At 40.4% G+C, this 72,089-nt stretch overlaps 3 protein-coding genes across 5 annotated transcripts in view; all 3 read left to right on the forward strand.

Annotated features, from left to right (window-relative positions):
* The first annotated feature begins 16,699 nt into the window (after positions 1–16,699).
* On the forward strand, positions 16,700–21,874 carry LOC307033515 (C-type mannose receptor 2-like). The gene is made up of 5 exons (XM_079672028.1): positions 16,700–16,738; positions 17,750–17,790; positions 17,990–18,358; positions 18,763–19,104; positions 19,465–21,874. The coding sequence occupies exons 2-5, from the start codon at positions 17,757–17,759 to the stop codon at positions 19,806–19,808; spliced, it is 1,089 nt and encodes a 362-aa protein (XP_079528154.1). The 5' UTR covers positions 16,700–16,738; positions 17,750–17,756; the 3' UTR covers positions 19,809–21,874.
* Positions 21,875–51,704: 29,830 nt separating this feature from the next.
* Positions 51,705–59,948, forward strand: LOC307033346 (C-type mannose receptor 2-like). The gene is made up of 6 exons (XM_079671776.1): positions 51,705–52,389; positions 55,725–55,823; positions 57,428–57,468; positions 57,681–58,049; positions 58,416–58,736; positions 59,148–59,948. Exons 3-6 carry the CDS (start codon positions 57,435–57,437, stop codon positions 59,489–59,491), a joined length of 1,068 nt encoding a protein of 355 aa, XP_079527902.1. The 5' UTR covers positions 51,705–52,389; positions 55,725–55,823; positions 57,428–57,434; the 3' UTR covers positions 59,492–59,948.
* Positions 59,949–65,793: 5,845 nt separating this feature from the next.
* LOC307033844 (uncharacterized protein) overlaps positions 65,794–72,089 on the forward strand; it is a 6,610-nt gene continuing 314 nt past the window's right edge. Inside the window, exons 1-7 of one of the 3 annotated variants that reach the window (XM_079672480.1) lie at positions 65,794–65,899; positions 67,240–67,291; positions 67,579–67,766; positions 69,130–69,285; positions 69,854–69,949; positions 70,608–70,655; positions 70,738–72,089. The exon at positions 70,738–72,089 is cut by the window's right edge and continues 314 nt beyond it. In XM_079672480.1, coding sequence (XP_079528606.1) covers positions 67,665–67,766; positions 69,130–69,285; positions 69,854–69,949; positions 70,608–70,655; positions 70,738–70,755 — 420 coding nt within the window. In that variant the 5' untranslated portion in view covers positions 65,794–65,899; positions 67,240–67,291; positions 67,579–67,664 and the 3' untranslated portion in view covers positions 70,756–72,089. Of the gene's footprint in view, positions 65,900–66,544; positions 67,292–67,578; positions 67,767–69,129; positions 69,286–69,853; positions 69,950–70,607 lie in introns of those variants that run through there. The other 2 variants (XM_079672478.1, XM_079672479.1) reach the window with 2 other exon arrangements.

Here is a 72,089-nt window from a genome sequence, read left to right on the forward strand (position 1 = left end):
TCCATGTAACGATGATGATTACTGTCCCCTTGCTCCACGGTCAAGTCGAACAGCATATCAACTGGCAACCGTGGAGAGCGTCCGTACAACAGGTTGAAGGGTGAGAAACCTGTTACATCACTACGAGTACAGTTGTAGGAGTAAATCAGTTTATTTAGTGAGTCTTTCCAGTTAGTCTTTTGTCTCTCTGTGAGGGTCTTTAACATCTGGAGTAATGTTCGGTTAAACCGCTCGACCTGTCCGTTTCCTTGTGGGTGGTAGGGAGTGGTTCTCGACCCAGCAACTCCACAGTACTTTTTCAATTGTGTGAACAATTGGTTTTCAAATTCACCACCCTGATCATGGTGTATTCTTGTCGGAAAGCCGAATCTCAGCACATAGTCGTTAAAGATTTTTTCTGCAACTGTTTTTCCTGATTTGGAAGTCGTGGCGTAGGCCTGGGCAAAACGTGTAAAGTGGTCAACAATTACAAGAATATATTCATAACCACCCTTACATTTGTCAAGGTGCAAGAAATCAATTGAGACAAGCTCAAACGGTTGAGTGGTGACAATGTTCGTCAGTGGCGCTCTTGTCTGACGGCTTGGTTTCTTGTGCTTGAGGCACACACATCTCCTCATGACATAATCTTCGATTTCTCGTTGCATGTAGGGCCAGTAAAACCGGTCCCGTACCAAAGATGTAGTCCTGTCTGCACCTTGATGGCCCATTTCATCATGGAGCTCCTTTAATACTGTACTTTTGTGCTTTTCTGGAAGCACAAGCTGTGTTCTGTTTGAAGTTTTCCTGTACAACACTCCACTCTCATTCATCTCCAACTTGTCCCACTCTCTTAGCAGACATAAGATTTGTGAACTGAGTTGTTTGAGTTCTGAGCCTGATGGCTTCTTTTCTGCCAGCTTGTACTGAATCACTGCTCCAACATTGGGATCATTTCTTTGGTCATGTTTGATCTGTCCTATTGTCAATGGAATGATGGATGCGTCTACAGTTAATGCTGCACAACTTAATGAGACACCCATGGACCATGACACACTGGATTCATCCTGGTTCTCCACTGCTTGTGTAGCTGCTCCAATCACATCATATGACATTTCCTCTGTACACTCATCCATGAATACTTCCACGTCCAAAGGCATTCTGGACAGACTGTCAGCATCAATGTTTTCCTTACCAGGACGGTATTTAATTATGAAATGGAAGTCTGCCAGTTCTGCTACCCATCGACAACCTGTTGCATTCAGTTTGGCAGTGGACAGTACATATGTAAGTGGGTTATTGTCACTGTAGACGGTGAAGAATGGTGCATAGTATAGGTAATCACGGAATTTTCCTGTGATTGCCCATTTGAGGGCAAGAAACTCTAATTTGCCTGAGTGTAGATTGTAATTTTTCTCTGCTGTTGTTAAAGTACGTGAACCATAAGCAATCACACGAAGCTTTCCATTTTGCTTTTGGTACAATACTGCCCCCAATCCCTGGTTGGAAGCATCGGTATGGAGGACAAATGGCTGTGAAAACTCTGGGAAACCTAGAACAGGAGGCTGCGAGAGACAGTCTATCAACTGTTCCAATATTAACTGATGCATGTCAGTCCATTTGATGGGTGTGTTGGATGAAACTCCTCTACTGTTTCTTTTTGTTTTCGTTTTTTTCAGCATTTCAGTTTCTGTAGGTGCTTTAAGCAGGTCATACAAGGGACAGGCAATACGTGAAAAATCTTTGATATACTGCCTGTAATAACTTAATAGTCCCATTATTGCTCTTAACTCACCGATAGTTCCTGGGTGTTTGTTTTTCAGGGCCGTTACTGCAGCAGTATCGGCAGGGTCCACTCTATTTCCCTCAGCAGACACAATTCTTCCAAGGTAACGTACTTGTGTTTTAAACAGGTCACACTTTCTGGGCTTTAGTTTTATCCCATGCTCCCTCAGCCGTTGCAGCACCCTTCTGACAGCATTGATATGATCCTCAAATGTCCTGCTAAACACAAGAACATCATCAAGATATGGCACACATATTTCATCCCTTAAGCCCTCCAAGCACTCTTCCATGCAGCGCTGGAATGCTGCAGGGGCATTCATGAGTCCAAACGGGATTCGTACCCACTCATAAAGGCCCCAGGGGGTCACAAAGGCTGTTAGGTGTCTACTGTCTTTGGCCATGAAACCCTGGTGGTATGCCTTACCCTGGTCCAGCAGTGAAAAGAGTGTGTTTCCTCCCAGGTTATCCATAATGTCCTGTACTCTGGGGATGGGATGGCGATCTGAGTGGGTTTTCCTGTTGAGCTCCCTGTAGTCAATACATAAACGTAGAGTTCCGTCCTTTTTTCTTACGCAGACGATTGGAGAGGAGTAGGAAGACATGGACTTTTCAACCCACCCTTGTGCTATCAAGTCCAGTAAGTAATCTTTCATCTCCTTGTATAAGGGTTTTGGAACAGAGCGGTAGGCTCTTGACACTGGCTCAGCATCTTGTAGTGAAATCTTCATTTGCAAGTTTTCCACACAGCCTATGTCGTCATCAGACTTGGAAAATGAGTCTGATTCTTCTCTTAGCATCTGACTGACTATTTGTCTCTGGTGTTCATCAAGGTGAGTCAAATCCACAGGAGGATCCCACTGCTCATGCACAGGGGGGCTTTCACTGGAGATCTGGGCGTTGACATGGTGGATTGATGCAGCAGGTTTTTGGTCTGTTTTAAATATGTTTGCAGGATATACTGATCTGACTGACTGTACAGTTCCAATAATAGTTCTTGCTGCCATCGTAATGTCATGATTTGTTGTGTTTTGCACACTAACAATAATTCTTGGGACTGTATCTGCCTTCACGGACACAAGAGTATCACAAAACTCTAATCCTTCAGGCCATTGTGGGTTCTCATTTGGCTCAAAAACCAGAGTTTTATCCTCTTTGAAAAATGGAGCCTGTACTCGACACTCGAGTTGAATGGAGTTACGTTTAGGCACACTAACTCTCTCATTTGCTGTTCTTACGTTATAGTCACATGTCTGTCCTACACTCACAGCATTAATAAAGGCTTTTGCTTTGTTTTTTCGAAGATGAGGAAAGGCCATTTTTACTGCCTGTACAAGCTTCTCTTTATCCCCATGTCTTTTCTGGCCTGGCTGACTGGCTATCACAAGGTGCTCAATGACATTAAAGCCAATAATGGGACACTGCTGTTGGTTACCTTTTAGCACTAGCATGGGTATTAGCAACTCGGTATCACTTGCAGTAAGTTTAAAGGACACTTCAAGCCAACCAACATATGGCATTTCTGTACCATTGGCCGCTTCAATTTGTAAAGAGTCTATAGGGTCAATTAGCTCTGCTACATCTCTTAGCGGTACATCAGTTAGATGGCTTTCTTTCCATACCTCATCTATAGCACAAATTTGTGAGCCTGTATCCCAGAGGGCCTGAGTTTTCTGTTCGTGTAGGAAACACCTGATGAGGCACTTTTTCCCTACTAACTCTCTCACAGTAGCTGTTTTTTCTTTTGCAATATTTTGTTTGTGCTTGGATTTGTCATGTGACTGTGTCGCTTTCTTAATACCTGAACATGTGTATGTCTTACAATGCCTTTTGTGTGCAGGCCAATGGTTCTCCTGACATTCTTTAGAACAATACAGTGTAATTTTGCAAGTTGAACAGTATTGTAGTTCCCTACTCTTTTTCTCTTCATTGCAATTTGCACAAGATTGGGACTTATCTGTGTGGCCGGTTGCTGCATGTCCCATGGGAGCAACCCCTCTTAGTTTAAAGGGCTCCGCCTAGTGGGTCCCTCTACCCTCTGTGCCTTACAACCTGCTCTGAAATGTTCACTGCTTCCACACCTAAAGCAATGCTGACAGTACTCTTCGCCTGCATGAGTACAGGAAACACACCTAGGTCGGGGGCGTGGTGCTGGGTAGTATCGCTGCGGTGCATACCCTTGTTGAAACTGAGCCGTTTCTCTTACTCGTGCCGGGTGGAATGCCGGTCGGTACTCCTGCACTGCTGCTGGTGGCTGCTGGTGGTACACGCTGTTGGCATTGAATTCAGCCCTATAGGGAGAGGGTTGTTGGGGTGAAAACACAGGATAAGGGGCGGAAATATTAGCTGGTTCTCTGCTTGGTGAGGGATGCTGTGGGGGTGCAGATGTGGCCGTTTGGATCGTTTCTCTGATTTGGGAGACCTCAGCTCTCAGGGCTTGCAACAGCACCATGTCAGAGCGCATTCCTTTGATTTCTGACAGCAGATCAGTGGGCAGAGTAACTGTGTTTTGCTGGCTGGTGCTTTTCATTTCCACCGGAACTTCAGTGGACTTGACTGTATTCACATTTGTTACTCGTGATGGGGCAGCAAGTTTCTTTTTATCCTGTCTCTCTTTTTCATTGGTGTACGCAATGTTCACTTTCTCCAGCAGCAGCTCATCCGAAGTACTTATCTGCATGAGGAGAGGCTGCAGGTCACTTTTAATATTGTCATTCTGTAGACCAGTCAGGACAGTATGCATGAAGAGACTCTGGACTAGTGCTGGGTCATATTTTAGGTTTGACTCGGCTTCTTGAGAAGCAAACAGGATTTTCTGTCTCATGTCCATAGTTCTAATCAGGAAGTTTTGAGGCGTTTCTTTACTACTCTGAACCTCAGAGGTGAGTTGTTTGTATAACTCTGTGGCACCTTTCTCCTGGTAATGAGACCGGAGAATTCGGCGAAGGGCAGGCAGTGTAAGGTTTTCCTTCCCTTCAAGGTAACTCCGTAACTGCAGGCCTGGTGTGATGGCACGGATTACAGCATCAATGATCTCTGACTCTGGGTAGCCCTTACTAAAGCCATTTTCAATTTGTCTGGCCAGACTAGAAAATGTGAGCCTATCTTTTTGTCCTGGCTCGCCTATTTGGCCTGCGATCTTAAGATCTTTGCGCCACATAGAACTACTGGGGAGTACTTGGGCCAGATTTCTTTCTGGGGGGCTGAACCCGGCAGGGTGGTTCATGCTTGTGTTCATTAGGTCATGCATTGCATTTTCTTTTTCTTGTAATGACAACCTTAGTGCCTCTACCTCCTTCTGGAGATCTTCCCTTTTGACACTGTCATGTACATTTGTTGTAATTTTGGCTTTGTCTATGATATCCTGCACATTAAGAAGTTCGGACATGCCTTCATCCTCTAGCTCGGCCATTTCTTCACGTTCATTATGCTCTGTGACATGAGAAATTAATTGACTGCGAGATTTACCAGTCACATGCACATTATCCGGTCCTGAAATCTCCAGTTCATTGCACACTTTAATCAGTTGTTCTACAGTCAGTGTATACAATGCACCTGTAATGTCCAGCTGCAGCTTCTCCAATTCAGCCTCCATTGTATCAGAGAAGTGGGCAGAAATAGCAAATGAGGGTTTATCTTACTTAATTAGGTTTTTTTGCTGCTCCCTAGTGGTGACTTTTCACACTTCAGGATGCAGGTTACCAACGTTGTCTGAAAACGACCTCGACTGCCTTTCCAAGCTCCTTTCTCCGATGACTGGGTTGTTTAAGGGGATGATTGATCAGAGGATTCCACTAACAACTCAGGGATGGTCCTCAAATCAAATCTCCCAGCAGCGCCTCCAAATGTTATGCCCCTAATATGGGGAAAATATAAGACAAAGGAAACAGAGACGATGTTAGCTTGCTTCAAGTCTTATGTATTATGCACCCGCGGCAAGCAACACGCGCCCTCTGCTGGACAGACCCGGAAGGTCATCAACCATGACTTATATCTATTACAATTGGACCAATGCATTGACAGACACACACAGACACACACAGACAGACAGACAGATAGAGCGCTGTTTGTACACAGCGGAGAATTTTGACTCGTTGCGTTGTCTCAAAAATAACACAGATAATACAGATAATACATATGAAAAGTATAATTTCGCTCAGAGTCCAGAGACAGTTGTCGTTTGGTCCGGATCCGGACCGGAGTCCGGACTTTGAGGATGCCTGACCTAATGTTTATAAAATGATCAAAAAATGAATGTGATATGAGAATTCCTAAAGACACATTTAGCGTTTTTTGTCCTTCTTTACATCACAATGTCTTTAAGTATTAATAAGTTTGTGTTAGTTGAGTCTTAATGCATGTCAAAGTCATAAGCAAGTTGTAAAAGATGATTTTGATGTTTAAATTACTGTTTTTTATGCGTCTAAGGCAGGGGTGGGGAACCTCCGGCCTCCGGGCCGTGTACGGCCCGCGAGACCATTTGGTACGGCCCTCGAGGTAATTTATAAACACACGCAAAAAAGAAAAAAATTCAAGAAATCTAGACCGCAAAATAATTAAACAAGCTTGTTTTTCCTGGCCAAGATCAGGGTCCTTGAACACAACCCGATCCTAACGTGTCATCACGTGGTATATGTCTCGTCTCACAGGAGTGTAGTTCTAACGGAGAGCACCAGAACGCGGCTCCGGGCCGGGACTTCACAAATTGCAATACCCATAAGGAGCTGTACATATGCCGCAGTTTTTGCGTGGCTGTGTCTTTAGTTGAAAGCCCAGTGGCGATCTGTTCATCTGTCATACTGATCATACAGTCAATAACTTAGTTGTTATTAGCATCTGGTTAGCTAGCTATGCTAACGAATATAAGAAGCTTTTTCTCCAACCAGTGAGGTAAAGGCACATCTTTATATGATCATTATAGTTATAGAAAAATAAGAGAATAAAGTAAACAGGTATACAATACTAATATGACAGTAAAACAAAGTTGTTATAAATAAACAAGAATACAGTTTAAAAGGGAAGTGATTTGTAAAATATCCATAAAGAAAAAAATCTGCTTACAGTTGTGTTTCATCTGGGTGCTGACAGATGTATCCATAGATCTCTTCATGTTGCTCTCAAAGTGCACCAGATTGATGCTTTTAACTTCAACATTTAAAAAAAATCTTCCTGGTGGTGCCCCCAAACCCCCCGAGATGAGGTTAGATCCGCCCTCCCCCCCCCCCACACTTAAATCATGTCCACATGGATATGAAACTAAATACATTTGCACACATCTTGTGTCCATATCTTTCTGTTTTGGTGGTCATGCCACGGTGCATGAATGCGCGGGTCATGGTCAAATATCTGGATTAAGAGGTTGCTTTTTTTTTGCACAGCATGAAAGAAACGCGAAATGAATGGGCTGTGATTTGAGTTTTTTAAGCAGACGTTGAGTTCAATCATTTGTACGGCCCTCGAAGGATGTTGTAAAAATTGAAATGGCCCTTGAGAGGAAAAAGGTTCCCCACCCCTGGTCTAAGGTGAGTGCATTTCCACTTTAAATAATATTATAGAACATTTTTGAAGACATTTTGAAGCTAAAATGTTGCTTTATTTGCCTTAAAGCCATGGAGAAGTGTCCTTAGTTGATCTGAGGACACTTTTAAAACGTCTCTTTGTTGATTTTATTTCAGTTTTGCTTATTGTGAAGCACTTTGTCACTCTTGTGATGCATAAAGTAATCTTTCCTTAACTTCTTATAACATTTGTGACATGCTTGCAATATTGTGCATATATATTTTTTACAGTTTTAATGTAGTTTAAACCAATTTTCATCTCATCAAGCACCAGAATGACGACACAGGCACTGTAAAGCAGCAGGATGGTAATTATCTACATATTTCACACATGCAAAGCATTACCATCCTTGTGGGGACTTACATCTGTTTACACAGTCATGTGTGGGGACTTGCCCCCCTTATGGGGACATAACGGAGGTCCCCATGAGGGGAATCATTCATTTTAGGGTGAAGACTTGGTTAGGTAAGAAAATAAAGGTCACAGGGGAGGGGCACAGGCACATGTTTCTTATCTGGTTTAATACATAGGATAAAACCAATGCTGTTATTTTTATAATAGAAAAGGGGTTGAAATTAATCCTAAGGGGTAGGAGAGTTTGAGGTTAGGTTTTGGGAAGGAAAAAAGGTTAGGATTAGGTAAGCGGCCGGGGAGTGGTTATGGTGAGGGAATGCTCCGGTTTTGGGACAAAATTAACATGGGATCACTCCGATCATTGTGCGTACTTCGTCTCACTGGAATATTAACGGTCAGATTGAATACAACATCGACCCAATTTCTCTGGTCAATGACGGGAGAGTTTTGAAAGTGACACTGTTCCACACATTTAAAAACACTTAAACAGTTAAACAATGTTTACCCAGGATTCAGGCACCTTCCCTGGCTTGTAAAATGTGCTGATGCACCCTGGAGGTATCAGACTATTTAAAACATGTATACCCGGGATTCAATCACTTTTCCTGGCTTTTAAAGTGCTGTGAAGCAGCCTGTTCTCTGGGTGCAGTCTGGGTGCAAGAGCCATGTGCTGCGACAAGCTCTCTGGGTGCGCTCTGTGGGTCTCGCAGCCCGCTCCTCTCCGGCTGCGCTCTGCCTCTATTCACACCGCTTTCCCCCAGGTTTCAGAGACTTATTGGTGGGTAGAAAAGCCATGTGCATCACCCTGGATCTCTGCATGTGTGCCTGTGAGTCTGAGACCCTAACAGCAGTGACTCTGCTGTTTTTACCTTCTTGTACATTTTGTGAGTCAAATGTTAACGAAATGGACAGATTTCCGTCCACATCAGCGGCTGTCGAATTAAAAAAGTTTAATGCACTTTTAATACTCATGTGATCCCAGAATTCGAGCTCCTTCCCTGGGTAATAAAGTGAGATGAAGCAGACTGTCCTCTGGGTGCACTCTCTGGGTCTCGCAGCCTGCTTCTCCGGGGTGCTGGAGAGTCATTTTCAGGCTCCTCTCCACAGTTGTCCGCCTAAAAATGATTTTTTTTTTCATTATTTTTGCATTTAAATTATTCATTGTATCATAATATGGTTCCCTAACACAATGCACATAGTCTGGAGATCACTGGGGTCCTGCATATGCTTTAATCAGGCGTTTTAACACTTTTTCCCAGGAAAATGATTTTTATTCACTATTATGGGACTATATAAAACAAATTCCGGGTAATTCGGAGCACAATTGTACCTTTTACTATTTAAATGTATTTGTATTATATATTTTTGGGCTATAAAAGTGACATTTCTGAGTGACTTTGTCAGTTTATGGAGCTTATCCCACAAATCCTGGAGGTTCCAGGCCGAATTTGGGAGCTCATAGGCGGCCTGCCATGCGCCCCCACCCGTGGAAAGAAGAAAAATATTAAAGAAAACGGACAATCATATCTTAAAATAATCAAAAATGAAGTTTAAAAAAATTATTGAAAAAACGACTAAGTGCCAACTTAGCTCAACCCTTCGGCGCTTCGGGCCGAAGCCCCGGACACTTTTCCACTCCCCCGTTGCAACTTACAACGCAGAGGGGAAACCAAGCCTCCCCTACTCCGTCAAAAAAAATGCATTCATCAATTTCAGACTACTGTCTGCACGAAATCGGAAACCCGGTTTTTGAGAGGACTCTGATTTCATGGAGGAATGTATCCGCTCCATGTGCACTCTGGCTCGGATTCATCTGTTGCCCGGAGACCCCCCAGCATGGTTCTTACTAAAATTTAAGTTTTTGAACTGGTCTCTGGAGGAATGTAAGGGGAGTTGGCAGGGGACTCTACCCGCATTAAGAGGCACTATTTTCGGATACTTTTTTTCATTTTCACCCCTTTTCTATGGATCTCCAAAAAGTTAAAATACTTTTTTCTGAGTCTGGAGGAAAGTGAGGGGAGTTGACAGGGGACTCTACCCGCATTATGAGGCCCTATTTTCGGATACTTTTTTTCATTTTCACCCCTTTTCTATGGATCTCCAAAAAGTTAACAGACTTTTTTCTGAGTCTGGAGGAAAGTGAGGGGAGTTGACAGGGGACTCTACCCGCATTAAGAGGCACTATTTTCGGATACATTTTCTCACTTTCACCCCTTTTCTATGGATGAATTGAAATACATTGCCTGGAGGATAGGACCGAGAGATGACAGACTCTCTGGCCGCCTCACAAGTCACTATTTTCGGACACTTTCTTTGCTTTACCCCGGTTCTATCACTCTTTCCTTCTTTAACCATAAAACGTGTTTCCTACTGGGGTACTGCCTGGTTCCGGGGCACCCCAAACCCCTCTCATGGTCGGGGCACCATGAATTGATGCATCGGATCCAATGTTGCCATCACCAGCCCCGCGTTGGTGCGGAGGTGGGACCATTTAACCCGGTAGTAACCCAAGTCCTCCCTTGGTCCGTGTACCATGCATTGAAGCATCGGAGCCATGGTTGCAATCACCGGTTACGCTAACACATATAAACGGAGAAACAGAAAATAATTTAAATACAATTCATTGTGTCTGTTTGAGTAAGGATGTTGTCCGAATGCCCGGTGTGCAGACTCTGCTATCTGGCTTTGAACAAGCACCTTAAGCACAAAAATGCAGTGCGGAACCTGGAGGAAAGAGGCATCATTCTTAAAATGGCCAGTGGCAGAATAAATGTTCGGACCAAACCCTGTCCCATCACAGGGTGTTCGTATGCTGGGAAGAGACTAGACCGTCATGTAACTCATGACCACCCTGAGTTCTCCCGAGATGAGGCACATCAGGTCATGGCAAGGCTGAAGCATAGTGTGGCCCTGCAGTTGCTCCATGACCTCCGAGAGACTAATCCCATCATTGGAATGGCTACATCATTGGATATAGACAATGAGGAGGAATACCCGGTGCACCCTCCACCCTTCTCCCCACATACCGAGTGTGACGAAGAGGACTGCAGGCAGGTGATGCTGGAAAATGTGGCATTGAGGGCTCAGAAGGATGCCCTCATTGATGAGGTGAAGACCCTGCACTCCAGGCTGAAAAAGGGGCTAAAACCCAGGAAGCAGAGTGTCACTGCTGCTGTGCTTGAGGAAGAGGAAGAATGTATACGATTTAAGGGCCTGGCAATCTCAAGTACCTCCGGCATGAACACAGTAGCCTCCGGCAGCAATACCCCTCTCAAGACCCCGGTCAAGGAAAAAAGATACATTCACAATCTAATGTGTACTCCTTTTAAAATGTTAAACGCATGTGATGTACAATAAATATCTCAGACCAATAAACTCTATCAAAATAATAATGTATATGCATATATATATGTATACATATATACATATGTATATGTATATGTATATATATTAGGGCTGTCAAGTTAATAACGCGCTAACGCAAAAAAAATAATGACGCCACTAATTATTTTAACGCGATTAACGCACGTATATATTTTTTCCTCGGCTGCCCCGTAGTTTCAGAGCGCATCGAGTTTAAAATACCATCTACAAGCTGATGCTGACAGCCCCGCTCCTGCCGTCCGCTTGCGGCAGACCACACTTCCACGCTCACCGGCAGGCACTGACTGGCCCTCGGGAGGACTGGGAGGGTGTGTTTATGTGTGGCGCGAGCGAGTATCTTGCAAAAGCAAGCTGCATTCGGTGACTTGATTTAAAAAAAAAAAAAACAGGGATATTTTTGGTTTTGCGGTCCATATCTCATTAAAACATCTAATGTTAGTAACTATTAAAGACAAAATGGGGACAATTATGTTCTAATGTAGTTTGACCGTTGTAACTGCTGTGCAGTCCAGACACACTGATACAATAGGGCCTCTAACTAATTACCTTAAATAAACTCACTAATTAATGAAACCAGTTCAGTACGCATTATTCTTATTCTTATCATTCTTTATGAGCGCAGTAACGGTAAGGTATCTAATTACTTATTTAGTATTCCATAACTTAATAACAGAGATGGTCAAACTAAAGTGGTAGAGAGATGGCAGAAATCTTACAATGAAGCGGGACAGTGAACTGTTCACACATGAGAGGGCGATCAAGAAAAGAGAGCGAGCGGCCCCGTTGAGGGAGTTTACAGATGAAAAGACACAGAAAGACAGAAGCACAATAACAAGTATATGTAGGTGTTCTTTTGTAAATAACCAACGGTATCAAGAGGAAGTGAAGTCCCCTGGTTTGTCCCTTTATACCCTAACTGCCATGATAAGACAACTCAAAATCAAGTTTCCAAAATCGGACACTGAGGTGGTTTTAACGCACCAGCAGATGACAGCGCGGACAAAGTGTGTTTCCCGCAGCGAGATGCTACAATAATAATTGTGGGCTCATCATGTTGATTTGGCCACAACAGAAACAAGAAAAACAAACTCTCGCTCTCTTCAGAGGGGCAGGTCAGCCCAAGAGGCCAAACGGGCCGTTGCCCGGGCAACATCAGCCCGTACCTGTGCACGTCCCTGGGTGAACTGCATAGGATAACTGATTTTGTAAAACGTGTAAACTGCCTTGCAGTGTTTTGCTATCTAAAGTGAGATGCATGATCCTGGCTCCCTAACAGATCAATCCATTCCAAACAGTGTAGACCTGATTCAAAGGTTATTTGTAACCTGATCTGAATGGAAAGAGCGTTAGTGTTATCATCTCCCTATTGATCAAAGGACGTGATGAAAAACAATACAATAGGGAGAGTTCACAACAAGCTTGGAAGAAACCCAGACAATCATGAAATGCCAAAAGGTTTCATTTTTAAACATAAGGTATTATCGTTTTTGTTGCAAACCTGACCGTGGCTTAATGATAGTACATAAACACTACTACAACAGAAACTGGTCAAATGTGACTCTTTGTTTGCTCTTGTTAAAGTAAATGTTTTAACCCATTTGTGGGTAAAGACGTGCAGACATTCAATGCTACTGTGTTTGTTGAAACAGATCACCTTGTATTGTTTTTATTTCCGTGCAGCAATAATACGACAGCTGTTTTTAAAATCCTAGTGGTTTGTGCCAACTGAATGTAAACGTAGCTACTAATACCACACCCTGTGTCCAGTCTCTAGTGATGATGGTGTATCTGGAGGAACATTTTGAAATATCCAATTCTCAAATAAAACTGGATGTTAACAAAATATTGATGCTTGTTTATTATCTCAATGTTTTTACCCTTCCTCTGAATGTCCTCTGTTTGTATATGTTGAGTTACATTTGGCATTAGATGAAAACTAGAGTTAAACAAAGAAACTACCTACATTATGTTCAGTGTGGTCTTCAAGGATTCTTAACATCCAAAAAAACACATCCATTCTGTCATTATTTAAGTCTTAAAATAAATAAACACATTGTTGGAGTTTTAAAGAATTCCTTTTTAATTGAGAAAAAATACTAAAAGGTAAATAAAACATTAAACATAATGACAAAATAACAACCTGAAAGATATGTATTCTATCAACACATTTCGTAATTATCTAATCTAGTGGCCTTATAAAAGTGTTGGCTAAAGTAACGCAGAATATATATATTTTTTAATTGTAAATAATTAGAAACATTTATGTGCACAAGTACATAAATATAAAAAAAGGTCCAAATGCGGGAATAAGTATAAACAGTGAATGTGTAAATAAATACAGGCAAAAATATGAAAAAATAAATGAATAGGGAAAGTAAATGAGATATACTGACAAACAAATAGCTACAGATCAAGAAATAAAAAATAGTACATAAATGTGTCATACTTAAATTAATATTCATTTCTATTGTATTTCACTGTTCCTATTATTAATATTATTAATATTATTATTTGTATTTCTTTCTTTTAAATCTATTTCCCGTGTCAGTTTTGGGACCCCACACATAACAAGCTGTCTTTGTTCAGGCGGAAGACACATGGCATGTAATGACATCTGCTGACCAGAGGAGGGCGCTCCATCCCAGCGCTGGGAGCAGAGGGAGGTGAGTTGCCGTACAATATGACGGATATGACGGATGACGGATGCGACGGAAATACACCCGAGCAGATATGGGCCGTTTCTCAATCGTGAGGAAACTGGCTTCCAAGCCAATATTTCAAGGATACTACGTCATCGAGTGCCGCCGAAGGACTGTTCCAATCTCCAGCATACTTAGAATTCCACCGAGGCCACGTCCTTGGTTTGGGGGTAATTTCGAGGCTGCACATGGGTAGACTTCGCGTCCTTCAAATCCCTCGATGTCCTGACAGGCTGGAGTTTGTGCAACCTGCATAAACTCCAGCTCACCATGATTACAAATGGTGAAATGCAATGTAAAATTACCGAAAAAATACCAGCTCACTAAATCACAACCACTACAAACTACTACCGCGGATTGGGCAGAGAACGAGTCCGAGAAAGTTGCTCCCCCATGTGACCTAATATGACGCGTTTGACGTATTACGTTAAAAAAAAAGCAGTTTTTAGTAGCAGAGCTCAAAACGGCTCCTTTTCCTCTGAATTCCTGTCCTTATGTCTTGTAAAACATATCAAATCCTGCATTAACATTTTTATTTGTAATTTTCAGGCAAGGTTAAGCATAAATGTAGTAAAAAAAAAAACCTGCAAGTTGACCCTTTAACATTTACCTCACTGTATAAAAAAGTAAATGTGTTGATAATAATAATAAACAGGAATTATATTTACAAAGTACTCTGTTTCCAAACATTTGTTTTCACTCCTGGCGGTGGGGGGAGTGGGGGGCCTCATATCACAATGTCGCTTGGGGCCCCAAGTTGGCCAGGGACGGCCCTGAGTATGACTCTGCATCCCCTGACTGCACGTTGCTGGTATGTAGCTAATTTACTGCCAGCATTTGAATATTACAACACAAAATATTATGATCTCTTTCCCGACCATTGATCCAAAGGAGAAGTCCATATCAGTTATGACAGGACATTTACATACAGTAATGTAATGGAAAAACCCAGAGATGGGACCCGGAAAGCTGACTGTCCAACACACATGGTTTAAAAAATGCTGAAAGCTACACTGATGAAAAGTTTGGAAATAATGGTTTTATCCTCAAAAGAAATACAATTCATATTAAGCTGATGTTCCGACGGTGTTTAACAACAGGGAGAATACAAAGTGTTTGTTTTGACCAATGGCAAAATATGAACCGAGTAATTGCTTTGTAATCAGCTTCATTTTTCTCTTCTTTTTATATATTTATTTATGTTTTTTTCAGTTGTTTTTTAGTTTTTTCTTCTTTCTTTTTTTTTTTTTTTTAACTTAGCTATACTTCATGTAAAAATATGAGGTTTATATTCTGAGAAAAATGTATCTGTTAATTAAATAAGCAAATAGATACACAAATAATAATAATGTAACGTAACGTCGACACGGTTCCGTTGCGTGCCTCAACGGAGACTCTTCCCATTGACTTTGAATGGGGTGCCGCTTTTGCCGAACTGCATGTGGGTCCGTTGCTTCGCTTTGCCTCCGTTGCTCGCTTCAAAAGTTGAGAAAATTTCAACTTTTAAAGCGTTGACGGAAGCGCCAGCCAATCAAATCATATGCCATTACAAGCACTAGCCAAACAAACCTTGTGCTTGTTTGTACGGGGCGGGAGATTAATGGTTAATGGGTTAATTGGTTGACCCTGGAGCAGCACGCCTGTTAAATAAACTGCGTTTTATACAGTGTTTTTATAGTATTTCATAAGCCCTCAAAGCGTTTAACTTTTACATAAACAAGTCGGCATTCACCCGTTGTCACCCATTCATGCGGAGGCAGAAATTAACATTCACACACATTCAAGCACCGTTCAGTCTTACGTCCCAGAGGGGTTTCTTGGGGGAGAACGGAGAAAATAACATACAACACCAATAAATTGAGGCAGTCGGAAAAGAAGTGGTTCGAGACTGATTTTACTGGTGGGGCCGTGATGGGGCCAATCATTTAATGAGAGGCACATTTAATGCAGGAAGAAGGAGATTTTAAATGTTTCTGTTTAAAGTCATGGCGCATGAAAAAGCATAAAATACCATTATTGGTGTTTTTTAAAGAAACAGAGTTTGTGTCAATGACTTTGTTATCATTGAATTTAATAATTTTAGTTACTTTGGACCAAGATACAGAAGAATAAAATAAGTTTGGGATAATAAATACATTATTTATGCAGCCAAACTTGTTTCAGTAACTTATGAAATGAAATGACATTACTGAAAAAAAGCACAGTAACTTAGTATTTTACATTAATTGCATTATTATAGATTTATTATTTTGGAGGTGGGCCACATCAAGCTCCGGGTTCTGCACGTGCGCTTCACTTTGCATCGACCAATCGGCTCACTTCTTCCCCAGTGTGAGTGGGACGCGGGTACCCGTCTACAGAAACGAGCCTGTTTGCCATCCTCACTCCAAATTGGTGCAACGATCTCCCTGCTGATATCAGGACAAGGGTTTTCAGCGCTTACAGTACTTTTAATACTTATCGGCCTTTGTTCATGTATGGATACAAAAATTGAAACTGACCATGTGAAGGTTTAAGAAAATTCAGTAAAACTTGTGCACATTTTTTATATTTGACTAGAAACCCTTTCTCTTGTAGCTATATCAATTGTTAATTACATGTTTGTTATCACTATCCTTCTTGTAGAAGTTGGCAGTAATAACTCCGTTTCAGATAAAGTGTTCTGAAACAATTATAAATATAGACATTATAATGAATATATAAATATAATTAATATTATTAGTGGATATTTTTGCCGGACAAGTTTCTCTCATTTGTTAGAAAGTCAACAGGGCAGTGTGTGTTTGCTGTGTATAGGATATTCTTAGCAACAATGGATTCTATATCCATCATGATAGAAATCTTTGACATCTGAATTTCAATATTCAAATGTTTGCCCAAAGGTGGCTCAAAGAGAGCAGAGACCTCGTGGATATCTGAGTCTTCACCAGCACATTGAGAGAGACAGAGAGAGAAGCAGCTGACAGGACGACTCAGGAGAAGTAAGTGTGATTCTGTTCAGTCATTTTCATATTTTGTTTATTTTTGAGAAAGATATTCTCCTTCAGAGTATTTTCCAAAGGGGAGGAACATTTAATGAATCACATATCAATCAGAAGTAATGAAATCTAAAACCCTTTTATGTTCATTTATTCCCTTAAATAATTTGTTTCTCTTGAAATCACTTGGAATCTTTCATGTATTTGTATTAAAATATCAATATTTCATTTTGAATCATAAAATGTAACTAATGTTCACTTTAAAAAAAGTTGGCACTCTACCAAGAACGCTGGACATTTATAATGAAAACTAAATATTTAGTCTGAGTCTAGTGGATATTTTGTTCACCTTTCAGGTTCATGTTCCCGTAAAAAAACAATCATAACAAGTCAGTGTTGTTGTGTGGCACTAGACAGTTATTGTTTAGTTTGCAACTGGTGTTTCATTGAAATTAGACATTTTCATGTGCTACAAATACATTTTACGGTCAAGTCAAAGTCAACTTTATTGTCAATCTCAAAATATGGTGGGAGGGGGGAGAGGTGGGAGAGAGGTGGGAGTTTAGCCTCCTGACAGCCTGGTGGTGTGTGCCTGTTACTGCTGGTGGTGCTCAGAATTTGCATTTTCTTAACATGAACTTCCTCATTAAACTGCTGCACTGAAGGGAGTGGTGCAGTCTGTGTTTCTGGTAATTGGACTGACCCATTAGGTTTTTAAAATAATTTAAATGTAACTGACATCATTTATAAGATTAGTAAATGATCACTGTACACTAACAATATTGGTTTCATCTAACAAGACAAATGTCATCACTGTATTGAACTCTATTGTTAAGGTGTTATAGTTACTGTTGAAGTTTGATGCATCACATTGTTTGTGTTTTATTCAAATGAGATATTTTCATGTGCTAAAAAAAGAAATGTCACAATGTGAGCCTGTTCGTGCTGTTGATGCTCAACATTTGCATTTTTCCACTACAGATTTGCTCCCTCATTTGTTGTTTCATCTAACAGAGCAAAGATGCAGTGGAGTCTGTTTGTGCTCATTCTGATGGGTAAGTGGATTCTAAATTAAATCACATCTGGAGTCATGAAACAGCTCACTCTCAATAACATTACAAAGTTAAGACCCCGTTAAGATAAAGGGGACGACGTAAGAGGTGGGGGTGATTCTAGTACTCATGAGTTTGATTTAATGATCAGATGCTTGTCATACTGTCAGCTCCATCACTGCAGAGTTGTCTCTGTTTTTAGGTCAGTGTTCCTTCTTCCCATGTCACCTCTATGAGTACCACTTCATTCGAGAGGGAAAGTCCTGGGAGGAAGCCCAGAGTTACTGCAGAGAGCAATACACTGACCTGGCCACAGTGTCTGACATGAGAGACGTGGAGAGACTGACTAACTCTCCACAGACAGACGCCTGGATTGGACTGCACAGCATATCAAGTACCGAGAGGTCGTGGCACTGGTCTCTGCCGGGGGTGGAGTTCAAAACATCTGAGACAGATTGGGGGACAGGTCAGCCGGATAATGGGGCTACTGAGGAGAACTGTGTGGTGATAAAAGATCAACAATGGCACGATCACCCTTGTATGAATCACGTTGGGTTCATCTGCTACAATGGTGAGAACACATATCTAATGTTGATATTGTGTGTTAACCTCATGTCATACTGTGTAACAATTTTGAAAATATAATCACATGTATTTTTCTGATTACATTGTTAAGACAAGAATATATTAAATATAATTGTTTGCTTTTCAGTTTTATATAACATTAATGGTAAATGTCATGATACAATTCTACACATTTGAAATACATTGTGTGTATACGACAGTGGTCAGGTACAGGCCTACTTGTAATGATGCAATGTAACATTATTAAACGTAACACTTTAATAGACTTTAAACTCAAATTGTGTTAATCTTTTCAAATGTTTCCACCAATGTTTTTGTAGGAAAACACATTTATTGAGACTAATTCACTTGTAAAAATGTGTAGTCAATTGTCTCTCTTTTTTCACACAGAACCAAATCAAACATACCACTGTAGAACGGAGACCAAGAGCTGGCTTGAGGCTCAGAGCTACTGCAGAGAACATCACACTGACCTGGTCAGTGGATTCAAACAGATGAATTCAACAGAATTCAAGAAAAAACTCAAAGGATTGTCAAATCCAGCTAACTACTTGTGGATCGGCCTGTTCAGAGACACCTGGAGTTGGTCAGATGGGAAGAATTTCTCTTTCAGACACTGGGATCTGGACTCATCTAAAGATGAAGCCTCAAAGACTTGTGCTATGACTACTTCAAATGGAAAATGGAGCTCCGACACCTGCACAGACAAAAAACCCTTCTACTGCTATGACGGTGAGTTTTGAAGAATCTTTAAAAGTATTTTAGTTTTTAGTTATATATTTGTACACATATGTTAAATATCCTTTAGTGGAGACTGACAATTATAAAACCATGAAAGAGCAGAAAGTAATGGATATCATTTGGTCTTGTTTTTGTCCTCACCTTTTTTATCCTGGCTTTTACAAAAGGTGCCACGCCTTAGTTTTCTTTATCAATGGTTTTCATACTATTTCTATATATTGTACTTGTGTTTTTAGAGATTTCTATTTATTATAACAACAAATGATGATTGCATGGTGCTATGTTATTGAAATTCATTGTTTTTCAATAAATGAATAATCTAAGTTAAAAAAATATCCATTTCAATTACAGACAAACTGATCCTGATCAAAGAGAGTAAGACTTGGGATGAGGCCTTGGATTACTGCAGAGAGAACCACCGTGACCTGGTCTCCATCACTGACCCTCACCAGCAGAGATGGGTCCAAGAGAAAGCCAAGATGGCCGACACTGAGTTCGTCTGGCTGGGAATGCGCTACACCTGCACTCTGGATCTGTGGTTCTGGGTCATTGATCGTCTGGTCTGCTATGACAACTGGGCCCAACAAGAAAAGACAAGACAAGTTCATTGTGACTTGGCTACAGCCATGAAGAGAGATGGGGAGTGGTACAAAAAGGCTGACTATGAAAAGTTTAATTTCATCTGCGCTAAGTAAACCCATTGGTATATTTACTGCAACAAGCTCACTCTTCTCTAATATGTATCTGCTCTCTGGGTTTATTGAATGGCTCTAGTTCAAATATAGAAATCACAGCCTGAAGAGGGGAGACACTAAATTACTAACAGATTACTAGCTGAGGTTGAGAAAAAGGGGTGACACTAAATGTAACATGTGCCTCTGTGAACATCTGAATTACTTTATGATATGGACTTGTTGTAGTAGTTATTGATATAATTCATGTATATTTATCCTCTCAAAGTGTGAAACCTGTAATCTTTGTGACGACCCCTGCTTCACTGCCTATGCTGGTGTGGGTGTGCCTTTGTGTGTGGGTGTGTGTGCTTCTCTCTCCCTGATTGTATCCAGGTGCAGCCTCTCTCCAGGTGCTCCCAATCTGATCAGCGCCTCCATAAAGGGTCTAAGTAGGCTGCAGTGGCTCTCTCTCTGCCCGGGGGAACGTAGGAGGAAGAGCAGCCCGGAACAGCTATCCTCCTGCATAGAGCTTGTTAACCCTATTTGGTGGTCGGTTGTTTTGGGGAGTGTGAATAAACTCCTCTTTTTTCCGTACTCACGTCGTCGTCTCATCGATGCGTTTGTTATGGCTGAGAGCCAAGCCGTGACAGCTGGGGGCTCGTCCAAACCGGTAAAATAAGCTTGGGTGCGTGTGAGTTCGTTCGTTATTTTGTGTGGGGTTTCTCCTGATAGGTGGTAGCGACGGTTCCCTTGGGACCGTTGTGCGGGGTGTTAATGTTGTGGTGAAAGTGGCTGAAGCTTCGGTTTGGGGGCATGGCCGTGGTCGTAGTATTTTTGCTAGCTTGCTAGTCGCTTTGCTCGGCCAGCGGTCTTTAGTGCATAAGTACCCGCCGCAAGTAACCACATGAAGACCAGGGAGGAGATTAGTTAGCGGGTGTCGTAGTTAGTGGGGAAACTCCAATCAGTTTTTTTTTTTTCTCTTTTCTCTCTTTTGTCTCACTGTAAACTCGGTGTTGCGTTGTAGTATGGCGGAGGTAGACGCGTTTATCAGTGCTCCCTCTCAGGAAGCCCTTGAAAATTTCTCAATGGAGCAGCTGCTCGTTATTGCGGAACATTTCTCGGTGGAAATCGTTGGCGATAAGAGGCTAAAAAGCACTATAAAAACCTCTATTGTGTCAGTATTACGTGAAACTGGTGTGCTTCCGGAAGTCAACTGACACAGTGGAGGTTCCATCTTTGTCTGAGTTTTCGGTGTTACTTACACACCATGAGGTGGGAGAGGAGCAACGTCAGGATGCTTCGCTGAAAGGCCTTTTTGACTGTGCTGTGCCAGTGGCAGAGAGGGAAAACGCTTCAAGTGGATACATGTTGCGTAATAACTTGTTGTTTAGGAGATGGAGGAGGGCTGTTGATGGTGCAGGGACTGAGGTTTTCCAGCTGGTGGTGCCAACTAAGCTTCGTCCTCTTGTCCTGAAAGTCGCACATGATGAGTGTGGACACTTTGGGGTTCGGAAAACATATTGGAACATCCTGAAACACTACTTCTGGCCACGTCTTAAGACAGATGTGTCGCAGTATATTAGAACATGTCATGTGTTTCAGCTGACAGGGAAACCGAACCAGAAGATCAAACCAGCACCACTACAGCCGATACAAGTGGTAAGTGAACCATTTACACATCTCATTGTGGATTGTGTGGTCCCTTTACCATGTTCAAAGTCTGGTTGCAAATATCTGCTGACTGTGATGTGTCAAACCACTAGGTATCCAGCGGCTTATCCTTTGAGGTCGATTACAACTAAGGCGGTGGTTAGGGCCTTGTTGCAGTTTATCTCAATATTTGGTATTCCTAAGGTCGTTCAGAGTGATCAAGGCTCCAATTTGAATTGTTGTTGTGTCCTATTATATGTTTATGAGAAAAAATATATAAAAAGACAAATCTATAATGTTTTGCTTTTCATAAATATTTTACGTTATGGTTGAAATGTGGTGATGGTTATAATATGTGTATCACTATTTTTGTCATATTTCCCTAAATGGAGTTTTAACTGGATGTTTAATTGTCTAAAACTGAATAAACGATCTGACCCAAAAACAAGGTGTGGTTCTTTCATCCACTGGCTTTAAATAGTCATGTTTTACATTTACCTAAGAGGTGATTATTGGACAGTAGACACATATATAATGTATGGGTATGTAATCGAAAACAAATCAAATGAGGACTGTGTTTGAGTTCACTGAGATTAGATTCTTGATTTAAGTAAACAGGAATTAGTCATAGAAGTGGAAGATGTTTTTGTTGTTGTGGTTATCTTTCAACACTAGAGGACGCAGTTGAGCTCACCTGTTGGTGCCTTCTGTCGTTGGGATTTGCCCACTATAAGAACACATGTATTTAGATCTTCCAAACAATTTAAAAATAACTTTCAAATAAAACATTTGCTAAATAGAATTTATTAATTTGACAATAAAAATATTTTAATAACCATCTATGGCATGAGTTTTTATTTTTGGGGTAGAAATATCTGTGGTGATCTAGGGGGTCCGTAATGACATATCCATCATAATGTGTGGTCCTGTGGGTATCTGTGCAAGTGTGTGTGGTCATTCTAATTCAAGTGTTATCGTATGCTGAAAGCATTTGGATTTCCTTTTATTTTAACGAGTGGACCAAAGCTGGCATTAGCGCATTCTCAAAGTTCAACTTTTCGTGAATATGAATGTACCAGTTGGGCTGCTTTTACGTGTTAGGAGAACACAGGAAGGAAGTTGTGAGTTATTTTGATCTTGCTCTCTTTAAGTTAAGTCAAAGGCTTTGTGTTATACATGAAATATACAGCAGGTGAAACATGTATTCAGGCCTCTTTATCAGATTAAGGACATGAAAACACAGATGCCAGACTGTATTAAAAAGGTGGACACTGTGACGGTTGCCATCAGTGGCGTTTTCTCCCGGAGGCCAAGGGAAGCCAGGCTTCCCCTGTTTTTTCTGATTGTAGTTATAATTTAAATAAATAAATAAAAACACTTTGTTTTGTTTCGGTAATTCTCCTTTGCTGTGTGTTCCTGCCGGACCGTCTCTCCGTCTCTCTCCCATTCTCATTTAGTATTTTACAAAGAGTGAAACAGCGCCCCTCTAGATGTTATGGTGAAACAGTAGATTGCATTCAGTGTTGCGAGAGGAGGCCAGCCAAATCTGGCTTCCCTTGGTGAAAAAAAATGGAGGGATTGACCAATCAGATGAGGCCCACGTCATGCCCCTGCCAATCTGTGATTGGTCAGGGCCATGCCAAGGGAAGCAGGCCGCCTCCGGCTTCCCCTGGAGGCTGGCGATTTGATTGGATTGTGAGGCAAAATCCCTTTCCTCACAATCCAATCAAATCGCATCGACATCAGTTTTACTACGTAGTACTGTAACTGTCATCACCGCCGTTAGAAATGATCAAGCAAATGAAGCATGATGGAGGGAGGAGATTCGGCATACTTAATTAAGCATAACTTCACTAAACTTCCGCTACAGCAGCAACTAAAAATTAAAGCAGATGAAACTCCATACAAATGACATTGAGAGCATAGCTCGTTGTATCCAGGATGAGACTGATAAAGAAATAAAGATTTGTCCTTTCATTGCTGTACAAGTGGATGACACATCAGACATCTCCAATAAGTGCCAACTCACTATCATAATCTACGTGAAGGAAAAAGGCAGTGTGTGTGAACGTTTCCTCTGCTTTTTTGATGTCGGCTTAGAAAGAGACGCAAAAGCTGTAACATCAGTTGTCATGAGAGCCATCGGGAACTACAGTCCAACAAACAAATTGATTTGTCAGACTTATGACGGAGCTCATGTCTGCATGAGCGGACAGCACGGTGGCGTTCAGGCTTTAGTGAAAGCACACTGCCCCAATGCGCTATTCATCCACTGTTATGCTAAGGCACAAACAACATTCAAGCAGCCAAACTGTTTTTGGCCAATCTCGATGCCTTCCACAATTTTTTCTCACGTTCATGTAAGAGATCAGCACTACTGTCTGAAGTTGATCGAGCTGTGCGTGTACCAGGGGGTTCTGCTGTGAGGTGGAACTTTAAAAACCGCGCAGTAGGAGGCCATCCATGAAGGACGCGGGTCGCTCTGTATCGCTTTTGACAGGATAATGACAGAGCAGGGATGGGACAAAGAGACCATTGCACAGAGTGCTTCCTTGAAGCAGAAACTTGAGGATTTTGACTGCATACATTAATAAGAAATGCTTAAATTAATAAGACGAGAGAGTTTCAGCTGGAGAGTGCGTGCGGACCTGTCGGTCAGATAACAGGCGTGTAAAAGTCCTGCATCTGTATGATACAAATGTGTGTAAAATGTTACCGGGCGCTGAAATCACTCATCTGGTTACGTTATTGACCACCCCCCCCCCTCCAAAAAAATTGGCTTCCCCTAAATGTTTCCCCACGCCACGCTACTGGTTGCCATGGCAGAGTTATTCAAATAGGAGAGAAATGTGGGATAGGTCTGTTTAGGTGTGCTGCAAACCATAGCGTGCACTCATTTGACTTGTGATGTGTTTGCTCCTAAGTCAAGTAAGAGCAGTCTTTGTTCTTGTTGTGGTGTTTTGATATGTTCATGTAAATGTGATGTTACTATCACGGGAGCCTTCCTGTGCCACACAGCGACTGCCCCAGTGCTCTGTACATGGCCTGGCTGGATCAGTCTGTAATCCCTACTGTATTATGTATATTTATATTCAATATTTTACTTTAAACCTGATCTGTGAAGCTAGATAATTACCAGTTAAATAAGTGGTTGTTATCACTATCTTTCTTGAAATCAGGCAATAGTTTCCAATCGTTCCATATCAAGTCTTAAGTTTTTTTTTAAGGAGTCCCACACTGGCTTACACTTGGTCCTATTTGTTTAGAGAAATTGTTTTCTCAAAAGTATCTTGTTTATGCACAATTATTGCTATTTACTGATCTTGATATACTTTAGGATAATTCTATTGAATAGTTATTGGTGTATAAAATGACTGCACATTTATTTGAATATCCTTGTTCAATAACATGTACTGTATGCTATTAAGAGCACTAAACTAAACTGGAGTTACCGTGTGGAACTTGTAGCTTCTCCCAACCAGTCATCAAGCAGTTTACATCCATGTCTGTCCAACATGTCATTCCAGGTGACAATACGCAAATGGTAGTACACTAATACTCCTCTTCCGTTTAACACTCAGGAATATATAACCTCAAGATGTCTAATTCAGACTTTTCCGACAACGAACCTTTTTCGAAGGATCTTGATCCTGGCTCCGACGTATCTCCAGAAATAGCTTCCAACTCCTCAAGCCACTGACGCAGCCGCGGGGGGAAAAGGTCAAGGAAGGCGAGTCCTCCACGAGCTCGCTCGTCTAAAAAATCCATCCTTTCCCAGGCTCACCCCAGCGCCGACCAGCCCGGGAGCACCGGAAACCAGCCCCTCACGGACGGTAGTTTAGCAAACACCCTGCAATCTCTGGCAAGCTCCTTGCTGCTAATCGACGCTCGCCTCCAGTCCATGGAAAAGGGCCCTGCTGGAGCTTCAACCCCCACCCACTGACCACCCATCATGAATTCATCTGATCTGATATGTGTGATTCCACTGACCAGGTCAGTGTGATGTTCTCTGCAGTAGCTCTGAGCCTGAAGTCAGTTCTTTGGTTCATCAATTACAAAGTCTTTCTGTGGCCCTGTTTCTGTGAGAATGAAAATACACATTTTACAAGTTTTGATGAACACTATCTCACTTAATTTTTCAGATTGATGAAAGTGTTTAGTAAAATAATGTAGATTGCATAATCAAAAAATAATAATAATAATAATAGATTTAATTTGTTAGCGCTTTTACAGGTGCTCAAAGAATCTTTACAGATAATAGTAAAGAGAAAATAAAAGAGAAGAAAGGAACAACAAATAAATATATAGTTAAAGTTAAATAATACAAAAACAATCACACATTAAAAGCCAGATTGAAGAGGTGAGTTTTTGTGAGTTTTTTTGAAGGTGGTGTTAACTGTGTTCGTTATTCTCCCGACCAGGAGAGAATCTTTAAAAGGAGACTAAATGGAGTCTCTGTGAAAGTTCAATTGGGTACTTTAATTAAAAAAGGCGCGGGTTGGTCACAAGCATGATATTGTTCAGTCAGACAAACAGCTGTGATCCGCTCCTCGATAGGGAAGAGAAGAGAATGGATCTCTCCTCCGGTGCTGTTATACGTATATCCTCTGCTGGCTCCTCCCCGCCAGCCGGCTCGCCTCGTCTCCAATGTCCGTTATTGCATTTAAACAGAGGATAGGTTCTTTTCACATTCAATATATGCTTAACACGCCGTTTTTCCTCATTCTCTTTCATCACTTTTCATTTAACACATTCTAAACGCCGTAATCAATACTCTAAACAATACTTCTCGGCTCGTTTGGTTTCCGGTCATTCCGGATGTTGTCACATGCTACTCTCGTCTGTAAACAATAATGTATTCAAATAAACTGTACCTTCATTTAATATTCAGCATGGTAGTATCTCGACATCTATAGTTGTAGTGTTAAGTCAGTAGGCTTCGGTTTGCACCACTCTATATCATTTCGCTACTAAATTCACCTCCTCAGGAAATCGTATATTAGCCACATGCTAAATGCTAACCGTAGATGAAGGATTTTCAGAATAAAAGCTTAACTGCTTGTGCACAAGAATTTCTGGTTTTTCAGTATAAAAGAGCATTAAAACTGACGGCATGTTTAAACTACATTTCCCCATTAAAACATTGATTTTAATTTCTAACAGTCCCTCCTTACACACCTAAAAGGTGTGTATAATACTGAAATCAATGAGTTCTTCATCTGAACTTTGCATATTACATATCTCATATTAACAAACATACAATCAAATGGAATGGTTTTACAGCCGGCTTTACAAAAATAAAAAATAAATTCTTGTCTGTGTTCAAACAAAAGTTTTCCCTTGTGCATAACTTCTAGTGTTTACATTCAATATCATTCTTCAAAATAGCAGCAATGGCTTGGTATCAGAACATTTCTTCGTCCCTCCTTTCACAGAAACCGTTCTCATACCACGCTCAGTGTTAAGGCACTTGTTTTTACAAAGTGAAAAGAAATAAACCATTTTAGAATAGCAATAAAATAGTAAAGTCAAATAAAATAGACCATCTTGGTTGTAGTGTAAAATAAATTGGAGCTTAAAAATATACTATCTTGGAATAGTATAAAATAAATTGAAAATAAAAATACACTATCTTGGAATAGTATAAAATAAATTGAAATAAAAATATACTATCTTGGAATAGTATAAAATAAATTGAAATGGATTGGTTCCATGGTTTCATTTTTGCTCACTTCTTATGATATCATTTAAAGAATCACAGCGGCTGGACATTCATCGAACAATCTCATCTCTGAACATCCATATCATTTAACATCATTCAAACTAACTCATCATTTTCATCAACATCTGTATATGGGGGTGGATTGTCCTGTTCTACTAACATTGGAAACTGTCCCCCCATTTGATATTGACCCCTAGCATATTCCTGGTTGAGGGCCCCATTAATCAGTCGGTTTACACAAGCGCGGATGCAGGTTGAGAAACAACAACTACCCAGTGCCAATGTCACGATCACACCTGAGACAGAGATTAGTCCATTTAGTAAAAAACCCTAAGTACTTCCCCAGCCAACCATCCAAGAAATCCTCGAGGGGGTTCTTCTCTATCCCACTGTTGTCTGCTAACTCCATGAGTGAGTCCTTTCAGAGCCTTGGTTACCGATCCATCAGGTGAGGTATTGTTTGGGATGAAAGTACAACATAATGTTCCAAACATTTTGCATACTCCCCCTTTTTCTGCCAACAATGCACCCATAAACGTCATGGCCTGTTTTGTCTCGCAGCTCTCCACATACAACCACATCACACACATCAAGACTGACTGTAACCGCTTCACCTCTGGGGATGAGTATTTCTAACCCTTCCTCCTGTCTCTCCGCTGTTCTTTTGGTTCTGGGGATAAATGGAAGTCTATCAAACACAGTTGAAGGTTCATTAGTGACATTGGCATTTTCTACGAGTGCACGAATGGATTCGGGCTCTTCATGATGCTGTATCCCCTTCCCAACCAGGAAAATGCCAATTGTGATGAACAGAGCTAACAATGATATTACGATTCTTATCCCTTTGGTGCCCCTTAATTGTTCTGACTTCTTGAATGGCACTTCATCAATTTTACCCATGGTTATATCAGTTCCAGGGTTTTTTTTTTTTAAATAATGAAAGCAAAAATAAATATATAGAAAATAATAAAACAAAAATATTGGACTCTTTTTTGAATGGTAAAATAAATAGGTCTCAGATCTAAAACAAGAATGGTTATTCCGTTTTAGTATTCAATCTACAAAACCTAAAGACAATTCGTCTTTTGAGCTGTTTCTATCTTAATATCTCTTGATTTGTTATTTGTTTTGTTCCAGCTCTGCCAAATCAGTACTAACTTCCGAGAGCTTTCTGGAAGGTGCCGGTGCAGGGCGACAATGTGTCAGGTGGTGCCAATTTGCTCCTTTTTTACCTTTTATCCGGAGAGCGTGTGAAGTTCTTTCAACTACTTCCCACGGACCCGTCCACCTGGGTTCAGCCCACTTTCTTTTGTGAACTTTCAACCTCACCCAGTCCCCCGGCCGTACAGGAGTCTCTTCTGGTGTCTCGTCTGGTGTTTCTGCAGTTCTCTGAACCTGTGTAGACAAGACTTGGATAATATTACTCAGAGCCCTGACATATTCATCCACTTCTATTTGTCTGATGTCTAAAACTGGGCCAGTCCCTCCTTCTCTAGGAGGCCCAGGCATTGGCCGACCAGTTAACAACTCATGGGGTGAAAGATGTGTTTTAGCACCCTCAGAAGATCTCATTGACATGAGTGCCAGAGGCAAAGCATCTACCCATTTCATGTTTGTGCCAAAAATGACTTTTGCTATTTTCCCCTTTAATGTTCTATTTGCTCTTTCTACTATACCCTGAGATTGTGGGTGGTATGCTGACCCAAACTTATGAATTATACCGAAATATAACTCAACTTCCTCCAAGTGTTTGCTTGTAAAATGTGAACCATTGTCTGATCTTATTATCCTTGGCACTCCATAACGGGGTACGAGTTCTGTTTTGAGCCATTTTATGACTGTCTTTGCGTCTTCTTTTTTGCAGGGAATGGCTTCAATCCATCTCGTATAACGATCTATCATTACTAACATATATCTAAACCCTCTGACCACATTGTCTGCTCCCATGTCTGTATAATCAATACAAATGTCTTTGAATGGGGCTTCTGGGACTGGATATCTTCCCATTGGGCACTTATATGGCTTTTTTACATTGAATGCATTGCACGTGTCACAGTCATTAACGAAGTTTTCAACCATGTCCTTCATGTAGGGATGCCACCACTGTTGTTCAATGTCTTTTGTTGTTCTTGCTTTGCCTACATGAGTGGGACCATGTGATTGTTCTATTAGCAGGTGGCATAACTTTGCAGGTGCGACTAAACGGCCGTCGTGGGCGCTCCACAGGCCATCTACTTCCTTTGCTCCCTTCTGACTCCATTGATTCTGTTCATACACTCCAGCATATTTCTGCATGTCTTTGATGTGTTCAGTGGTTAACTCCTCTTGACTATTAGCCTTTGTACATATCATTTGCTTGCTGTACCCTCCTGCCTTCTTTGCTGCCTTGTCTGCTGCATCATTTCCTCTGGATATTGCATTGTTCAATATTTGATGTCCTTTGCATTTCATTACTGCCACTTTTGCGGGCAACAGTAAAGATGTCAGCAGGAGTTTTAGAGCTTCGGCATGTTTTACTGGTGTCTTAGCAGATGTTAGGAACCCTCTTCTGATCCACTGTGGTCCGTCTATATGCACTGCTCCATAGGCATATGCTGAATCTGTATAGATGTTGACTCGTCGTCCCTCTGCATGCTCCAAGGCTTTGGTGAGTGCCTCTACTTCTGCCAGTTGGGCCGGACATGTTTGTTAAACCACTTTGGTATGTTATGTGTGGTTTCAACAGACTGGTCTGAATCTTGATTTTCCTGATTGGGGAAAATGTGAATGCCTGTGAATTTATGAATGCTACTACTCCATGGGCTGTGTTTACTTTCAATGGGTGGCACATTACCACATGTGCAGTTTTCTCAATGACTTTTGCTAGTGCAGCTAGGTGTCTTGCACATCCTGTCTGGCCCAGTTCTATATTGTCTAGCTTTGAGCTATGGTACATCAGTACCTGTCTCACTCCCCCTTTTTTCTGAAACAGGACTCCATTGACTACTCCACCTGATTCAGAAACATCAAGGCAAAAATCATCGTCATAATCCGGAGTGGAAAGGTGTGCCGCTTGACTCAGGGCTTGCTTCGTCTTCGTGAAAGCTTCTTCGGCCAACAATGTCCACTCGAGAGTGGCTTTTAGATTTCTGTTTCCTGCTTCTGCAATTATGTGTCTCAGTGGTTGTGTCAAATCCACATAGTCAGGTATGTACGTCCTACTGTAACCTGTCAGGCCCAGGAACGCAAGCATTTGTTGCACTGTTTTGGACTTTGGTTGGGAGAGGATGGAAGTCCGTTGTGCTGGTGTCAGAGTTAGACTGTTTGAGGAAATCATCCTTCCCAGGAATGTAACTGTTCTCCTTGCGATCTGTGTTTTTTCTCTCTTCACCTTATAGCCCACATTGGCCAGTAGGATTAGCAATTGTTGTGTCACAGTCAGACATGTTGCTGCATCTGGCCCGGCTAGCAGCAAATCATCAACATATTGTATCAAAATTACTCCCTCCGGTAGGTGCAATGCACTGAGGTCTTGTTTCAAAGCACTGTTAAATAGTCCTGGGCTATCCTTGTAACCCTGTGGCATCCGATTATAAGTATATCGCTGTCCTTGGTACGTAAAAGCAAATATATCCTGGACTTTTGGATCTAATGGTAAGCAAAAGAATGCATTAGCTAGATCTATCACTGTGAAATATTTGTGACCTGGATTAAGATTTTGTAATGCTACATGTGGATCGGGAACAGGAATATTAGCAGTTTTAGTGACATTGTTGACTTCTCTCAGATCATGGACCATTCTCCATCCCTTGTTTCCAGCTTTTGGTACCGGCAAGATGGGAGTATTCCAATTTGAGCCGGTGTGCCTGATTACTCCAGCCTGCAACAATCCTTGAATGGTGTTTCCTATCCCATCTATTTGTTCTTGCTTCAATTTGTATTGCGGCCGCCAACATGGTTTGTAATTTTCCACCAGCTCCACTGAGACTTCATGATTCACTAATCCAACATCGTAGTCTCCGGTGGTCCAAAGATGTGTAGGCACCTGCATTAGCATTTCTTCTGTGTCCGGATGGTTTGTGTGTTCTCGGCCATGATCTCTGTCCAATTCTTGCTTCTCCAATAGTCCTCGTTCCTGGCTGTTGTTCCCAATCCTCCACATTGTCTGGTCTATTGATCGCCACAGAAAAGGTGATTCTGTCGCCATCCATTCAGTGTTCAATGCAGTCTTTATCATTGGACCCAATGATCTGGACTCAGCTCCTATGGTCATGGCGAGTGTGACATGAGGAACAGCTTCTTCAGATAGATTGTACCATTGTTTTTGTTCTGGTGTGAGTTTTACCGCTGCTGCTACACCCTGTTGTCCGACGTAGATGTCTGCCACAGTCAAATCTTCCATTCTTCCCTCTTTATCTTCCATCCATGCATCTTGATATTCTTCATCTGGTCGCCTAAGATAATTGTACGTACAATGTAGAGGATCTTGCGGGGGCCCATAGGGTCCTAGTGTATTTATCCATGGTTTCCAGGCCATGTATGTTCTTTGGACATGTGGAGTATCGATTTCAGTGGTGATCAGGCGGCTCCAGTACACAGTGGTTGTGTCATTTTCTTCGCCGTTTTCTGGATTTGCTGCCATCATCATGATTCTCTGTTGTCCGTCGTATGTCTGGTGGAGTGGTATCTGGCCTGGAAACTGGATTATCAGCCCATCTGGTGTGCATAGAATTCTCGCTCCTGATTTTACGAGCAGGTCTCTCCCCATCAGATTTATGGGACAGTTTGGGGCATAGAGGAAAGGATGTTGCTGCTTTCCAATTTTTGTGACCAATGGTAATGTATATCTCTGTACATCAATTTTTCCCGAGTATCCAACTGTTTTGAGGGTATGATTTGAGAGTGGTGGTGGTTTTCCCTTCAATCTTGTCAAACAGGAAGCTGTGGCTCCTGTGTCCACCATCATTTCCACCTTCTCCCCCTCAATCTCACAGGTGACCATTGGTTCATCTTGGGCCGGAATTACATCACCTGTGATTGGATCCTCTGGGCCTCCTCATACATATGGACCACTCCAAGCTGTCAGAGGCATCTGGTTCATGTTTGGCACCCCTCCTCCTCCTGGTTGTCCCTGAAATCCTCTGCCTTCACTAGGCCCTCCCCTCTGTTGATACTGTGAAGGCATGTACATGGGTGCTTGTGGCTGTAGTTGGACAGGGGTATACACAGGCGGTTGCTGTGCTTGGGGATGATACTGTTGTGTCTGGGGCTGTTGAAATTGCGTAGGGTTGTATTGTAAAGATGGTGGTGGGTTTTGTGTTTGTTGATTTGGACAATCTCTAGCCCAATGGCCCGGCTGACTGCATAAGTAGCATCCCTCAAACCGGAAAACTCTTCCTCTGCCTCTTCCTTGGAAACCTCCTCTACCTCTTTGTTGGTTCTGCATCTGATTTTCTGGCACTATCTGAGTTTGAACTGTTTGAGGCGTCTGCACTTCTTTCTCTGTTAGTATGACTTTTGCTGTTACAGCTGGCATCTGCCTTGTCAATTTCTTGTTTGTATTAGCTTCGTTATCTTTCTCAGCTACCTGGATCTTCAATAGTCTTTTCGCCAGTTTCTTTGTGTCTTCATCGTCTTCCACCATTGTTTCCTGGTATTTGATGTCGTGGTGTATGAGATTTAATCTCCATTCTTCTGGGAGTTTAGCTTCCAATCCCACGACATCTCCCAGGCTTGCCTGCACTGATTTGGGAAGGGCTTTTATGACTGCGTTCTTCCACAGCATTATGACAGCTGGCGAAGTGTCATGTCGTTCTCCAGTGCAGTCCTCCCACACTCCTTCACATTTCTTCAGGAAGGCATGCATGTCTTCCCCAGGCTCTTTTCTCAGGCTGTTGAGGGCATGTAAACTGCGTGTTGTTGGGTAAATGTGACGAATGGCAGCCCAATACCTCGACCGGATTTTGTTGAATGAAATATCATCTGGAGAGTTGGTGCATTTAGCCTTGGAATCCACTGCTCTTGCCTCTAGTCTTCCCTCTATCCTTCCAAGCAATGCCCTCATGTCTCCCAAGCACAGGTGGTCTTGGACTGTGTATTTCTCCAGATCATTCACCCACTTCTGTCCTCCTTGGGTGAGTGGAGGTAGTTTGGCCAATAAAGATTCCATGTCCCTGTGAGTCCATGGTTGGTAATCAAATCCTCTTCCAGCCGCTATCAATGGCATGGAGGTATGTACTCCTGTCCTGGTTCTTTGAGAGGTCTTGTTTTTTTTAGTTTTGGGGCATGTCCCAGAGTAATGTTGCTCATTTTCATCACTACTAGTATTCTCAGTAGGAGTTGCAAGACTGCGTTGTTGATGTGATTGTTCATGATATGGGGAGTGTACACTGGTTTCCGACTGTGCACCGTCGTCATCTTCCTGTCCTTTGGAATAGTCAGGAGAGTAGTTTGTTCGGCGTGTTGTTTGTGATTGTCCCCATGTTTCTGTTATTTGTAGTTTTCTTTCTTCCTTTTCTTTGTCCTGTCCATGTTTTTCTACCATCATCTCCCGGAATCTCTCCTCTTCTTGTTGTCTTTGTTTGTCTGTCCTCATCTCCTGGAGTCTTTCCTCTTCTTGTTGTCTTTGTTTGTCCTGTTGCACTCCGGACTTTTCCTGATCATCCATTCCTGTGTTTTTTGGTAGTAGCAGAGAGAAAATCGGCATGTCCGAACCTGCCATAGATGATGCCTCAGCACTGGGAGGTTTCTTGTTGGGCCGGAATGACATAGGTGTTCGTAATGTGTTTTGCGGAAGTTGATGCTGTCTAGTCATGTCCTTCAATTCTTGCATTTCGTGTTTGAAAATCTCCCGCAGCTGGTCAGATTTACTGTGTAGCATTCTTACTTCATAGTCCAATTCTTTAACACTTCTTTCTGTGGGGACATCGTCGAACTTCAATATTCCTCCTGAAACATTAAAAGTTGGGGCTTGTACTGAGGCTTGAGAGAACAGTTCTGATTCCGTTATGTAAGGAGGAGGTTTCTGAGGCAGGTCTGGATAGAGCTTTGGAGTTTGGATTATTGGAACTTCTTCTATTTTTTCCGCTGTGTGTTCCTGTTCTAGCGGATTTGGTTTTTTAACGACGTACATGTTTGCCGTCCCAGTTACAGAACACTTTAAATGGAGCATCAGACTTGTAACATGTACTTTTCTTATCTCCGCTTTGTTCATAGCAATCTTTGCAGGTCCATACCAGGAGGGTTGTCCGGCTTTGATCCATGCTTGTTGCTCTCGCAGGTATTCAGCATTCTCATGGTCAATTACAGATTTTCTATGGGCTTTCGTTGGTTCAGGCTGATTATCTGCTGGAAACAGTCCTCTCGTTTGCCACTGTTCCAACAGTTTCTCATATTGGGTCCATGTCTTCCGTCTAAGATTTGGAACTGTTGTAACATCTGATCTGATTTTTACCCTTTCCTTAATATCTGCAGTTGTGCATGGTTCTGCGTCTGGTCTCAACTTAGTGTCTTTAAGTGACATGTTCTCTTCCTATTCGAATGAAATTATGAAGTTATCAAAGATTGAAGCACTAATCCTCCGACTAGCACCTTTGTTCCTGATTTTAATATCGTATGTCATCCGATCTTAACTTTAAATCAGGTTTTTTTTTTTTATTTTTTTTTTTAAATATGATTAAAGTAAATTAAAATATAAAATTTGTGAAAATTCTAAATTGTTTAAAATAAAAATTTGTGCAAATTTTAAATTGTTAAAAATAAAAATTGTACAGTGTACAGTATGGTTTTGACTTTGAAATATGAAAATAGAAATCTGCGGTAAAAATCTAAATCCACTGTGTACAGTGCATACCGACGTTTATGAAATTATGCAAATGTCTCAACTTGTGTTAGCTTCAATAAAGTGGTGTTTGAATATTCTACAGTCTAGGTTATGTTATTATGTAAAGTTTCTCATCTTATAATTAGAAACCACTTTGCAATTCTATTCTGGCGATCAAGCTTATGTTTATTTATAACACTTAAAATTATACTTCACATGGTATGGTGTTTCTTCTATTTGTGTAATAATTCTGTACTACCACCAGAGTGCGCTATTTTAATTTCCTAGCTTAATCCACTAGGGAATAGCTGTTGTGGTGTGTTGTTTTTTAACAAGGAGAAACTTATTTTCCTTAAAAGTATCTTTAAAATAGGAAGAACATTAAACCATGGTTAAACAACACAGCACGTAACCGCCAAAACACATTTGCAAGCAGGAATATTTCAAAAACCGCCAAAACACATTTGCAAGCAGGAATATTTCAAAAACCGCCAAAACACATTTGCCAGCAGGAATATTTCAAAAACCGCCAAAACACATTTGCCAGCAGGAATATTTCAAAAACCGCCAAAACACATTTGCCAGCAGCAATACTTCAAATCTTTGAAAATACAACAATCCTTCCCTCTAATATCCAAAAATTGATTCAGCCTTCTAGTTCCAACTGTGACAAGAAGTATTATTCGTTCTTCACAAGATGGAGGTCAGGAAAATGCCTCATTGGAGTGAAACCAGCTGCATAAGAACAAAGAAAGGAGTGCTTTGAATTTGCATTTCACGAAATGGCGATTGCCCTGTCTTTGTTTTTCCACATGTGGGGTGTAAACAAGATGGCACCCGATTATTTCGCACTCTGACCTGTAGACAAAGAGATTTGTCCATGCGGCTCTCAGGTGGGAGTTTAAACAATGGCTAGGTGATCTTTAAACGAACCGTAACAAAGTAAACCACTGGTGTGGTATTATAAACCCTGAAATACAAGCCAAAACAACACTTAGTTTAAAATAACAACATTTCTATCTAGTTTACTATGAAAAAATGGGCTACTATGAAAAAATGGGCTTTATCTTATTGATATCATCACTTAAAGTTAGGAACCCTTACGCACTAGCTATAAACCTGTTCACGTAATATTTGACTTTATAGTCGACTATGGGCTTTATCTTATTGATATCATCACTTAAAGTTAGGAACCCTTACGCACTAGCTATAAACCTGTTCACGTAATATTTGACTTTATAGTCGACTATGGTTAACTGTTGCTATTTGGACACGCCAAACCGGGACCAATATGGAGACCTATCAGCCACTGATAATAGACCGTCGTCTTATTACTGCACTGCTGTTGTAATTCCGATTACCGTAACCCACCCGCAATATTTTTTTTAAACAGAACAGTTTTAACCACTGATAAAGGCTTAGACCTTAACCAAGCCTTTCTTGAAAAGGAATTTCTTTAAAGCACTGACTTCGGTCTTAACCCTGAGTTGATTCACTATGCCCCGCTGGTTTTCACTTACTCGGCCCTTAACCGATTCGCTATGTCTCCAGATCTTAACAAAAATCGTCAAATGGGCTATATACCCTTACGTCATAGGCTAACTAACTATTAACGTAACAAGAGACACCTAATTGAAAGCAGCAAGGCACCTATCCGAAGTACAATGTCCACACACTATATATTTAAAATTCAACACCCACACGTGGTTAATAGCATGCAGGGTTAATGGAACAAGCAACCCTGCTTGTGACAAAACAACGCCTCGTGGTTTTAGAGTGATTATTTTATCAATTTGGGTTGTTTTAACATTAAAATGCACAGCTATTTTCAGGATCAGCCGGCTGCCGTCAAACACACAAATCTAACTTTGCCTAGTTTAACTAGTGAAGAATCTTTGTCATAACAGGCATCTTCTTACCGATTGATGAATGGCTGCAAGCGTCTCCAGGAAACAGCCGGTTGGTTTTTCTCTCCTCGGTCAGCGGGATCACGTCAGGGAATTCACCAGATTGTCAACTTTGTTCGTTATTCTCCCGACCAGGAGAGAAGCTTTAAAAGGAGACTAAATGGAGTCTCTGTGAAAGTTCAATTGGGTACTTTAATTAAAAAAGGCGCGGGTTGGTCACAAGCATGATATTGTTCAGTCAGACAAACAGCTGTGATCCGCTCCTCGATAGGGAAAAGAAGAGAATGGATCTCTCCTCCGGTGCTGTTATATATCCTCTGCTGGCTCCTCCCCGCCAGCCGGCTCGCCTCGTCTCCAATGTCCGTTATTGCATTCAAACAGAGGATAGGTTCTTTTCACATTCAATATATGCTTAACACGCCGTTTCTCCTCATATTCTCTTTCATCACTTTTCATTTAACACATTCTAAACGCTGTAATCAATACTCTAAACAATACTTCTCGGCTCGTTTGGTTTCCGGTCATTCCGGATGTTGTCACATGCTACTCTCGTCTGTAAACAATAATGTATTCAAATAAACTGTACCTTCATTTAATATTCAGCATGGTAGTATCTCGACATCTATAGTTGTAGTGTTAAGTCAGTAGGCTTCGGTTTGCACCACTCTATATCATTTCGCTACTAAATTCACCTCTTCAGGAAATCGTATATTAGCCACATGCTAAATGCTAACCGTAGATGAAGGATTTTCAGAATAAAAGCTTAACTGCTTGTGCACAATAATTTCTGGTTTTTCAGTATAAAAGAGCATTAAAACTGACGGCATGTTTAAACTACATTTCCCCATTAAAACATTGATTTTAATTTCTAACAGTGGTGAGGTCGGTGCAGTCTCTGATGGGTTGTGGGAGTGAGTTCCAGAGGGAGGGGGCAGCGACGGAGAAGGCTCTGTCCCCACAGGTCCGGTGATTGGTGCGGGTGGGGATGGATAGGAGGTTGGCTTCTGTGTTGGCAGCTCCACAGTGGGAGAAACCAGTAAAACGTGAAGCATGCAAGTTACGTCGGTGCAGGGGCGGTGCTGTTGCAGCCTGATGATTTGGGTGTGGATAAGCCAGTATGTTTCTTTTCAAAAAAGTTTATCAAACATCAGCTGAACTATTCAGTGATTGAAAAGGAAACGCTAGCCTTGATTTTGGCGTTACAGCACTTCAGTGTGTATGTTGGCTCGGTACCGGTTGTGGTCTTTACGGATCACAACCCGTTAACCTTTCTCAGTTCTCTACAGTGCCCTAACCAAAGGCTGATGCGCTGGGCTCTTTCCATATCAGTTATGAAAGGACATTTACATACAGTAATGGAAAAAACCCAGAGATGGGAAACGGAAAGCTGACTGTCCAACACACATGGTTTAAAAAATGCTGAAAGCTACACTGATGAAAAGTTTGGAAATAATGGTTTCATCTTCAAAAGAAATACAATTAATATTAAGCTGATGTCCCGACGGTGTTTAACAACAGGGGCAATACATTTTGAACTAATTAAACCCAAATATCCTATCTTCTTTTATTTGCTTTACAGTCCAGAGTGTGTTTGTTTCGACCCATGGCGAAATATGAACTGAGTCATTGCTTTGTAATCAGCTTCATTTTACTGTTATTTTTATATATTTATTTATGTTTTTTTCAGTTGTATTTTAGTTTTTTCTTTACTTACCTATACCTTATGTACAAATATGAGGTTTAAATTCTGAGAAAAATGCCTCTGTTAATTAAATAAGAAGAGAGATTAATCAAATAAAATAATGTAACGTCCACACGGTTCCGTTGTGTGCTTCCCATTCACTTTTAATGGGGTGACGTCACGCTTTGCCGAACTGCATTGTGGGTCCGTTGTGGTTCCGTTGCTTCGCTTTGCCTCCGTTGCTCGCTTCGAAAGTTGAGAAAAGTTCAACTTTTCAAGCGTTGACGAAAGCGCCAGCCAATCAAATCATATGCCATTACAAGCGCTAGCCAATCAAACCGCGTGCTTGTGTGTCCAGGGTGGGAGATGTATGGTTGGTTGACCCTGGAGCACGCCTGTTAAATAAAGTGGATTTTATACGGTGTTTTTCCAGTATTTTATGAGCCCTCAAAGCATTTTACATAAACAAGTCGGCATTCACCCGTTGTCACCCATTCATACAGAGGCAGAAATTAACATTCACACATTCAAGCACCGTTCAGTCTTACGTCCCAGAGGGGTTTCTTGGGGGAGAACGGAGACAATAACATACAACACCAATACATTGAGGCAGTCGGAATAGAAGTATTTGCAGTGGTGGTCCTATACTAATTGTACTGGCGGGGCCGTGATGGGGCCAATCCTTTAATGAGAGGCACATTTAAAGGTGGGGTATGTAATTTTGGAGAAACCAGCTCGAGTGCGCTAGAATTTGAAAATACACAACTGGGAAAAATCTTCCACTTCCTTCCAGAGCCCCTCCTCCAACACACAGGAACGTGCACATGACCAATGAGGGCACGAGATAAGTTTGTGCACAGATGGAAGGCTGACAGGCAGGTAGGCCATCCAGTTACTTTAGCCGGCTCAGATGATTGGTCGTGAATTTTACAGCGCCACGGCTTCCACAGATTACATTTTTTAATGTTTTTATTATCAAAGCATTTCATATATTCATTGCTATCGGGATGTTAAGAATATAACAAAAAGTGTTTCTGAAATAAATTACATACCCCACCTTTAATGCAGGAAGAAGGAGATTTAAAATGTTTGTGTTTAAAGTCATAGCGCATAATAAAGCATAAAATACCATTATTGGTGTTTGATTAAGTAACAGAGTTTGTGTCAATGACTTTGTTATCATTTTATTTAGTTGTTTTAGTTACTTTGGACCAAGATACAGAAGAATAAAATAAGTTTGGGATAATAAATACATTATTTATCAAAAACTTTGTTTTTATTGTATTTCTTAATATTTGTTGGGATTTGTTTAAGTTACAACATTTGTTCCAGTAACTTACTTATTCAATTATATTACTGAAAAAAAGCACAGTAACTTAGTATTTTACATTAATTGCATTATCATATATTTTTTATTTTGGAGTCGGGCCACAGGGGGTCCAAGCTCCGCGTCACAGGCCCCTGTTTGCCCCCCCCCCTAGAAGTGCCCATGCCTACACACAATACAAGTTTAAACCACACACTCCTTCACGTGCGCTTCACTCTGCATCGACCAATCGGCTCGCTCCTTCCCCAGTGTGAGTGGGACCCAGGTACCCGTCGACAGAAACGAACCTGTTTGCTATCCTCACTCCAAATTTGTGCAACGAGCTCCCTGCTGATATCAGGACAAGGGTTGTCAGCGCTTACAGTACTTTAATACTTATCTGCCTTTTGTTCATGTATGGATACAAAAATTGAAACTGACCATATGAAGGTTTCAGAAAATTCAGTAAAACTTGGGCACATTTTTTACATTTTTATTAGAAACCCTTTCTCTTGTTGCTATATCAATTGTTAATTACATGTTTGTTATCACTATCCTTCTTGTAGAACTCGGGCAGTAATAACTCATCGTTTCAGATAAAGTGTTCTGAAACAATTATAAATATAGACATTATAATGAATATATAAATATAATTAATATTATTAGTGGATATTTTTGCCGGACAAAGTTTCTCTCATTTGTTAGAAAGTCAACAGGGCAGTGTGTGTTTGCTGTGTATAGGATATGCTTAGCAACAACGGATCCTGTCTCAACCATGATAGAAATCTTTACATCTGAATTTCAATATTCAAATGTTTGTCCAAAGGTGGCTCAAAGAGAGCAGAGACCTCGTGGATATCTGAGTCTTCACCAGCACATCGAGAGAGACAGAGAGAGAAGCAGCTGACAGGACGACTCAGGAGAAGTAAGTGTGATTCTGTTCAGTCATTTTCATATTTTGTTTATTTTGAGAAAGATATTCTCCTTCAGAATATTTTCCAAAGGGGAGGAACATTTAATGAATCACATCTCAATCAGAAGCAATGAAATCTAAAACCCTTTTATGTTCATTTATTCCCTTAAATCATTTGTTTCTCTTGAAATCACTTGGAATATTTCATGTATTTGTATTAAAATCTCAATGTTTCATTTTGAATAATAAACTTTATCAAATGTTCACTTTGAAAAAAAAACATTTTGATAATGAAAAACATGTCCACTAGACTCAGACTTTACCAAGAACGCTGGACATTTATAAATAAAACTAAACAATCTGAGTCTAGTGGACATTTTTTACCCTGAGTTTTACCTTTAAGGTTCATGTTAGGTTTTTAGAGCTTTGTGGGCGATGTATGCAGCCTGTCCCGTAGACATTACTCAGGGCTGAAAAACCCACTATTGTCCTGCTTTAAATAATGGTGGTAAATCTTAAATGTTTTATTGGAGACGATGTGTATACACAGCAATCTCACTCTCAGTTCAAATAAACACAATGTAATTTACATTAGGGTAAATTCACCCCTAATAAAATAATTAACACACCTTTTAATCGGGCTTATAAAAGCAACAATACACAATTTAATTCAGCTAGGATTTCAGTTGATGTCTCTGACAGTAGGAGTACATTCTAATGTGAATACATAATCTACACAACATATCACCAGGAACATATTAATACTTATAGCCTCGACAAAATAACAAATATAAAAAGTCAGTGTTGTTGTGTGGCACTAAACAGTTATTGTTAAGTTTGCAACTGGTGTTTCATTGAAATGAGACATTTCCATCTGCTAAAAATAAATGTTATGGTCAAGTCAAAGTCAACTTTATTGTCAATCTCAAAATATATTTGTACACACAGAAAGATTGAAATACTGTTTCCCACAGTCCAGAGGTATAAAATAACACATTAAAATACAAGAACACTCAATAATTACAAAAAAAAACACAAAATAACCATTTACTTCAAATAAGCAGGATATATATAAAAAAAGATGATGTACATAGTGCAAATGAGAGTGCAACATATTTCCATAGCAAATAGTGGAGAGGTGAGATAGAGGGGAGAGAAGGGAGAGCCCCCCTCTTTTCACATATTCATAAAGGTATGTTGAATTTACCTCAGTGGTGAATATATTTCTTATATACACAGGATTACAGATTGCAATGATGTGTTTAATCTTACCATGTATAAAAGCTGATTTAATTACAATGATAAAACCAGGAAAGCCCTGAAAGTTTGATTATTATTTAGTATTTTTTTTTCTTTCTCCTAACATATTTTTATCCTGGCTTTTACATCAGGTACCACATCCTTTGCTTTTATTTATTTCTGATCCAAATTATGATTGAATGAAAAGTGCTATGTTTAAATAGTTGAGAGTTATTGTATTATGATAACTTGCAATCAGTGGTTACTTTGACAAAAAAAAAAAATCCATTTCAATGATAGACAAAGTGATCCTGATCAAAGAGAGTAAGACTTGGGATGAGGCCCTGACTTACTGCAGAACGAACCACCGTGTCCTGGTCTCCATCACTGACACTCACCAGCAGAGATGGGTCGAAGAGAGAGCCAAGATGGCCGACACTGAGTTCGTCTGGCTGGGAATGCGCTACACCTGCACTCTGGATCTGTCTTTCAGGGTCAGTGATCATTCGGTCTGCAATCCCAACTTGGTCCCCCCAAAAAAGACTGTTCGTTGTGAAAGTGACTTGGCTGTAGCGATGAAGAGAGATGGAGAGTGGTACAAAAAGGCTGACAGTGAAAAGTTTCATTTCATCTGCGCTAAGTAAAGCCATTGGTATATTTACTGCAACAAGCTCACTCTTCTCTAATATGTATCTGCTCTCTGGGTTTATTGAATGGCTCTAGTTCAAATATAGAAATCACAGCCTGAAGAGGGGAGACACTAAATTACTAACAGATTATTAAATGAGGTTGAGAAAAAGGGGCAACACTAAAGTTAACATACATTTGCCTCTGTGAACATCTGAATTACTTTATGATATGGACTTGTTGTAGTAGTTATTGATATAATGCATGTATATGTATCCTCTTAAAGTGTGAAACTTTTATGTTTATGAGAAATATATAAAAAGATAAATCTATAATGTTTTGCTTTTCAGAATTATTTTTCGTTATGGTTGAAATGTGGTGATGGTTATAATATGTATATCAATATTTTTGGCATATTTACCTTTTTGGAGTTTTAACTGGATGTTTAAATGTCTAAAGCTGAATAAACGATCTGACCCAAAAACAAGGTGTGGTTATTTTGTCTACTGGCTTTAAATAGTCATATTTTACATTTACCTAAGATGTGATTATTGGACAGTAAACATATAATAATGTATGGGTAAGTAATTGAAAAGGATTTCTCTAGTTGTCATTCTTACAAATCAAACTGCATAATGAGGACTGTTTCTAAGTTCACTGACTGACTTAACTCTTTATTTTGAGGGAATGTGCAGCTTGTCAAAATGCATGCACGCTAAACAGGAATTAGTCATAGAAGTGGAAGATGTTTTTGTTGTTGTGGTTATCTTTCAACACTAGAGGACGTGTGTGTGTGTGTGTGTGTGTGTGTGTGTGTGTGTGTGTGTGTGTGTGTGTGTGTGTGTGTGTGTGTGTGTGTGTGTGTGTGTGTGTGTGTGTGTGTGTGTGTGTGTGTGTGTGTGTGTGTGTGTGTGTGTGTGTGTGTGTGTGTGTGTGGAATCTCTTTAACCTGATTTGTCCAGCCGGCACCTATCATTTCCTTATGTGCCATTCATTTGCAATTGTAAAAAAAGTATAACAATTCACTAATATTCACGTAGGCATTTACATATCTAATCAACACGCGTGACATTTATCAAAAATATAATTTAAAAAATGTGTCAAAACTTCACCTTTTAACGTTAAAATCTTTGACTTAAATACTTAAAATGTTAAACGCATGTAACGTACAATAAATATCTCTGACCAATAAACTCTATCAAATTAAGAGACATAACAGAGGTTACATTTACGCTGGTTTCTTCTCTCCTCGCTTCACTCTCTGCGTCATACTGGTTTAGACTTCTCCCAATACACGTTTAGTATGTAGCAGTGACGTGCGGTGAGGTTCATGGCTGGTGAGGCTCTGACTCTTTCAGAGTCAGATTTACAAATATTATATTTTGACCTTAATCGAAATATTTGGTTATTTTCAAAAGCTTTTTTAGTCTGATGCTTCGATTCATTTTAAACAGACCGTTCAACAAAAGGATACCCACAATCTAAATATTGGATTGTTCTCTCTTAGTAAATTCCCATTTTCATTACAATGGTGGTCTTACCTTGACTTGAAGTCCATGCTATCCTTCTGGACAACAATCTTTATTACTGTTTTTGTAAAAGTCCCCCTTATCTTCCTGTAGTTTCAAAAGTCTAGTTTGTTGTTTGCATGTGTCCTCGGGATTGAGAAACAGCGAGCGTCTACCGTCTCTGCGTAGAATAACAGTAGCAACAAGAACCTGTGGGCTCACGTGCGTCCTCTTCAGTGCGGCAGAGATTATGGCTGCCTCCCCTTGCGCTTTTTTCATTGCCGTTGTATGATGAGATGAGACCAGGGAGCCTAAATATCATATATACGTGAAATAAGTTATTTAGAGACTATGGATGGCGAGTGTTAGCAGATTTAGACTTAAACCTTTTGTCTCCTGCAGCAGAAAGGTGAATAATCTCAGTCGTTCAAGTTTAGCCATTCATCACGGCGTTATTTATTTTAGGCACACATCTCAAGAGGCTTGAGGACAGACAGAGAAGGGGCGTGACTTCCAACGGTCTTATACCCTAGGTAGTGACATCATCAATCATGTGGTACAGCCGCTAACCAATGAACACAGTTAGTAGTCGCAGCTACTTACATAGACAATGTGTTGCACAGTAATAATATAAGTCATATACAATATACATATATCTATGTCATATTCTAACAAACTGAATATGTGGCGCCGTTAGATGTCTATGTCTGGACCGCTGCGTAAAAAGGAGGGTTTCTGCCCCGTTGCTTCTCTTCTTACTTCTATAAGAATAAAACACGGAGGAGGGAGATCTCTTTTTTCCCCCCGCTTCTGAGAGCGCAGCATCTGATCTCAGAGCACGCTCCCCTCTCCTGCAGGGGGGCGTGGTCAGCTGCAGCTCACAGAATCGGCCTTTTCTTTATATGTAATTTTAAAATGTCGATACAGTAGCCCCTTTTTATAAATAGTTTTTATAGGTGTTGCTATCTGTTTTGTGTAGCGTGGTTCTACAAGCAAGTCAGTGCATTCATTGGGTGGTATCAGAGAGTTACAAGAGTCTGTAAATGCAATAAAAACATTTGGCCTCAGCAAATAATTTATATTAAACATGTAATTTTTACTTTTGAATACTTCAGTACAAATGATCTATTGATTAATTTAAGTGATATATGTGTACAAATAGGCCTATACACATCAAAACAGGTCTACATTTGATTTAATTAAAAGGTATAATATGTGGTAAACTGAAGAGCCGTTTAGGAGCCGAAAGAGCCGATATTCCCATCACTAGTATACAATCTCACTCTCAGTTCAAATAATCACAATGTAATTTTCATTCGGGTAAGTTCACCCCTAATAAAATAATTAACACACATCTTTTAATCGGGATTATAAAAGCAACAATACACAATTTAATTCAGCTAGAATTTCAGTTTATGTCTCTGATAGGAGGAGTACATTTTAATGTGAATAAATAATCTACAAAATATATCACCAGCAACATATTAATACTTATAGCTTCGACAAAAAAAACAACATAAGAAGTCAGTGTTGTTGTGTGGCACTATACAGTAAATATTAATTATTATTAATGATTAGTTTGCAACTGGTGTTTCATTGAAATTAGACATTTCCATCTGCTAAAAATACATTTTACGGTGTGTGCCTGTTACTGCTGGTGCTGCTCAGAATTTGCATTTTCTTAACATGAAAATAACACCTCATTAAACTGCTGCACTGAAGGGAGTGGTGCAGTCTGTGTTTCTGGTCATTTGACTGACCCATTAGGTTTTTAAAATAATTTAAATGTAACTGATATCATTTTTAAGATGTGTAAATGATCACTGTACAATATTGGTTTCATCTAACAGAGCAAAGATGCAGTGGAGTCTGTTTGTGCTCATTCTGATGGGTAAGTGGATTCTAAATTAAATCATATCTGGAGTCATGAAACAGCTCACTCTCAATAACAATAAAAAGTGGAATAAGTGAACTCAGACCCCGTTAAGATGAAGGGGATTATGTAAGAGGTGGGGGTGATTCTAGTACTCATGAGTTTGATTTAATGATCAGATGCTTGTCATACTGTCAGCTCCATCACTGCAGAATTGTCTCTGTTTTTAGGTCAGTGTTCCTTCTTCACATGTCACCTCTATGAGTACCACTTCATTGAAGAGGAAATGCCCTGGGAGGAAGCCCAGAGGTATTGCAGAGAGAATTACACTGACCTGGCCACAGTGTCTGACATGAGAGACATGGAGAGACTGACTAACTCTTCACAGACTACAGACGCCTGGATTGGACTGCACAGCATATCAAGTACCGAGAGGTCGTGGCACTGGTCTCTGCCGGGGGTGGAGTTCAAAGAGTCTGAGACAGATTGGGGGAAAGATCAGCCGGATAATGGAACAAATGACGACTGTGTGATGATAAGAGGTCAACAATGGCACGATCACACTTGTGATAAGGCATTTGGGTTCATCTGCTACAATGGTGAGAACACATATCTAATGTTGATATTGTGTGTTAACCTCATGTCATACTGTGTAACACTTTTGAAAATGTAATCACATGTATTTTTCTGAATACATTGTTAAGACAACAATATATTTAAAATAAATGTTTGCTTTTCAGTTTTATATAACATAAATGGTAAATGTCATGATACAATTCTACACATTTGAAATACATTGTGTGTATACGACAGTGGTCAGGTACAGGCCTACTTGTAATGATGCAATGTAACATTATTAAACGTAACACTTTAATAGACTTTAAACTCAAATTGTGTTCATTTTTTCAAATGTTTCCACCAATTATTTTGTTTTATTTTTTATTGAGATTAATTCACTTGTAACAATATGTAATTAATTGTGTCTCTTTTTTCACACAGAACCAAATCAAACATACCACTGTATAACGAAGACCAAGAGCTGGCTTCAGGCTCAGAGCTACTGCAGAGAACATCACACTGACCTGGTCAGTGGATTCAAACTGATCAATGATATTGAATATCGGTGTGGCTCTTCTTACTTGTGGATCGGCCTGTTCAGAGACACCTGGGGTTGGTCAGATGGGAAGAATTTCTCTTTCAGACACTGGGATCTGGACTCATTTGAAGATGAAGCCTCAAAGACTTGTGCTATGACCACGTCAAATGGAAAATGGAGCTCCGACACCTGCACAGACAAAAAACCCTTCTACTGCTATGACGGTGAGTTTTGAAAAAATCTTTAAAAGTATTTTAGTTTTTAGTTATATATTTGTACACATATGTTAAATATCCTTTAGTGGAGACTGACAATTACAAAACCATGAAAGAGCAGAAAGTAATGGATATCATTTAGTCATGTTTTTGTCCTCACCTTTTTTATCCTGGCTTTTACAAAAGGTGCCACGCCTTAGTTTTCTTTATAAATGGTTTTCATACTATTTCTATATATTTTACTTGTGTTTTTAGAGATTTCTATTTATTATAACAACAAATGATGATTGCATGGTGCTATGTTATTGAAATTCATTGTTTTTCAATAAATGAATAATCTAAGTTAAAAAAATATCCATTTCAATTACAGACAAACTGATCCTGATCAAAGAGAATAAGACTTGGGATGAGGCCTTGGATTACTGCAGAGAGAACCACCATGACCTGGTCTCCATCACTGACCCTCACCAGCAGAGATGGGTCCAAGAGAAAGCCAAGATGGCCGACACTGAGTTCGTCTGGCTGGGAATGCGCTACACCTGCACTCTGGATCTGTGGTTCTGGGTCATTGATCGTCTGGTCTGCTATGACAACTGGGCCCAACAAGAAAAGACAAGACAAGTTCATTGTGACTTGGCTACAGCCATGAAGAGAGATGGGGAGTGGTACAAAAAGACTGACAATGAAGAGTTTCATTTCATCTGCGCTAAGTAAACCCATTGGTATATTTACTGCAACAAGCTCACTCTTCTCTAATATGTATCTGCTCTCTGGGTTTATTGAATGGCTCTAGTTCAAATATAGAAATCACAGCCTGAAGAGGGGAGACACTAAATTACTAACAGATTACTAACTGAGGTTGAGAAAAATGGGCAACACTAAATGTAACATGTGCCTCTGTGAACATCTGAATTACTTTATGATATGGACTTGTTGTAGTAGTTATTGATATAATTCATGTATATTTATCCTCTCAAAGTGTGAAACCTGTAATCATCATTTGAATTGTTGTCTTTTATGTTTATGAGAAAAAATATATAAAAAGACAAATCTATAATGTTTTGCTTTTCATAAATATTTTACGTTATGGTTGAAATGTGGTGATGGTTATAATATGTGTATCACTATTTTTGTCATATTTACCTAAATGGAGTTTTAACTGGATGTTTAATTGTCTAAAACTGAATAAACGATCTGACCCAAAAACAAGGTGTGGTTCTTTCGTCCACTGGCTTTAAATAGTTATATTTTACATTTACATAAGAGCTGATTATTGGACAGTAAACACATATATAATGTATGGTTATGTAATCGAAAACAAATCAAATGAGGACTGTGTTTGAGTTCACTGACAGATTAGATTCTTGATTTAAGTAAACAGGAATTATTCATAGAAGTGGAAGATGTTTTTGTTGTTGTGGTTATCTTTCAACACTAGAGGACGCAGTTGAGCTCACCTGTTGGTGCCTGCTGTCGTTGGGATTTGCCCACTATAAGAACACATGTATTTATATCTTCCAAACAATTTAAAAATAACTTTCAAATAAAACATTTGCTAAACAGAATTTATAAATTTGACAATACAAATATTTTAATAACCATCTATGGCATGAGTTTTTATTTTTGGGGTAGAAATATCTGTGGTGATCTAGGGGGTCCCTAATGGCATATCTATCATAATGTGTGGTCCTGTGGGTATCTGTGCAAGTGTGTGTGGTCATTCTAATTCAAGTGTTATCGTATGCTGAAGCATTTGGATTTCCTTTTATTTGAACTAGTGGACCAAAGCTGGCATTAGCGCATTCTCAAAGTTCAACTTTTCGTGAATATCAATGTACCAGTTAGGCTGCTTTTACGTGTTAGGAGAACACAGGAAGGAAGTTGTGAGTTATTTGGATCTTGTTCTCTTAAAGTTAAGTCAAAGGCTTTGTATTATACATGAAATATACAGCAGGTGAAACATGTATTCAGGCCTCTTTATCAGAATAAGGACATGAAAACACAGATGCCAGACTGTATTAAAAAGGTGGACACTGTGACGGTTGCCATGGCAGAGTTATTCAAATAGGAGAGAAATGTGGGATAGGTCTGTTTAGGTGTGCTGCAAACCATAGCGTGCACTCATTTGACTTGTGATGTGTTTGCTCCTAAGTCAAGTAAGAGCAGTCTTTGTTCTTGTTGTGCTGTTTTGATATGTTCATGTAAATGTGATGTTAATATCCCGGGAGCCTTCCTGTGCCACACAGCGACTGCCCCAGTGCTCTGTACATGGCCTGGCTGGATCAGTCTGTAATCCCTACTGTATTATGTATATTTATATTTAATATTTTACTTTAAACCTGATCTGTGAAGCTAGATAATTACCAGTTAAATAAGTGGTTGTTATCACTATCTTTCTTGAAATCAGGCAATAGTTTCCAATTGTTCCATATCAGGTCTTAAGGTTTTTTATAAGGTGTCCCACACTGGCTTACACTTGGTCCTATTTGTTTAGAGAAATTGTTTTCTCAAAAGTATCTTGTTTATGCACGATTATTGCTATTTACTGATCTTGATATACTTTAGGATAATTCAATTGAATAGTTATTGGTGTATAAAATGACTGCACATTTATTTGAATATCCTCGTTCAATAACATGTATGCTATCAAGAGCACTAAAAAGTTCTCCCATTGAAACGGAAACTGGAGTTACCGCCTGGAACTTGTAGCTTCTCCCAACCAGTCATGTAGCAGTTTACATCCATGTCTGTCCAACATGTCATTGATTCATAATTTCATCCCATCAGAAAGTTAAGTGACTTTGTCATAGCTAACATATTAATTATTGTTACTGCCACAAAATCGTGTTTTGTGAGGTCTCAGAGACTTTTGGCCTCTTGACCAGCAGCGTGGCGTGGGGAAAAAATTAGGGGAAGCCAATAATACGTCCTTTCTTTTGGGGGGGGGGGGGGGGTGTGGTGGTCAATGTAATAACGTAACCAGATGAGTGATTACAGCGCCCGGTATCATTTTACACACATTTGTATCATACAAATGCAGGACTTACACACGCCTGTTATCTGACCGACAGGTCCGCACGCACTCTCCAGCCGAAACTCTAATAAGCATTCATTCACAAACTAAATCAGGAGACCTTTAACGTTTTACGTCCGGTTCGCTCCTTTGTTCCTCGCTGTACACAGCTCCGGTTTGGGCATTGGCCTGTCATCAGATTTTATTTGTTGTTGCTGCTGCAGCGGAAGTTTAGTACAATTATTTTTGATTAAATACTCCAAATCTCCACCCTCCATAATTGCACTTGCTTCAGTTGCTTGCTACTTTCTAACGGCGGTGAGAGTGGTGCAGTGACGCTATCTATCTTCTATCGATTAGATTTATGATTTGAAAATTATAAAAGTAGGGTAGACATGTGGATATTATCCGACTGAACAAAACGTGCATTTATCTAACAGGTTCGTTTTCCACTGACCTTATTTTGAGCTATTTTCCAAAATCCTATGGAGAAATCCCATTGCTATTTTGTCGATGTAAACCGGGCGCAGCTTACTTCCGCTTTTTGGGACGCGTCACTGCAACACTAAGTTGATGCGATTTTATTGGATTGTGAGGCAAGGGAGGCCAGCCGCCTCTGGCTTCCCTTGGCATGGCCCTGACCAATCACAGGTTGGCAGGGGCATGACGTGAGCCTCATCTGATTGGTCAATTCCTCCATTTTTTTTCACCAAGGGAAGCAAATTTCGGCTGGCCTCCTCTCGCAACAGAGAGTGCAATATACTGTTTCACCATAACATCTAGAGGGGCGCTGTTTCACTCTTTGTAAAATACTCAATGAGAATGGGGGAGAGACGGGCCGGCAGCAACACACAACAAAGAATTTCCGAAACTAAACGAAGTGTTTTTATTTATTTATTAAAATTATAACTACAATCCGAAAAAACAGGGGAAGCCTGGCTTCCCTTGGCCTCCAGGAGAAAACGCCACTGCTCTTGACCACAATCAAAGGTCAAACATGTGACAGAAATTGGTTCATCCTTGAGTCCAAGTGGAAGATTGTGCAAGACTTGAACGAATTCCTCAGGTTCTCCTGAGATATAGCATTCACAGGAATGAAATGAAGCTCAGCGCAAGTTCAAGCAGGAAGACCAAGCTCTTCATTCATATTTCACGTCACTTTCTTACCCTCTCCTCCCTCATTAAGTGATCGGGGGCGTCACTCCCCAGCTAACCAATCACTCCTCTCTCCATTCTCACAAGCCTATCGTTGCACCCGCTAATCCCTTTATATCTGCTATTCCCTCCTGTCAGCTGTCATTCCAGGTGACAATACGCAAATGGTAGTACACTAATACTCCTCTTCCGTTTAACACTCAGGAATATATAACCTCAAGATGTCTTCAGACTTTTCCGACAACGAACCTTTTTCGAAGGATCTCGATCCTGGCTCCGACGTATCTCCAGAAGTAGCTTCCAACTCCTCAAGCCATTGGCGCACATACTTGCCAACCCTCCCGATTTTCGCGGGAGTCTCCCGATTTCACTGCCCTCTCCGGGGTTATATTTCTCCCAATTTCTGACAAAATTAGATTTACTCAGGACTGTTTCCACTCGGACTTTAATGCAGCTACACTATTGTTTGGTTTCCATGGTAACACGTCTCTTTAGCAGCGCACGCAACTGAAAGTCTGAGAGGGTGAGGAAAATAGTTAATGTTAATCTAATACAGCTCCGGCGATCCACTAGCACATCCCTCAAGGTTGGCAAGTATGTTGGCGCAGCCGTGGGGGAAAAAGGTCAAGGAAGGCGAGTCCTCCACGAGCTCGCTCGTCGAAAAAATCCATCCCTTCCCAGGCTCACCCCAGCGCCGACCAGCCCGGGAGCACCGGAAACCAGCCCCTCACGGACGGTAGTTTAGCAAACACCCTGCAATCTCTGGCAAGCTCCTTGCTGCTAATCGACGCTCGCCTCCAGTCCATGGAAAAGGGCCCTGCTGGAGCTTCAACCCCCACCCACTGACCACCCATCATGAATTCATCTGATCTGATATGTGTGATTCCATTGACCAGGTCAGTGTGATGTTCTCTGCTGTAGCTCTGAGCCTGAAGTCAGTTCTTTGGTTCATCAATTACAGAGTATTTCTGTGGCCCTGTTTCTGTGAGAATGAAAATACACATTTGACACGTTTTGATGAACACTATCTCACTTAATTTTTCAGATTGATGAAAGTGTTTAGTAAAATAATGTAGATTGCATAATCAAAAAAATAAATAATAATAATAGATTTAATTTGTTAGCGCTTCTACAGGTGCTCAAAGAATCTTTACTGATAATAGTGAAGAGAAAATAAAAGAGAAGAAAGGAACAACAAATAAATATATAGTTAAAGTTAAAGTCAAATAATACAAAAACAATCACACATTAAAAGCCAGATTGAAGAGGTGAGTTTTTGTGAGTTTTTTGAAGGTGGTGAGGTCGGTGCAGTCTCTGATGGGTTGTGGGAGTGAGTTCCAGAGGGAGGGGGCAGCGACGGAGAAGGCTCTGTCCCCACAGGTCCGGTGATTGGTGCGGGTGGGGATGGACAGGAGGTTGGCTTCTGTGTTGGCAGCTCCACAGTGGGAGAAACCAGTAAAACGTGAAGCATGCAAGTTACGTCGGTGCAGGGGCGGTGCTGTTGCAGCCTGATGATTTGGGTGTGGATAAGCCAGTATGTTTCTTTTCAAAAAAGTTTATCAAACATCAGCTGAACTATTCAGTGATTGAAAAGGAAACGCTAGCCTTGATTTTGGCGTTACAGCACTTCAGTGTGTATGTTGGCTCGGAGTCGGTACCGGTTGTGGTCTTTACGGATCACAACCCGTTAACCTTTCTCAGTTCTCTACAGTGCCCTAACCAAAGGCTGATGCGCTGGGCTCTTTCAATATCAGTTACGAAAGGACATTTACATACAGTAATGGAAAAAACCCAGAGATGGGACACGGAAAGCTGACTGTCCAACACACGTGGTTTAAAAAATGCTGAAAGCTACACTGATGAAAAATTTGGAAATAATGGTTTCATCTTCACGAGAAATACAATTCATATTAAGCTGATGTCCCGACGGTGTTTAACAACAGGGGCAATACATTTTGAACTAATTAAACCCAAATATCCTATCTTCTTTTATTTGCTTTACAGTCCAGAGTGTGTTTGTTTCGACCCATGGCGAAATATGAACCGAGTCATTGCTTTGTAATCAGCTTCATTTTACTGTTATTCTTATATATTTATTTATGTTTTTTTCAGTTGTATTTTAGTTTTTTCTTTACTTACCTATACCTTATGTACAAATATGAGGTTTAAATTCTGAGAAAAATGCCTCTGTTAATTAAATAAGAAGAGAGATTAATCAAATAAAATAATGTAACGTCCACACGGTTCCGTTGTGTGCTTCCCATTCACTTTTAATGGGGTGACGTCACGCTTTGCCGAACTGCATTGTGGGTCCGTTGTGGTTCCGTTGCTTCGCTTTGCCTCCGTTGCTCGCTTCGAAAGTTGAGAAAAGTTCAACTTTTCAAGCGTTGACGAAAGCGCCAGCCAATCAAATCATATGCCATTACAAGCGCTAGCCAATCAAACCGCGTGCTTGTGTGTCCAGGGTGGGAGATGTATGGTTGGTTGACCCTGGAGCACGCCTGTTAAATAAAGTGGATTTTATACGGTGTTTTTCCAGTATTTTATGAGCCCTCAAAGCATTTTACATAAACAAGTCGGCATTCACCCGTTGTCACCCATTCATACAGAGGCAGAAATTAACATTCACACATTCAAGCACCGTTCAGTCTTACGTCCCAGAGGGGTTTCTTGGGGGAGAACGGAGACAATAACATACAACACCAATACATTGAGGCAGTCGGAATAGAAGTATTTGCAGTGGTGGTCCTATACTAATTGTACTGGCGGGGCCGTGATGGGGCCAATCCTTTAATGAGAGGCACATTTAAAGGTGGGGTATGTAATTTTGGAGAAACCAGCTCGAGTGCGCTAGAATTTGAAAATACACAACCGGGAAAAATCTTCCACTTCCTTCCAGAGCCCTTCCTCCAACACACAGGAACGCGCACATGACCAATGAGGGCACGAGATAAGTTTGTGCACAGATGGAAGGCTGACAGGCAGGTAGGCCATCCAGTTACTTTAGCCGGCTCAGATGATTGGTCCTGCTTTTTACAGCGCTACGGCTTCCACAGATTACATTTTTTTATGTATTGATTATCAAAGCATTTCATATATTCATTGCTATCGGGATGTTAAGAATATAACAAAAAGTGTTTCTGAAATAAATGACATACCCCACCTTTAATGCAGGAAGAAGGAGATTTAAAATGTTTGTGTTTAAAGTCATAGCGCATAATAAAGCATAAAATACCATTATTGGTGTTTGATTAGAGACAGAGTTTGTGTCAATGACTTTGTTATCATTTTATTTGGTTGTTTTAGTTACTTTGGACCAAGATACAGAAGAATAAAATAAGTTTGGGATAATAAATACATTATTTATCAAAAACTTTGTTTTTATTGTATTTCTTAATATTTGTTGGGATTTGTTTAAGTTACAACATTTGTTCCAGTAACTTACTTATTAAATTATATTACTGAAAAAAAGCACAGTAACTTAGTATTTTACATTAATTGCATTATCATAGATTTATTATTTTGGAGTAGGGCCACAGGGGGTCCAAGCTCCGCGTCACAGGCCCCTGTTTGCCCCCCTTATAACTGCCCATGGCTACACCCAATACAAGTTTAAACCACACACTCCTTCACGTGCGCTTCACTCTGCATCGACCAATCGGCTCGATCCTTCCCCAGTGTGAGTGGGACCCAGGTACCCGTCTACAGAAACGAGCCTGTTTGCTATCCTCACTCTAAATTTGTGCAACGAGCTCCCTGCTGATATCAGGACAAGGGTTGTCAGCGCTTACAGTACTTTAATACTTATCTGCCTTTTGTTCATGTATGGATACAAAAATTGAAACTGACCATGTGAAGGTTTAAAAAAATTCAGTAAAAGTTGGGCACATATTTTATATTGTACTAGAAACCTTTTCTCTTGTTGCTATATAAACTGTTAATTACATGTTTGTTATCACTATCCTTCTTGTAGAAGTTGGCAGTAATAACTAATCGTTTCAGATAAAGTGTTCTGAAACAATTATAAATATAGACATTATAATGAATATATAAATATAATTAATATTATTAGTGGATATTTTTGCCGGACAAGTTTCTCTCATTTGTTAGAAAGTCAACAGGGCAGTGTGTGTTTGCTGTGTATAGGATATGCTTAGCAACAACGGATCCTGTCTCAACCATGATAGAAATCTTTACATCTGAATTTCAATATTCAAATGTTTGCCCAAAGGTGGCTCAAAGAGAGCAGAGACCTCGTGGATATCTGAGTCTTCACCAGCACATCGAGAGAGACAGAGAGAGAAGCAGCTGACAGGACGACTCAGGAGAAGTAAGTGTGATTCTGTTCAGTCATTTTCATATTTTGTTTATTTTGAGAAAGATATTCTCCTTCAGAATATTTTCCAAAGGGGAGGAACATTTAATGAATCACATCTCAATCAGAAGCAATGAAATCTAAAACCCTTTTATGTTCATTTATTCCCTTAAATCATTTGTTTCTCTTGAAATCACTTGGAATATTTCATGTATTTGTATTAAAATATCAATGTTTCATTTTGAATAATAAACTCAAATGTTCACTTTGAAAAAAAAACATTTTTACAAAGAAAAACATGTCCACTAGATTCAGACTTTACCAAGAACGCTGGACATTTATAATGAAAACTAAACAATCTGAGTCTAGTGGACATTGTTTGCCCTGAGTTTTACCTTTAAGGTTCATGTTAGGTTTTTAGAGCTTTGTGGGCGATGTATGCAGCCTGTCCCGTAGACATTACTCAGGGCTGAAAAACCCACTATTGTCCTGCTTTAAAAAACGGTGGTAAATCTTAAATGTTTTATTGGAGACGATGTGTATACACAGCAATCTCACTCTCAGTTCAAATAAACACTTTGTAATTTTCATTAGGGTAAATTCACCCCTAATAAAATAATTAACACATATCTTTTAATCGGGCTTATAAAAGCAACAATACACAATTTAATTCAGCTAGGATTTCAGTTGATGTCTCTGACAGTAGGAGTACATTCTAATGTGAATAAATAATCTACACAACATATCACCAGAAACATATTAATACTTATAGCTTCGACAAAATAACAAATATAAAAAGTCAGTGTTGTTGTGTGGCACTATAAAGTTATTGTTAAGTTTGCAACTGGTGTTTCATTGAAATGAGACATTTTCATCTGCTAAAAATACATGGTATGGTCAAGTCAAAGTCAAAGTCAACTTTAATGTCAATCTCAAAATATGTTTGTCCACACAGAAAGATTGAAATACTTTTTCCCACAGTCCCGAGGTATAAAATAACACATTAAATACAAGAACACTCAATAATTACAAAAAAACACAAAATAACCGTTTACTTCAAGTAAGCAGGATATATATAAAAAAATATGATGTACATAGTGCAAATGAGAGTGCAACATATTTCCATAGCAAATAGTGGAGAGGTGAGATAGAGGGGAGAGAAGGGAGAGCCCCCCTCTCCCTTCTATCTCACCTCTCCACTATTTGAAGTGGGAGGGGGGGAGAGTTCAGCAACATATTTCCATAGCAGCGTAAAAGTGACTGGTGATGGATTTGTTGTGTCTGTGTGCGTGGGGGAAGTTAAAGTCCCGGTCCAGTGGGGGCAGGGTTGGGAGGGGAGAGAAGGGAGAGAGAGGAGAGGTGGGAGGGGGGGAGAGTTCAGCCTCCTGACAGCCTGGTGGTGTGTGCCTGTTACTGCTGGTGCTGCTCAGAATTTGCATTTTCTTAACATGAACTTCCTCATTAAACTGCTGCACTGAAGGGAGTGGTGCAGTCTTCTTTCTGGTCATTTGACTGACCCATTAGATTTTTTAAATAATTTAAATGTAACTGTTGTGATGCTCAACATTTGCATTTTTCCGCTACATATTTGCTCCCTCATTTGTTGTTTCATCTAACAGAGCAAAGATGCAGTGGAGTCTGTTTGTGCTCATTCTGATGGGTAAGTGGATTATAAATTAAATCATATCTGGAGTCATGAAACAGCTCACTCTCAATAACAATAAAAAGTGGAATAAGTGAACTCAGACCCCGTTAAGATGAAGGGGATGATGTAAGAGGTGGGGGTGATTCTAGTACTCATGAGTTTGATTTAATGATCAGATGCTTGTCATACTGTCAGCTCCATCACTGCAGAATTGTCTCTGTTTTTAGGTCAGTGTTCCTTCTTCACATGTCACCTTTATGAGTACCACTTCATTCCTGAGGAAATGCCCTGGGATGAAGCCCAGAGTTACTGCAGAGAGCAATACACTGACCTGGCCACAGTGTTTGACATGAGAGGCGTGGAGAGACTGACTAACTCTCCACAGACTACAGACGCCTGGATTGGACTGAGGAGCAACAATGAAAGCGGTATCAATAAGTGGCAATGGTCTGTGCCGGGGGAGAAGTACAAACAATCTGAGACAGATTGGGGGACAGGTCAGACGGATAATGGGGCAAATCACTGTGCGGTGATAACAGGTCGACAATGGCACGGTAAAACTTGTAATAAGAAATTTGGTTTCATCTGCTACAATGGTGAGAATACATATCTAATTTTGATATTGTGTGTTAACCTCATGTTATACTGTGTAACACTTTTGAAAATATAATCACATGTGTTTTTCTGAATAAGGTAGAAATATGGTTAAGACAACAATATATTTAAAGTTTTATATAACATTAGTGGTAATTGTCATGTTAAAATTCTATTAGTTTTAAATGCATTGAAGTGGTCAGGTACAGGCCTATTTTTAATGATGCAATGTAACATTATTAAACATTAGATTTTGTCAAATTGTTTTAATTTTTTCCAATGTGTTCACCAGTTTTTTTGTCAGAAAACACATTTATTGAGACTAATTAACTTGTAAAAATATGTAATTAATTGTGTTTTTCACACAGAACCAAGTCAAACATACCACTGTGTAACGGAGACCAAGAGCTGGCTTCAGGCTCAGAGCTACTGCAGAGAACATCACACTGACCTGGTCAGTGGATTCACACTGGTCAATGATATCAACTATAAGTGTGGCTCTTCTGACTTGTGGATCGGCCTGTCCAGAGAGATCTGGAGTTGGTCAGATGGGAAGAATTTCTCTTTCAGAAATTTTTTTCCGGACTCACTTGTAGATGATGCCTCAAAGACTTGTGCTATGACTATGCCAAATGGAAAATGGAGCTCCGACATATGCACAAATCGAAAGCCCTTCTACTGCTATGAAGGTGAGTTTTACAAAAGTCATTAAAAGTATATTAATATTTTGTGTTTAGTTACATATTCATAAATGTATGTTGAATTTACGTCAGTGGTGAATATATTTCTTATATACACAGGATTACAGATTGCAATGATGTGTTTAATCTTACCATGTATAAAAGATGATTTAATTACAATGATAAAACCAGGAAAGCCCTGAAAGTTTGATTATCATTTAGTATTTTTTTTTCTTTATCCTAACATATTTTTATCCTGGCTTTTACATCAGGTACCATATCCTTTGCTTTTATTTATTTTTGATCGAAATTATGATTGAATGAAAAGTGCTATGTTTAAATAGTTGAGAGTCATTGTATTATGATAACTTGCAATCAGTGGTTACTTTGACTAAAAAAAAAAATCCATTTCAATTACAGACAAAGTGATCCTGATCAATGAGAGTAAGACTTGGGATGAGGCCCTGACTTACTGCAGAACGAACCACCGTGTCCTGGTCTCCATCACTGACCCTCACCAGCAGAAATGGGTCGAAGAGAGAGCCAAGATGGCCGACACTGAGTTCGTCTGGCTGGGAATGCGCTACACCTGCACTCTGGATCTGTCTTTCAGGGTCAGTGATCATTCGGTCTGCAATCCCAACTTGGTCCCCCCAAAAAAGACTGTTCGTTGTGAAAGTGACTTGGCTGTAGCGATGAAGAGAGATGGAGAGTGGTACAAAAAGGCTGACAGTGAAAAGTTTCATTTCATCTGCGCTAAGTAAACCCATTGGTATATTTACTGCAACAAGCTCACTCTTCTCTAATATGTATCTGCTCTCTGGGTTTATTGAATGGCTCTAGTTCAAATATAGAAATCACAGCCTGAAGAGGGGAGAAACTAAATTACTAACAGATTATTAAATGAGGTTTTGAAAAAGGGGCAACCCTAAAGTTAACATACATGTGCCTCTGTGAACATCTGAATTACTTTATGATATGGATTTGTTGTAGTAGTTATTGATATAATGCATGTATATTTATCCTCTCAAAGTGTGAAACTTTTATGTTTATGAGAAAAAATATATAAAAAGATAAATCTATAATGTTTTGCTTTTCAGAATTATTTTACTTTATGGTTGAAATGTGGTGATGGTTATAATATGTATATCAATATTTTTGGCATATTTACCTTTTTGAAGTTTTAACTGGATGTTTAAATGTCTAAAGCTGAATAAACGATCTGACCCAAAAACAAGGTGTGGTTATTTCGTCTACTGGCTTTAAATAGTCATATTTTACATTTACCTAAGAGGTGCTTATTTGACAGTAAACATATAATAATGTATGGGTAAGTAATTGAAAAGGATTTCTCTAGTTGTCATTCTTACAAATCAAACTGCATAATGAGGACTGTTTCTAAGTTCACTGACAGACTTAACTCTTTATTTTTGAGTGAATGTGCAGCTTGTCAAAATGCATGCACCCTAAACAGGAATTAGTCACAGAAGTGGAAGATGTTTTTGTTGTTGTGGTTATCTTTCAACACTAGAGGACGCAGTTGAGTGTGTGTGTGTGTGTGTGTGTGTGTGTGTGTGTGTGTGTGTTTGTGTGTGTGTGTGTGTGTGTGGGTGTGGGTGTGGGTGTGGTGTGTGTGTGTGTGTGTGTGTGTGTGTGTGTGTGTGTGTGTGTGTGTGTGTGTGTGTGTGTGTGTGTGTGTGTGTGTGTGTGTGTGTGTGTGTGTGTGTGTGTGTGTGTGTGTGTGTGTGTGTGTGTGTGTAGGCAGAATCTCTTTAACCTGATTTGTCCAGCCGGCACCTATCATTTCCTTATGTGCCATTCATTTGCAATTGTAAAAAAAGTATAACAATTCACCAATATTCACGTAGGCATTTACATATCTAATCAACACGCGTGACATTTATCAAAAATATAATTTAAAAAATGTGTCAAAACTTCACCTTTTAACGTTGAAATCTTTGACTTAAATACTTAAAATGTTAAACGCATGTAACGTACAATAAATATCTCTAACCAATAAACTCTATCAAATTAAGAGACATAACAGAGGTTACATTTACGCTGGTTTCTTCTCTCCTCGCTTCACTCTCTGCGTCATACTGGTCTAGACTTCTCCCAATACACGTTTAGTATGTAGCAGTGACGTGCGGTGAGGTTCATGGCTGGTGAGGCTCTGACTCTTTCAGGGTCAGATTTACAAATATTATATTTTGACCTTAATCGAAATATTTGGTTATTTTCAAAACCTTTTTTAGTCTGATGCTTCGATTCATTTTAAACAGACCGTTCAACAAAAGGATACCCACAATGTAAATATTGGATTGTTCTCTCTTAGTAAATTCCCATTTTCATTACAATGGTGATCTTACCTTGACTTGAAGATGAAGTCCATGCTATCCTTCTGGACAACAATCTTTATTACTGTTTTTGTAAAAGTCCTCCTTATCTTCCTGTAGTTTCAAAAGTCTAGTTTGTTGTTTGCATGTGTCCTCGGGATTGAGAAACTGGGGTTACGTAATGTAACCCAGCTTCTATGAGTATAGGCGCAGCCCTCTAAGGCTATCGCTATCGGGTAATCCCTCCTGCACGTGTGCAGCACTGACAGATTTAATCCACGCCCACCTATGACGTGGGCCCCACCTCCGGGCTCACTTCCGTATAAATAGGAAGTAGGCCCTACTATCTACTCCCACACAAACAGCTTTTCTTCAGCTATTCGCGGAGCCAGTGGGGCCCGACCCTTAGAGGGCTGCGCCTATACTCATAGAAGCTGGGTTACATTACGTAACCCCAGTTCTATATCGTATAAGGCTTCGCCCTCTAAGGCTATCGCTATTGGGTTAAGGGCGAAGCAGGATGTAGTCTACGCCCCACTGGTTCCGTCCGTTACCAGAAGCACAAAACACACCTACTCAGTTAATAACCCATGTCCATTTCGTCCTGCGTAAAAATGGAGCATCACATTCCCAGGGAATATATCATTTAAAAAATGAATATTCTCCATAAGGGAACGAGGGTAGGCTTACTTATGCTACCTATCGTTTATAAGAGATAGAGACCGAGTCTCCTTTAAATAAAACGATCAAGAGAGGGGGGAAAAGGGCAGCTCTCTAAGTGCCTACCGGCCGGAGAGAGGGCACGCAATTAAAAAACCCCGACATTACTCATTCTGACAGGCTATTCAGCACTGAATGTGTCAGAGAGGAATGGGATACATCCCTCAAATAAAAACGAATAAAAGAACAGGGTGAAGACCAAGATGCAGCCGTGCAAATGTCTTCCACTGTCATTCCTCCGTGCAACGCCGTAGAGGTTGAAACTCCCCTGGTGCTGTGCGCTTTAATGTTCTCCGGGGGATCCAACCCAGAGGAGACATACGCCTGTGACACCGCCTCACATAGCCAGTGTGACAGGCGCTGTGTAGATAGAGTCTGCCCTAATGAGCGCTCTCTATAATGTACAAACAGACGCTGGGATTTGCGTAAAGCAGCCGTGCGTGCAATATAGCCTGCCAGCGCGCGCACGGGACAGAGGAGATGAAAAGTGGCTTCTTCCTCCGATATGTGAGGAGGGGGAAAGAAGCCCTTCAAGGTTATCACTCTTGATCTAAAAGAGCTTGTTATCACCTTTGGCATAAACGCCGGGTTCGGGCGTAATACAGCTGAGCTGCCATCTCCTTGGATCTGGAGACACGACGGAGCCACCGAGAGAGCAGACAAGTCACTCACCCTTTTAGCTGATGTCAGAGCTAAGAGCAGAGCTACTTTGACTGACAAAAACTTCAGGGGAACCTGATCTAATGGTTCAAAAGGAGCTTTACCCAGTGCGCGCAGCACTACAGCCAAATCCCATTGAGGCGCTAAAGCGCGTGACACCGGTCTGAGTCTCTGTACTCCTCGTAGAAAACGTTTTGTCAGAGGGTGACTGAACACCGTGCTGATCTCAAAACCTACGTGGCATGAAGAAATGGCAGCGGCATATGTTTTTATCGTGCTATAAGCCAAATTCCTGTCCAGCAACAGCTGGAGGAATGACAGCACGTGAGGCAGGGGACACGTAACGGGGTCCAAGTCTTTCCCTACACACCAACGCTGGAACGCTGTCCATTTGGCTGTGTAAGACGCCCTGGTGGACGCGGCCCTAGACCCCTGAATAGTACTCACAACATCTTGAGAGAGGCCAAGCCTCTCTAAGTGTTCCCGCTCAAGGGCCATGCCCACAAACGTTGGCCTAACATTGGGTGACTGTGGATCGCTCCCTCCACCTGGGAGAGAGCATCCCCCCGCCACGGAATTTCCCACGGTCTCCCTGACAGCATCCGCTGTATGCAGGGGAACCAGGACGCTCCCGTGCGCTCCGGGGCTATTAAGACCGCTATCAGCCGCTCCTCCTGCACTCGGTCCAGGAACCGAGGGATCAGAGGGACTGGTGGGAAAGCGTACAGTAACACCTTGGGCCAAGGTCTGTGTGCGAACGCGTCCACCCCCAGAGGGGGGTGATCCTGCCTTCTCAGGGAGAACCAGAGAGCACATTGCGCGTTCCCGCGTGCAGCGAACAGATCTACCTCCGCTCTTCCGAACCTGCTCCATACCTGGGAGACCAGCTCGGGGTGGAGGCTCCAGTCCCCTTGTCGAGGACCTCCTCTGGACATGAGGTCTGCCCATCGGCGTCGCGAGACCCTTTTCACGGGGGCACGTGCCCCCCTGTAGATCTGAGGTGCCCCGGTATGCCTGGGTCACTGATTTTTTTATTAATTTATTAATTTATTCAGGGTTCGAAATGGCGACACGCCCGCACGCCCGGGTCTAGTAACTTTCCTATCGGACTAGTAACTCTATGCACTTGCCTGCCCGTGTGTCTGGTAACTTTATAACCCCTTTGCACGGAGCGTCTTTTACAAGCATTGTGGCCGTCAATGCGAACTCAATTTTGCTACTGTAAACCTCTCTTGCACAGCATAAGACTAGTCCTATTCAGCACACGCTGCTTTCATTTGTTTATTCGAATGTTTTTTGTCCCTTCTGATAACCCGTAGTGTTGATGCGTGTTTTGCCTTGGTAGTTCAGGATACCATGAAATAAAGCTTGCGGTCAATCTGGTAAGCAACGTAATTTTACGATGAACATAATCTTAGTTTTAGAGGTGAAGGTCACACAGGAGTAGGCTATATATTTTAATGAGTTTGCCTGGAAGCTAATCGTATAGGCTACACTGTTAAATGTTATGTGATTTGTATAAATAGCACTTTTTAATAATTTATAAAACATAATAGACTAGGCTAAATGGATGGAGATGTGAATAGCAGTGACATGCGCTGAGGTTCGTGGCTGGTGAGGCACTGACAGTTTCAGTGTCAGATTTAGAAATATATAAACCCAAGTATCTTAAATCACGAAATCTATTATTGAGGTGAAACATTTTCAAAGAAATGTGGCTTTGAACGTGAGTAGTCGATGGAGTTATCCTAACCGTCTTTTGAAACATACCTTTTAGCTCCGGCGTTGGTTTCCCATTATTTATCACTTCACGATTTGATTGATTTGATAGTATTCTGTATTTTAGTATTTAGTATCTTGTAAATGGACATCAGAAAGTTATTCGCTCGGAGCAGGGATAAAGCAGCAAGGAGAAATGAGAGAGGTAAGCTAGGTAACAAGGCAACCCAAACCACTTTTAGGTAACAACCCACAAGTCGAGTTCACCACTGGTCACTAGCCTAACAGTTACATATCTGTCCAGACAAAGAGGAGCAGCAGAGTGTCGGAGGAGGTGAAGGAGAGAGGGATGTTGATGAGCACGAGCAGAGGTGATATGGCTATTAATTTAATATTAATTAGGAATAACTGCAAACAGGTTATACACAAGTAACCTTACATCTGCATATGTAAAAATGTAGATAATGAAAATGCAGACATTAGACTGTAATATGTTCATGTTGTTTCAAGACTCAGTGCAGCAGAGTGCAGAGGAGGAGAGGAGGAGATTGAAGGGACACAGGAAGGGATGACACTGAGAGATGACACTGACAGGTGAGAGTGAGACTCAGCTGACAATGTAGTTAGCTACTGTAAATGTCCCTACTTATAGATGTGATGAATGTTATTTGAACTTTTAATGGTTATCTGAGGTAACTATTGAGCATATTATTTTTTTGTACATTGCACCAGACAGGAGAGTCAGAGGGCAGAAGAGATTGAGCTGGTTGAGGCAGGGGAAAGGCAGAGAGAGAAGGAAGGACAACAAGAGACAGACAGGCCGGAGAGATCACACCCCAGAGATGAGACTGAGAAAACAGTTGCCACAGTGGCAGAGAACATTAGACTGGGGGCAAGAGAAAAAAGCAGTGTCCACAATCTTGAGGGACATACAAGTGATCTTGGGGGAAAGGAGTCTGGCCCAAACCAAGTTAAGTTGTCAAAATATCCCCAGCACAACTTTGGTGCAAAGAATCGATCATTTAACGCCAACTGGTTTGAAAGCTTTACATGGCTGGAATATTCCAAGGCTAAAGATGCAGCGTTTTGTTTTCCCTGTAGAATATTTGGGAAACATTTGAAGAATGACACCTTTGTAAACACTGGCTTTCAAAATTGGAAAAAAGCTCTGGATGTCTATAGAGAGCATGAGAAATCACCAGCACATAAGGCAAGCATGCAGTCTTGCACTCTAAAAACTAAATCAGTGGCTTTGTAGATATCACAATAATAAAAAGCTATATTACCTTAATAAAATCTCTAAATATCACCAAAGTAATTGTTTGAGTTGGACATACCAAAATAAATGCTTAAAAATCCAACAGTTAATTTTGTGTTAAATTATTACTATTATTTAAGTTGAATACACGAAAATAAATGAGTATTTGACTAACAAATTATATTTTTAAGATATCCTTAATATATTTGGTAAATTTCAGTCAAAATCTTTGAGAATTGGCTAATTATACTGATCAGTTTCAGGAACAGCAATTATTACTCATTCCAAATCAATATTCTTCATCTTTAACAACAATTTAAGACATTGAGTAAATTACACTAAACGTCATGAGTGGACCCCATTAACAATCGCGCGCAAATACAGTGTACTCATGAGAAATCTGCGCCAAATGTCATGTGGAAAACAAGCAAGGAAAACACCACGACGAGAAGCACCAGGAAAACTCCCTGAAAATCCTGGTAAGTAGCCAGCTAGCAAAAGTTAATGAAATATTGACCCTGTCTTTGTGCATATACAACTTTATAGCGTGTAATTATCTAAATACTGTCACACTTGCAGCCATGCTGTCGTAAGTCTAGCTAGTTTCTCTGTCCGCTTCTACACACGCATGGTGGACAGTCAACCAGGTGAAGTGAAGCTAACGTTTTACTCGAGTAAAAAGTAGAAACATTAGCACCTGCTTTGTCCGCAGATGTTGTTTCAAGTACCTAACCAACCAGCTGTGTAGCATAGTTAGCTGTTTATTTTAAGCCCCTTTTACACTGTTATTCAGAAATGCTGTAGTAAAGAAGATCCGCCATTACGTCTACTTTGTAATACTTAACCAGACAATGCACGCATAATGCTGCCCCAGTGTGTGATGATATTAGATGGTATGCCGGCCTGACGTGTAACACAACGGCGCCGGCGAATATGTCTGTCTGCATGTCCCGTCATGCCGGAATAACGGCTCAACAGTCTCGCGGCGAAAGTATGGATAATATAAAGATAAATGTAAATTGTTTGTGTAAGGTGGCTGTTAGTTTATTTGGGTGATTACTGTATCATGTGAGTGATTTCAGATAACGTCTGACTATCCGCGGCCCAGCAGCTGTTTTCTTGCCGATATGCACTCTAAAAGACTAAAACGATGATGTTCTCAATTGTATTGGTGAAACATTTTTACACTTAAAAATATTCAGTAAATCTTAAAGCTGTGAAATCATTTAAATGTACCTTTATGAATTGAGTAAATGTAAGTAAAAAAATCAAGTATGTCAAAAGTACCATAACATATACAATTGAGTAAATATAATTAAAATCCTAAGTCAATGCAATAGTAACCCTACAGTAAGTCAAAACCACTGAAAAAAATATGTAGATATCACTTAAATGCTAGATAGATGTAACTGTAACGGTATTATTCAGAAATACCGTTCACATACACATGTGAAGCACTCTCTCACACACAACTGACACCAAAATCATTTACAAACATGTGTAAAAATCTCTCATATACACATGTGACACACACACACACACACACACACACACACACACACACACACACACACACACACACACACACACACACACACACACACACACACACACACACACACACAGTCTTGCCTATATGCTTATGAAACTGTTTCATCATTATTCTAATAAGGCATTGCATTTTCTTAAGAGGAGTGGCCTACTTGCCCAACTTATGTTTTGTCATATTGATGGGGGAACACTTGATGATGGCTAGAGAAAGTAAAGTTGAATATTTTTTTGTGAAGCATGATAAATATTTTCAATATCTGTTTCACAGCACCGACTGCGCTAACGGAGAGAAGTTGAACCGAGAAAACAAAACAGAGGAGGTGAATGTCATTCTTTTATTAAACACTGAAACAATCGGTGAATAAGCTAAATTATTTGCACCTTGATTTTGACCATGTTTGATTGCAAAGGCCAGGAAGCATTTGTTAGAAACATAAACAGTAACTATATACAAATATCTAGGACTTGATAATACAAACTTACTAATTATATCCCTGAAACATTGGGTCAAGGATATTAAGCATTTACTTCTGCATTGTATACTGCAATTGAAGATCCTGGCTCTGAAAACTGCAACTCCAATCATTTGTATTGACTGTTTTGTCAGGACACACGAAGGAACAACACGAGCTGGATCAAGACCAACTAATCCCTGAATCAAAGAAGAAAGGCAGCACAGCCATCAAGGACTTGATGTGCAGAACTTTTGCACATAGAAGACATGATGTCATCAGTCTAAAGATGAGCATCGAAGACATCAAGGACAGATGGCCTGTCTTGTTTGATGTCTCGCAAGTGAGTTAAGGGAATGTTCTTTAAAGGCCCAGTGAAGTGCATGTTTTTGCACCAAAATGAAATGGCAGTTTCATTCCTTACATATCATTGTGCCTGTTCATGGCTAAAATAATTTTTAATAATTCATAATTAATGAATTAATGAATTATTAATTTTGCCGTCTGAGCCTAACGGAAGTTGCAGACGATAGTGGCTGTGACGTCACAAGATGTACCCAGTTGCGATTGTAAACATGGCGGAGACTTTGGAAAGTGATACTAGTGTGAGAGAAATGATTGATTTGGACAGCTTTTCGGACAGGATAGATGAGGAAAGTGATCAATCTGGTGCACTTTGAGGGCAACATTAAGAGATTTATGGATACAGCTCTCAACACTCATATGAAACATATATTTCAATAATCAAAAAACATTGGAAGGATTTCTTAACCTATTTTATACAACTAATATTACATAGATGGAAATATTTGTTTACATAGATGACCAAACCCACTGAGATAACTTAGGCTACAGTTTACCTCCCTGAGCTGACGTTATCTCTCTCAGTCCCACAGGAGAGCACTCTCCCTCTCCTTATTGTTGAAACAGCTAATCTCCGTTAGCTCCGAGCTAGCACCAGATGCTAACAACAACCCTGTAACTCTGTCAGTCTCTCTTTCTCTCTCTCTCGAATCGACCACTGGCCTTTATTTATCATGATCAATCAAATAATCTACGAAACAATGACACCAGCCAGGCTCACCTTCATCTTTTGGGAACAGAAAGATCGCCACTTCGGCAGACTTGACATTACTACAGCCAGCGGCAATGCATCGTTTCCCCTGTGTTTTTCATCCCTCTTTCTTCACTGTCGCCTCCATTGTCAGGTTTTCTCGATTGGCAATCACTTCCAGTCGACTCCGACACACTTTCCAGGAAAATACTAGCTCAATAACGTTGAGAAATTCGACTTTGAAAAAGAGAAAAAACGAACGGTGGTGAATGTAAACAGTGCGGCGGCGTCCATCTCGTGACGTCACGCAGTAGATCGCAAGCCACGCCCACGAAGGCGAAGGTCGACTGCAGATTTCCCCGGAAAATTCAAAACTCGTCAAATTTGTTGCTATTCCAACATTTTTTGATATGGGTTCCAATGGACAATTTTGGTCATTACTATACGTATTAGCATAACAGATCATGCACAGGTGCACACTTCACAGGGCCTTTAAGCAGTGGTCAACACAGACATTACAGACTGATAACCTGCATGTGTCACAGTTTTACATCCTATTGAAAGCTATATGGACTTTAGTTTTTGATGGATTGAAATGACAATTAATTTAATCATAACTATTTTTTTGTCTTTTGTAATCTCTCTCTTTCAGGTCAGCGCAGAGTTTCAGAGGATCACCACACTGAATCTTGAGCCAAAGTTCATGTCAATGTTGGACTTCTATTTCCCAAAACTGTTGTCCATGTTCCAAGGGAAAAAGGGGGCTGTCGGAGAGCGACATCGGGCAAAAATGAGTATTCTACTTCAGGTATTAACATGTTATCCCCCACTTATACAGTTACTTTCTTAACTGCCTTAATAATTCCACCTGTCTCAATTGCATTTATTTCCTTTGTGTAAGTTAATTACAATCACTAATTACTTTAGATATTCATTTATCCTAATCTGACAACTCCTCTTTAAACCCTCTGACTCTCCTTCCTGTTCAAATCTTGCTTACTTGCAAACTTCTCATATTATTCATCCTCATGTCTTCCTTAACAGTTATTGCTTTTCTTTCTTAGTTTTCTGTCCTTCAATATCTCACATCTTCTAGACACCCCACCACCATGTAAATATATATATATATATATCAATCAGCATTGGCTTCTTCTCGTTCTTCTGTTCATATGCCAAATGTTCCATGTTTTGTTTTATTCTTGCACCTACTTTGCATCCCTCCACAACATACTATGCTGACAATGTTTCATTTCTTTAATGTTAATTAAATTGAAACAGTTTGACATTAAAGTTGTTACAGTAAAGCAAAAGTCAGCTTGAGTAATGTGCAGAGTAATACATTGTATTAGTTGTTGAAAGACTGCTCTGTTCTGCAGAGTGGAATCCCCATTCAGCGAAAACGAGAGTTTGTCATCCGATGTCTCATCGACCATCTTGGAGAAGATGCGAGTGCCTTGATCAAGGACTTTGAGGTTAGTACTAAGGCTGAAATGATTATTCGAGTAACTCAAAAAACTAAAAATTATCGGGCAGTGGGACAGAAATACACCACTCAGTCAAGCAGACAAACAGACAGCGTGGCATAGAGGTGAGACCGAGGCCGATACAGATGTGCAGTGATCAGTTACAATTATAGTACCCTTCTATGAGTAGCCCAGAAGACGTATACCTTTTTTATTGTTTTGTTATTTGAAATAAAAAAACTATAATAATTATTAGTTTTTGCATTAAAAAAAAAAACGCTTCTTTAAAACTTAATGTCTAGTTTTGACAGATAATATTATTGTATGCAATTTAAACAATATTGATTTTTCTTGTTGTTCATTTTAAGAGGCCGGTCTTATTTTCTATTTTCTATATTTACTATTGCTCATTTAATCAAGCAAAAATAATGTATTATCCGATTAATGAATGAATTGTTAGAATACTATATAGCTGCAGCCCTCGTTAGTACAATATTTTTCCGGATTTTTAACAGTGTTAGTTTTGAAGTTTTAAATAATGTAATCATTGATGACTGTGAGACGATCAATAACATAGTGAGTGAGCAGTGAGGAATTGCTCTTTGTTTGTCTTGTAACATGCAGGCTGAAAGTAAGCACTAACCAGTTATCTTTTCAATGTCTGCAGGATGCTGCTGATGCACCTGTCAGTGTACAAGAGGAGTTGGCAGAGGAGGTGATGAAGATTTACCTGCTGCAGAACCAAGATGGGTCAGTCGATGAACCTACTGATGTAGGGATTGTGATTCTGTCCTCAGAAGCCTTGGGGATCTTAGCAGAGCCTGCTGCTATCTGTTGGGACTAACCTATGCCTTGGATCTGAGATACCCCAAGAATCTCAAATATAGTTTTGAGGTATTCCAAAAACTACTGTTGGAGCTGGATCCTGGCAACCTTTCAACCAAGGTTCAGACAATGAAAAATTGCCTGCATATGTAGTTGCCGACTACTGTTCAGCAAGATGCTAAAAGGTACGAGTTGAGAGTTCCATTGATAGAATGCATTTTGGACTGGTATTGTTTTAAAGTGTCACTGTTCTTGGTGCATTTCAGTCATATGCAGAGTTCCATTCTGCCAAAAATAGTAAAAATATACCTGGTTGAAAGTTAAGCTAGATAAAATGCCTAAAAGTGTTAAATATTCCAAGTTGAGATTTCCATTAATGCTAAGATTTCTCTGCTGCAATTGGTCTTGTTGCATTTTACCCGTGTTGAAAGGACTGCTTAGTTATATGCAGAGCTCAATTCAGCTAATCGTTTTTATAGCTTGGACATTGTTACCAGGGCTGCCCCTTCTTAGTCGACTTTATTGGTGGTTTTGCTCGACAAAGATTTCTTAAGTCAATTAGTCATATTTTAATGTATTTTTTTCATGGTAAATGACTTATTTGTAAGAAACGTATATCTATGAGTGGCCATTAGGGACATTATTCAGAAATACTGTTCACATACACAAGCACTCTCACACACACAACTGAAACCAAAATCATTTACAAATATATGTAAAAATCTCTCATATACACATGTGACACACACACACACACACACACACACATATGAAACAATCTCTTATACACAAATTAAACGCTATCATATTCACATGAAAAGCGATTTTGGTATGTTTGAGAGGGATTTCAGTTGAAACGGAAGTCAATTTCAGAAAAGCAATAATAATATTTGGTCCGTTTGCGATTGTTCCAGCATGTCTGCTCAGCAGCATGCACAAAGCTTAACTGAGGCAGCAGCGTTGTTAAATAATATCCTGGCCTCAGGGTGCACAGTCTCTCCTAAGGAGAGCTGTAGTGGGCCGTTGCCCGCCGCGGGACGGGAAGAGGGACGATAGCTGACCCCATGGTGTTGAGGCCAGGATATTGTTTAACAACGCCTCGGGCTCAGTTAAGCTGTGTGTGTGTGTGTGTGTGTGTGTGTGTGTGTGTGTGTGTGTGTGTGTGTGTGTGTGTGTGTGTGTGTGTGTGTGTGTGTGTGTGTGTGTGTGTGTGTGTGTGTGTGTGTGTGTGTGTGTGTGTGTGTGTGTGTGTGTGTGTGTGTGTGTGTGTGTGTGTGTGTGTGTGTGTGTGTGTGTGTGTGTGTGTGTGTGTGTGTGTGTGTGT

This window comes from Notothenia rossii (genome assembly GCF_949606895.1).
Source record: "Notothenia rossii genome assembly, chromosome: 3".
NCBI lineage: Eukaryota > Metazoa > Chordata > Actinopteri > Perciformes > Nototheniidae > Notothenia > Notothenia rossii.

What these genes read in the sequence shown, in the direction of transcription:
- LOC307033346 (XM_079671776.1), top strand. Translation starts at nt 57,435, where the DNA reads ATGCAGTGGAGTCTGTTTGTGCTCATTCTGATGG. An exon ending in TGGTTTCATCTGCTACAATG is followed by an intron (nt 58,050 to 58,415) that starts GTGAGAATACAT and finishes TTTTTCACACAG; the next exon opens with AACCAAGTCAAACATACCAC. An exon ending in GCCCTTCTACTGCTATGAAG is followed by an intron (nt 58,737 to 59,147) that starts GTGAGTTTTACA and finishes TTTCAATTACAG; the next exon opens with ACAAAGTGATCCTGATCAAT.
- LOC307033515 (XM_079672028.1), top strand. Translation starts at nt 17,757, where the DNA reads ATGCAGTGGAGTCTGTTTGTGCTCATTCTGATGG. An exon ending in GTTTGTGCTCATTCTGATGG is followed by an intron (nt 17,791 to 17,989) that starts GTAAGTGGATTC and finishes CTCTGTTTTTAG; the next exon opens with GTCAGTGTTCCTTCTTCCCA. An exon ending in ACCCTTCTACTGCTATGACG is followed by an intron (nt 19,105 to 19,464) that starts GTGAGTTTTGAA and finishes TTTCAATTACAG; the next exon opens with ACAAACTGATCCTGATCAAA.